This window comes from Indicator indicator, chromosome 7 (genome assembly GCF_027791375.1).
Source record: "Indicator indicator isolate 239-I01 chromosome 7, UM_Iind_1.1, whole genome shotgun sequence".
NCBI classification, from domain to species: domain Eukaryota; kingdom Metazoa; phylum Chordata; class Aves; order Piciformes; family Indicatoridae; genus Indicator; species Indicator indicator.
The window spans coordinates 29236627-29308715 of record NC_072016.1 but is presented as its reverse complement, the minus strand read 5'-3'; the positions used below and the strand labels follow the sequence as shown (position 1 = coordinate 29308715).

Below are 72089 nucleotides of genomic sequence, written 5' to 3'. Positions count from 1 at the left end.
TTTTCTGTGGGGTTGCTCTGTTTCATCACCCTCCAGCCTGTATTGATATAAAGGGTTCCATCAACGTAGGTGCAGGACCTTGCATTTTGCTTTATTGAACCTCCTGAGTCTCTTCAGTCTACCTCTCCAGCCTGTCCAAGTCCTCTGGAAGGCATCCTGTCCTTCTTATTTGTCAACCACACCACGTGACTTGGTATCATCTGCAGACTTGCTGAGGGTGCCTCAATCTCGCTGTCGATACCATTGAAGAAGATATTGAACAGCACTGGTCTCAGTGCAGTCCTGGTCTCCTTGAAGGCCACCTCTTGAGCCTGTCTCCATCTGAACATCAAACTGTTGCCCCTTTGGATGTGATCATCCAACCAGTTCCTTGTTCACTGGACAGTCCACCCATCAAATCTGTATCTCATAGAGAGAAGGATGTTGTGGGGAACTCCGTCAAAGGCTTTACAAAAGTCAATAGATGACATCTTACACCATCGTAGAAAGGTACTAGGTTGGTCAGACCTGACTTGCTCTTGGTACATGGATGAGCTGTGATATTAAAAATATATGTTGGAATGAGGCATCTGGATCCTAGTGAATTTCACTGTTATGTGAGCACTGTTATGTTATGCAACCTACCTAGGTATCTTCAAAATCATTTAAAATGGCAAATTGTGGTAACTGTGCTTCAAATTAATTTCCAAAGATGTGTGGTCAACTTTGTCAGAACACTTTCAGATATAAAGAAATTATTTTTAAAATTATGTTTTCCAGTTCTACTGTTATCTCCGTGTGAAGTTCTCAGAAGCTAACACCAGTTACATTGAGCCATGTGTGCGTATTGATCCTCACCTGTTCCACCTTTGTTAATGGGACATGAATGTAGAGCTGATACGTCCAGTAGCTAAGTTCTGTTGATGATCACACAAACTTCAAAAGTGAGCTAGTGAATTGTGTAAACATCACTGGGAAAGGGCTTTTTTTACATCTGATGAACATTATTCAGGCTTTCGGGTGTCAGACCGACCTCATCTCCTCTTCTTCCAGTCTTATACAGCACCTCTTTCATAGGTTATCATCTGAACAACAACCTGTTTTCCCATGGGAACACCTCTGTTTCCAAGTCTAACTAGGGGGACAGCTCATGAAAACCCAGGTCTCAGCAACTGGCAAGATCATCCACATTCCCCAGGAGCCCCTCTGCCCTGTATTTCCTTTGCCTGGCACGTCCCACCACTACCCCTTGCCTCTGCTTTGGGCAGCTTCTCTGAGTCATTTTTGAGCAGTATCACAGTAGGAGAGGAGTGGGTAACGTGCAAGCCATGTGGGCAAGATGACAGCTGTAGCTGTCTTCCAGGTTAATTCGTAATGCTTTGAAAGATCACAGCTCAACTTCACTGACACGGTAGTGTATTACTTGAGGAGTCATAGGGTAGGTTGGATGGGACCATAGAGATCATCTACTCCAATATAAACCAAATAAGTAATAAACCAAAGTCCAAGCAGGGCTGCTGTTTCTTGTCTTTACTCTGTGGCTGGGTAGGCTTTTGTGACAAATGTTGCATTTTACAGAGTTAAATAGACACAGTAACTGAGAAATATATCTTTATTATTAGAATGTTTATATATTTGAAAATTTTTATCTGGGTTACAGTACAATCCAATTTCTAATTGACTAACCTGGCATTTGTTTGGCAAGTAACTGTAACTTAGGCTTTGAACAGTTTAAGAACATGCAACTTCCTTTACTCTTTATCTCTTCCTCCCCCAAAAGAACAACTTACAGTCAAGATTTTGGTGCAAGAAATAATAAAATAAACATCTCATTTGTGAACTAGTAGTTGTACTTAGCTTTGGTGATTAACAGAGTAGATAGGCATTTAAAAATATCTTTTTCAGTGCCAAGTGGATAAAGGAAAGGATGAACATATTTTATTATCTTTCTCAGGTTCAGCTTTATTATCTTTGAAAAGGGTAATTTTTTTCAGGTTTATAAAATGAAAAGACTTGAGGATGTTTCTATTTTGTGGCTTGCCTAAGAAAGTTGTAAAACAGTCTGACCTGAATCCATGCAACACAACTAACAACTCCTTTTGACCACACACGATGCCTAGCATAAGGCCAAGTGTGGCCTAGTGACATAATGACACTTCAATATTATTTAATTACAACCTAAATACCTGAATTGGTTTTACACTGTGACTTTCTACTGAAACAGTGTTGAAAAACTTTAAACATTGATCTGATTATTCCATATATGCTATTTAAAATAAAAGTGAGGAATAATACTCTTTCTTCACTCTGCTACTTTCTGGGAGCTCTGTACACTGACAAATGTATTACATCTGTAGTTACCTGATCCTACCTGACTGATCAGTCATCTTCTTGCTTTAAAAATATTGCAACTCAGGTGCTTATTGCAGCAGTAATCATACTGTGATACACTGTCTTTTAACTGCTTACAGTTATAAAAACTGAAAAAAAAAATTTCCACAAATCTTTGTACATACCGTAAAAATCACCTTCCACATAAACAATTTACATCTGTTATAAGCATTTAAAAAAAAATTACACAAACTTGTCTCACCTAGCCTTTCTTTGAGAAAACAAAATCTTATCATTAACATCGACAAGATGTTCATATCTGTAAACGTGGCATGAGGATTCACATTGCCAAAAAACTGTGCACACAATTACCTTGATAAATACTCTGGTAAGTAAGGATCCTTTTAATTGGCACAAAGCAATGCAAACTTCCTTGCTCTTAGGTTTTTAGATGAAATTCAGAGGTCTCCCAGCCCTGCAGATTCTTCAGAGATAAAAGTGCAAAGGATTTTGGTTATGATCATAGTCATTTTAGGCCCAAAACCAAGCAGAGGCACTGGACATGGTGGCATGCAATGTCACATGCTGCTTTAGCAGCCTTTCACTTGAACTGGAATTTCTCCTCTAGCTCAGTGCATTCTCTGCTTGTCAAGGCTGCAGAATCAGCTTCTGGTCTCCTTGCTAAGTGACGTGGGAGCCTGGTACATACAGCAAAGCCATAAAGCTCCTGGAATTTGAAAGATGAGCTTGAGAAACTGGAGCAGCCCAAGCTTTGTCCCATCAGACTATGTGGCCACCAGCAGAACTGAATGGTTTAATGTATGTAATAAAATATGGAAATGTACCCAAATGGGCTTCCAGCAGAAAATCCAAAGCAGCAATCTACTGCTGTAACAGCCTTCAGGTAGACCTTCACCATCTAAATATGTCTGTGCAAGTAACAGTTAATTGTTGATCTTGTACCTAAGCTGAAAGATTGACTATTTAGGTGCCGATTAAATGGATTCTTCTGAAATCCAGCAGCAGCACAAATGGAAAATAAATTGCCAAGCCACATGCTGTCACTAAAATAATTAAACATACAGCTACAGTACTGCCCAGCAAGGTAACTGCAGTAATTTAAAATAAGCTAAATAAATAAATAGAAAACCCTCCATGTAAACAGAAAGTCACTTCTCTCCTAACGCCCAAAAAGGGAATAGCATTACTAGACAATATAAACCTTCCATACTGGATATAGTTCTATATGTTATATCTGAGATGTTTTGGCATGGCCAGATGGATAGGAAAAAGTAGGCTAACTTCATTCAGTATTCATTCTGTTGAAGCCAAGCTCCTGCATTACTCTGTATTGCTAACCATTCCTATAGCGCTTTTGCCTTTTTACCCATCTTTGATTTTGTGCTCACTTTCCTGGCAGAGGAGACTGGTTCACCTTTCTTTTGGACTCTCCAGATTTCTCTTGAGCAATCAATAGGTTCATGGAAGCATTTCACTGGCTGCAAGCTGTTTTTTTCATCCTTTGCTTTTTTCAACAAAATTCTTCCTTTTTGAAAGGAATGAGGCTTTGTGTCAGGGATGTTATATGAAGCATGCTGACTTCCTCGGCTCCTGAAATTCATAATAGTGATTATTAGTAACTGTTATCTGATCCTGAAAAGCGTTACGTCCCCCAAAGATCCCAAACCCATATGTTTTTGAAGACAGAAATTGCCTTGTTTTACAGGATCAGGCTGAAGTTAAAAACAGTGTTGCAAGATCGAAGAATCATAGAATAGCTTAGGTTGGAAGGGACCTTGGCGATCATCTACTCCTACCTCCCCACTATGGGCAGGGACACCTCTCAACCAGACTTGGCTGCTCAAGGCCTCATTTAGCCTGGCCTTGAAAACACCCCCAGGGAGGAGGCATCCACAACCTCCCTGGGCAACCTATTCCAATGTCTCACAACCGTCATACTGAAGAACTTCTGCAAAGAAGTCTTTGGGTGACCACACAGCACCAACAGCAGTAGAAAGTGGGTCCAGGAACTTCGTGGTTTATCTCAGTACTGCCCTGGACTCCAGCCAGGCCCCGGAGAACTGCTGTTACAATGGCCAACAGCTCAGGAAACTCTACGCTCTTGCCTTTGTGTTGGCAACTAGGGGAAAGCTTTTTGGCTTTGATTTGAAGTAACAGAAGAGGTAAGGGGACTACAGAAATCAGTAGGAAAAAGGGTACAAAAGCTTAAAGGCCAAAGTAAACTGAATTCTTTGTTCTCTGTGATGGTTCAAGCCCAGCAGGATTTGCTGAAACGGGTGAGGTTAGTGGAAAGATAGCATGGTGCATGGTGCAGCAAAGGCTGACCTATGCCCTCTGGCCTGAAATTTGACATTGAAACCAGAGCTCCACAGTTTAGCTAAGTAAGATCATTACAGTCCCTTTTAACATAATCTCAAACTATTCTACAGCAGATTCACGTAGTGTAACAGCAGCACTTCGAATGTAAGGCACCAGCTCATGTCTGCTCTGCTTCTGTGACTGAAGCAGAGAACAGATGTGCTGATGTAGAAGTTGATCTCTTAAGGGTTCCCACAGGGCTATTTTCCATAGCTTGTTATTTCTGGAAATTACGTACCTGTAGTATTACTTTGGGGAATTAAACAGTATTACACACTTGAAAAAGCCAGTTCTGGAAAAAGTTATGGTTGTTCAAGGGCATACAGTGGCAAGCCCTGTCTTGCTCTTTATGTCATGAAAGAAAGCCTCTTCATTTGTTGGTGGAGAGGTAGTGAGAGAACCGGTCAACAGCACAGGAACTGAGCCTTACTTCCAGCACAGTTTTACCTGGTTGGCAGCTTTGCCAATCAGACTTCACTTTGGGGAAGTTTTGTGGGGAAAATGCTGTGCAAATAGAAGCTGGAGCTTGCAGGCACTATGCTGTGCTGGCCTGGGCTCTGACCACTTGCTGGGGGGCTAGAAAGGGTTTGTTTAAATGTACAAGTGCTGACCACTCTGATTTTGATCAGTCCTACAGTCCATCAGTTGTTGTTAAAAGATGTAATGCTCTCTTTTTATCTGATGTTACATTGAAAAAAGTCTCATCGTTTATTCCCAAAGCTTATGTAGGAGTTATTGCAGGTGATGTTAGTCACTCTGCTTTGCTGAATGATGAAACAAGGTGGTCAAGGTTAATAAGATCAGAGGGGATTGCCTAAAAGAGCTAAACTACATTTAAATTGTTTATGGTAGACAAGATGGGTGTCTGTCCCTAATGTACAGTCAGGGTAAGAAGATGGATGAAGATACCCATGAATTGCAACGCCAGCAGGTCAAGAGAGGTGATTCTTCCCTTTTACTCTGCTCTGGTGAGAGCGCATTTTGAATACTACACTCAGTTCTGGTGTCCCCATCATAAGAAGGACACAGAGCTGTTGGAATGAATTCAGAGGAAGGTCACAAAGATGATCCATGGGCTTGAACACCTCTGCTATGAGGACAGGCTGAGAGGGATTGGGGGTGTTCAGCCTAGAGGAGATGAGTCTGCAGAGACATTAGAGCTGCCTTCCAGTGCCTGAAGGGATCCTACAGGAAGGCTGCAGGGGGACTTTTCATAAGGTGTCTAGCAATAGGACAAGGGGGAATGGTTTGAAGCTGAGGGAGCGTAGGTAGAAGCTCTTCATTATGAGGGTGGTGGAACTCTGGAATAGGCTGCCCAGGGAGGCTGTGGATGCCTCCTACCTGGGGGTATTGAAAGCCAGGCTGGATAAGGCCTTGAGCAGGTGAGTCTAGTTCAGAGGTGTCCCTGCCCATGGTGGTGAGGTTGGAGTAGGTGATCTCTAAGGTCCCTTCCAACCTATGCCATTCTAGGATTCTATGAGAACAGCAGTACTGTGATACAAGTGGCTGTGAGAGGCTGAAATTCTACTCAAATACATTCCTAACCTGTCTCATTTATGGGGAAAGTGAAATAATGTAACTAAATGCACCACAGGCACTTCAGAACAATCCCCTTCTTGCTGCATTTCACAAACATAAGGTATTTTTCAAATAGTTTCTTCACAACGGAAGCTGGCATTAAAGTTTGATTTAGTACATCTCAGTGCCTTTGTGAGATGGCAAGTGAGCAAAGTGCTGCCATGCCCTCAATGGGCCAATTCCTGAAAACAGCCAGGAGACACAAGAGAAAAGGAACTGGGAAGCAAGGCAGAAGCCTTGGCGGAAGAGGGACTGCAAATGCAGCCACTGATCCCAAACATAAGCCATCAGTGGACCCAACCTTTTGAGATTATACTGAATTTTTGTTTTTTTTGGATGAGTAGTAACAGTACCAAATTGTTTTAACTGGTACATATCATTTAAACCTAGCTAGTGCTCTTAAAAAGCAGCTGGTGTGGTAAATTGAAATGCTGGATTCATCCAGAGAACAAGCAAAACAAGAGAAAACTTTCCTACCCCTCTAAGAATCCTCTCTCTATTCTCTCTGCTTTGTAGGACAAGTTGGGATATTTTTATCTGGGTACTCCAAATAAAAGATACCATGGAATTTAAATTTTGACAGTGTTATTTCAAAGAAGAAGTATATCAATAGTCAAACAGAAACTTTTAAATAATCTGATGTATGTCTTTGAACTCCCACTGTTTGTCAGCAATTAATGAGTTTCACCAAACTGCATTATTATTTAGTCCAAAGACTCGACAGTGGAAGGTCTCATCTCCCTGAGTCACTGACTTCACTAGTAATAATTCAATTTTATTTTCCTTTATTCCAATCATAAGAAGACATGTAGAAGCTTGAAAAGTGCATAACTCAGTCTACTCTGAACAATCAAGTTTTTCCAAAATTTCAAATCAGTAGGTAAAAACAGAAAACAAACAAAAAACCCACCAAAAAACCAACCCACAAACCTATAAAAAGTAGAAAAACCCATGCTTAACCCCTCATGCAAATACTGCTTATTAACAAAAGGGTAAAAATATGGCCAGTTGCCTGCTAGTTCTAATATGTATGAAAAACAAAACCAACCAGAAGAGTAAAAAGCCCCACCCCTAACCCAGTAGGATATATATTGTAATTTTAGTTTCTTTTCCAACCCATCCATCTGTTCATGTGTCTCTCAGTCTTCCACTAATTCTTGAACCCACTGGTCAGACACAAACAAATCTGGCAGGGATGCAGAAGTTCCAGACCTGTGGTGATGCAACAAGTTTTGTGGCATTGGGAAAAAGGCCCACAATTGTGTCCCAACTAAGAAAGGTTGCCCTGAGGAAGGATGCACTGTCTGTTACTTGGCCAAGCAGCATGCATGATCCTCAGAGCCAGCTACTGGGACTAATGACAGAGTCGCAAAGACATGGGAAACCACCCCCCAATTCCTTCTGCTGTTCCCAGGACAGTTACTCAGCTTGAGTAACCTGAGATGTTGATAGAGCCCGTTCTCTGCCAGGGAACTTGTTTGCTTATATGTGATTTTGAAGTCAACAGTGTCACTGTCAGTTAGGAAATGACAACTGTCTCCTACCTACAGAATGTTAAAGCATATTTTCAGCTGAAACTTGGCCTATGTTTGCTGAAGATATTCAACTACTGTAGCTTTGCAATAGTCAGTAGGAAGGGGTCTTTCATTTAACAAAGCATTTTAGCTTTGATTTAGCGGAAATACGGCTTTCCACCATTATATAACATAAATATAGCTCACGCTCAGGTATAGAACCTGATCCAAACCCAACCTGATTCAGGCTTTTGGATAAGGTGAAATGCAAAAGCAGAAATAAAAGCATGTCCAGTTACTTATGAGATAAAAATAAAAGATATATACATACAGGCATCTGGGTTTCTTATTTAATGAAATGTCTGTAAACTGCAAAGAAAACAGAAACAAGTTACTAATATTACATTATCAAGTAATTAAAGCCTTCAAAATCGTATTTCCACTCTCACCTGCTGTTAAAACTAGAATACTCATGGGAGAAACTAAAAAACTCGACTGTTTTACATATAATTCTTCCATCTTATTACAGCTGGTTTTAAAATTTGTAACTTGTGAGTTGTTAGTGGTTGAATTTTTTTTCCCTGGTATTTTTTTAGCGGAGCTATAATCAACAGTAAATTGCTGAAGAAGTGTGGGCTGAACAGAGATCTTTCACATTAGAATAAACAGTGTGGATACAAAGAAAAGTAATTATTGTGATCAAGATAATTAATAAAGGACAGTGCCTGAATAAGCTGTATTAAATTACCATTCTCACAGAGCCTTTAATTTTGTAGTGAAACGTTTCCCTCATACAAGCAGCTTGAAAACTCCAGCTAAGAGTCATTGGCTCTGCTTACACCAGCACTGAATGGTGGAGGGCAGGAACACGAACGTTTCTCTCTTTCCACCCCAAAGCTTGAGACCAGCTAGGGGACAGCATAGTCTCAGCACCAGCAAAACTTTGCGTGACTCCATTTTTTTACAGTGCTTTGGTTCAGTGTGGAAAAGCTTTGTCTAGTCCCTCTTTTAATGGAGGTGATCAGGAAAGGATGGTCAGCTCTGTACCCTCAGTCTGGGTACTAAATTGGTTCTTTGTACTCATCTCCCATCACTGCTACAAAACTGAGCCCTTTAATATCATTTTATGAAGTCACTGAGCCAAGCAAGTCAGATCTAGCAGCTGGAAATGGTTATGTTCTAGTAAATATTCCCTCTGTCCCTAGTATTGTCCACACTTTGCAGACAGATTTTTACCCAGCCTAACTTTGCTTATCATCTGTCTTGGATGGAATCTAGAGCCATCTCATGGTGTGCTTTTCTGTAATTACTTCCTGAAGGTCAGGCTTTGGAGGGAGAGATTTGAGATCAGACTTGATATGGCCCCAGGCAGCCTGATCTAATTGGAGGTGTCCCTGATGACTGCAGAGGGGTTGGACAAGATGACCTTTGAGGGTCCGTTCCAACCTGATGCAATCTGTAAATCTGTGGATCACCTTAGAGGAATGCTGAAGTCACTCAGAAAGCAGGGCACCTGCCTCAAAAATTAGTGCCTTCCCCAAGGGACACTGCTGAGCCAGGGATCCCAGTAAACACATCAAGATACTAAGGCCCATCTTTACAGTTCCCCCTCGGTATTCTCAGACACTGTTTGATATGTCCTGTGCTGAAATCTATTCAGCACATCTACATTTATGCAGGTCTTTGTCTTACCAATGGCTATGGAAACCTTTGCTTTCCACCATCACATATCTTTCTGTGCTGTGCATGATCAAATGCCTTTCCTCTCACATCCCAGGATGAGCAATTCTTTAGCACAGGCAGCAAGGGGTATTCATTTAATCTGAAATGTTCTTTGGAACTCATGTGGCTAACCCTTTCCATATAAATGTAACACATTGCAGGGAAAATACAGAGCTCAAGTATCAATAACAAGGGCTTTTAAAAAAATACTGCATTTAAAAAAAATAATGTTCAGGTATGTCTGGTTTCTAATCTGTGGGAATCCATTCACTATTTCTAAGCATCCTGTGATAGGCAACTCCAAAAAGCAAGCCAATTTGCCACCAGGCTGATATATCCTCTGTAAGGATCCACATCTTTCCTGAAAATCTCCCAAAACATCTCCAAGTCACTGTGTGACATAAAACAAGGTGTTTGTTGCAAAGACAGCAGCAGCAATAACCAAAGCTGGAAAAAAATTATTAAGTACCTGGCAAGCATTTCATTATTCTCTGCCCTCCCTTTACCATCTTTGGCTATTGCTACTTTATACTCTTTGCTCCTTTCACTCATGTGAAGTGGCCATTTTAAAACATAAATGAAACATGTCTAAAGGAGCATTTACAAATCCAGATCTGTCTGGAGTAGCAATTAGCCTGACCCACTGTATTCAAATCAAGTAGCTTCCCTCTGATGGTGGGTGACAACGAAGGGAAGGATTTTGCTGGCTTACCACGTGCTCGCTGATGTCAGTGTGGGTGCACACCATCTGCTGATTTTGGTAATATTCTAGCTGCCTCTCTGCCAGATCCACGCGCTGCAACAGGTTCTCGATGAAGTGCTGGAGCCTGGCTTTTCCCCTCACTTCTTTTTCTGCTGCTTCCTCCAGGAAGTGGTTGAAAGTGACAACTTCTCTGCAAGACAGATATGTTGCAAGGAGGCAACATTTAAATAGTGGGAAGGGCCCTGGTCTTGCCCCTGTCAAAAAATTGATGCTTCTCCTGTTTTTCATGGTGATGGCCACCTCCCCCTCTATTCTGCCCTGGTGCAATAGCTGGAATATTGTGTTCAGTTCTGGGCCCCTCAGTTCAAGAAGGACTCTGGAGAACTGCTTGAAATAGTCCAGCATAGAGCCACAAAGATGGAGTGGAACATCATCTCCCTTATGAGGAAAGGCTGAGAGAGCTGGGTCTCTTTAGCTCAGAGGAGACTGAGGGGTAACCTCATTCATGTTTATAAAGATGTGAAGGGTGAGTGTTTGGAGGACAGACCCAGGCTCTTGTCAGTGATGTCCAATGATAGGACAAGGGGCAACGGGTGCAAGTTGGAGCATAGGAGGTTCCATGTGAACATAAGAAAAAACTTTTTCACTGTGAGGGTGATGGAGCACTGGAACAGGCTGCCCAGAGAGGTTGTGGAATCTCCTTCTCTGGAGATATTTGGAACCTGCCTATATATGTTCCTGTGTCTCCTGCTCTAGGTGATCCTGCTCTGCCAGAGACGTTGGACTGGATGATATTTTAAGGTCCCTTCCAACCCCTAACGTTCTGTGATAATGCTCAGTGCTGCTCAGATCTCTGTAAATTTCTGCAATGGACAGCAGAGTGATCGCATCTGTTTACTCATAGTTTACTATGCTAATATTAAGGTATTCTGTATTGTAAACCACTTTGTTAAAGGGCTGTGATTGGGCAACAGGGAGAAAGTTGGGTGTCTTGCTTTCAGGAGGGAGGGATCACTGCTGTTGCCCAGAAAGTGGCAAAAGGGTGAGGCAAATGAGAGGGAAAGACAAGAGGGATGCAACCCTACAAAGTGTGCAAGAGGAGCAGGAGGTGCCTGTACTGCCAGGGTGCTGGAGAAGAGCTCTTCCCAGAGCCAGAGGAGTCCAAGGGAAATTTATTACAGCACAGCAGGCAACTCGTTTTTTCAGCTGAGCACCAACAACTGCAGAGGCAAGGATTCACTACGGGCAAGGAGGACTTGCTGCCAAAGCTTTTACTTTAATCAGACTCAGCCAGGGAGTCAACCTGTTATAGTTAATCAGACTTAACTAGTTTGGTGTTTTGCATTCCAACTGCAGCCTAACTGCCCTCACAGAAAAACTGCAGATAGCCTCTTTTGACACTTACCCTGAAGCCTTTATGGAGGCAGTTGTCATGAAACAGCATAAGATGTGGTAAATAAACTTACAAATCATAGACTGACCAGGTGACATCTATTACTCTGCCTTTACCACTAGATTATACAATGCTCCCTGCAAGACTAGTGAACTGCAGCTCTTGTTTACTGGAGCAGTGGCTGGCACATGGACCATGCAGCCACCCTTAGTATTTGTATGGCTTTCATCAATTAAGCATGTGATACACAGCGTAGATGGAAAGGTTGAGAGAGCTCCATCTCCTTAACAACTGACAAGAAGGGCTAATGATTTCTCACGCTGCAACCAAGCCCTCCTACAGAGGCATAATACTGGTGCCAGGGCTATTTACTGCAGGTTTAACACTTGCAACTGCTCTGTAGGTGGAGACAAGCTGAGGCTCTACATGGATTCTGCACCCAAGTATCAAATCCCTTTAGAGAGCTGCGTTTGGAATAACTCTGCCTAAAATCAATACAAAAATCAAATACTTATTTTCCTGAAGAGGGCAAATTCCTACTACAGTAAGTAGCAGTGTATGTGAAAATTTCACAAGTGATTTACTGGTGAAAATATTTAAAATGTGTGTGTTCATTAACACCACTGACCTTATCCACCATCCCATCAGAGTTTTGCCTGAAGACTGTTACTCATTCGTTTGTGGTTTCACATTCCTACACCACTATGAGCATATTGGATTTAAGAAGTTCACACCTCCTCCCCTCAGAAAGTTATTGTCCTACAAGTTGTACCCATTGAGTGGGCTGAGCCCTGAATTTACTGGGGTGGCACTGTGAAGATTAAAATGCTTTATTTTAGAGCCATAGTCATGCTACACTTGAACCTATCTAAAGTGGGAAGATGAAAGGGAAGACTGAGTGGGACTACCTGGAAAGGAGGGTGGAAGGATAATAGTTGTGGTCATATTCTACTTGCAGCAAAATCAAAACAACTGAAAATCATATTTTAAGGAAAGCTGTTTTAAAGCATAAATTGCAGTGATCTCTAGAGCCATCTGTTAATCCCACTGTTGAGATTTTACTTGTATGGATAATTCCATTAATTGCAAAATCAAGGTGAAGACAGTGGCAAGATTAACTACACATAGCACAGCTATTCTGAAATAGCCCTTGCTTTACCAGATTATGCCAGAGCTGACAGTGTCATGACAAATACATTAGACTGGTTAAAGAAATTACTGTCAGACATATGGCAATGTACTACATTAGTGCTTTTGCTCTATAATTAGCAGACAAAGTGCAATTGTTTAAGACACCACTGAATGTAGCTTCCAGCTGAGGACCATAACTTCAAACAGTTGCTGTGTTCAGACTTAGGGAAAAATCAAACTCTAACAGTTTCATTTTCTTACATGACTTCCAGAAACAAGCCTCTCTGCATCCTCTAGAACTCAATTCATAGCTGGTTTTAATTTAAATTATTTTATTTATATCTTATTCAACACAGACTTATTCCCTTAGGGCAGACTTCTGTGTTATCTTTAAGATCACAGTACTCAATTCAAGTTGTATTCTCCTTCATCAAACATTGAGTAATTCCTTTCAGGGCAAATTTTCTAAATTAGATCATGCCTTTCCTCAGCAGCTTTGCTAAAAGCATGACCCTGTAGCCATCACTCATCAAAACTGTCCAGGACTCAAATGAGGCAGGTTGGTGAACTAAGACCTGTCTTTGGTAACTGCCTGCTTGTCTAGAACTTCCACTTTTCTTTCCTCCCCCTGCAACATAATAAAAAGGCTTTACCCTTTGACTTTCTAAATATGAGGGTGACACAAGAGTGTCTGCTATAAGACTTTTCTGTGCTTAGAATAACAGTACTTCAACTATGTATTAGCACAGTTAGCATGGTATCTCCACCTGTTCATCTCCTTGAGGACATCGCACTAGGGTAACAGTGCATACCTGTGTGCGTATTAGTGGAGCCATTTTTGAAAGGGGACAAAAATAACATGTAACCAAAGAGATACCTTCACTTTATTGCTGCCTTTGTTGGACTGCTATAGGCTTTATTTAAAACAAATAAAAAATAATCAACTGCCAAGTATTTCTTTAGAAATAACTTTACTGACCCTATAGCCTCTTCAAATGGACAGCCCTGTGCCTGCTGCTGGCCTAAACCAACATTTCTCCCTCTCACAGGAATGACTGCTCAGCAGTAAAACTGCACAATGCTGTTATTTGAAATGGATGCCTTGATTTATAACAACAATGCAACTCCAAGAAGAATTTACTCCCTATGGAATTAATGAGGTTTACAGATTTGCTGGTGCTTTGGAAAACCCATCAGAGAAACTGGCTTCTGACAATGCAGCCCACTTAGATCAGAGTTTTTTATGTATCCATCCATCCATCTCACATGCTTGCTCCAGGAAAATGCTCAGGTCATATGAGGCTTTTACAGGTAGAATAGAGAGTTAGAAATTAAATTCTATGAAGTCAAAGCGACCTCAGGTCTGCCATCTCTGCTGAGGACTGTCACAATCACAGCAGTGCAATGTCTTCTTCCACTTGGCTAGTCACAAAGGGAAGATGTGAGGCCTAGAAGAACTCCATCTCCTCATTCAGGAAACCCAGATGTTTAAACAGAGAATTTTGCTCTCTCCTCCTTAAGCCTTCTTGGGGCTTTCTAATCAAATTATTCTTGTTCGTGCACTTTTTTTTTATTTCCCTTAGCTTTCCTATTTGTCACAGTATCACAGTACATTAGAGATTGGAAAGGACCTCAAGAGATCATCGAGTCCAACCTCCCTGCCAAAGCAGGATCACTTAGGGTAGTCCACACAGGAATACATTCAGGTGGGTTTTGAAAGTCTCCAGAGAAGGAGGCTCCACAACCTCTCTGGGCAGCCTGTTCCAGTGCTCCGTCACCCTCAGTGTAAAGAAGTTTCTCCTCATGTGGAGGTGAAATCTTCTATGTTCAAGCTTGAACCTGTTGTTTCTTGTCTTATTACTGTGCACCACCGAAAAGAGCCTGGCCCCTTCCACTTGATACTCACCCCTCAGATATTTATACACATTGATGAGATCCCCTCTCGGTCTTCTCAAGACTGTCTTGACAATCAGATCCAAAAATCAGATCTGTACAGTACAATTGCACTCTGGATGTCATCATCTTGTTGTACACCCTTCTAAACAGGAAGTTTTCTGAATATTTTTTTTTTTAATAGCAAATTTACAGGTCAGGAATGATGGTTAAGCCCAAAAATACACCGCCTTTTACCTTCTGTATCTGGTTAAGTCTTTCATTTTTACATGTACCAGCAGATCTATCCTAACAGCTCAGATAGGTCCATGGCTTATCTGGGCACGTTTTATAAAGATGAAAATTTGTTAAATTCAGTATTATGGAGTAATTCCATCACTGATAGTTATTGTCCATTCATATAAAATACTGACGGAGTAGGTGGACATGAAGGAATACTCAAATATGAGCTCAGTATAAACATCTGTAACTTCTTTATCAGAACACTGTTATTTTTCAAGAGTTACTTGAAGTGATCCCCATAAAATTTTTCATCTTTTTCTCTGTAAGAGCCTCCAAAAAAGTTTTAGTGACTTTATCTCAGATAAAGTCTTTTATCTGGGATAAAGTCAGGGAAGACTGATTTCCTTTACTTAGAAATAGGATATGGAGGGCCTTCAGGGAAGGAGCAACAACTTTTCAGTGGCTCAGTATTAATTCTGGATTTAGGAAAAGTGATCTATAGTCACAAGGTTGCTTATTAAAAAAAAATAAATCCAAAGAAACTGATGAAAGCATTTCTGAAGGTCAGCAAGTATCAAAGCAGTCCCTAAGGGCTGTCTTTGACTTTCCACAATCTGCAGTGAGAACTCCTGCTTCTGCAATTTCCATTAAGCAGTCCTGTTTGGCTTTCTAATCATCTGGACTACTTCCAGAAATCAAAGTCAAAGTTAAGATCCTCCTTTTTTGAAGGAGAAAGTCTTTTCAGCACACCAAGTAAGTTTTTGAACACATAAAAGACTGAGTATCTAGCCAGGATCTCAGAATTTACCACCAGTCCACGAGAACACCAGAGAAGTTACACTGTTGTTACCAAAGTCATGAACGTCCTTTCTTTTCCCTTCTACTTGCGCAGGCCATCCACTCCCTCCTTGCTGCTGGGTAAGAGTCCCAGACATTTTCAGAGGTTCGAATCTGAACATCTGTCCTTAGAAGTACTAGTCCTGCTTTTACAAAGCATTGTTTATACCTACCCGTCTTCTTAAGTTGCTAATTATACCATTCTGTTTCCACTGGAAAGCCATACAGTGCATTTTTTAGATGAACTTTACCTATTCTTACACCCTTCCTACCCTCACAGTCTCCTCACAGTACCTTCATATTGACTTCTAAAAGGCAAAGTTTTGGGGCTAGGCAGAGGCACATGCACAAACATATGACTCTTCCTCTCTCAGTACTCTGCCAAGGGGGCAGGCAGCCTCTTCCTAATATAGTTAAACATTGCAGCTTTTGCTGTCTTCTCACAGAAGAGTGTCCTTCCCATATCATACCCAGATAATTCCATCCGATCCTTACTCTTTTTCCACAAACTCTCTTAATCAGCACTGCAGAAATCTGGCTTTGCTTCTCTGAGTGGTTTCTGCCTTCTTGTAATAGTCATGTTTTCCTGTAGATCTCAAATTTTGAATTTTAAAAAGATTCTGTGTTCAGTTTGGGGTAAGATTCATACCACTTAATTTCAGATATCTGAAGTTCAGCATCTGTCCTAAGACAGCTGCTTACCTATGACCCCCCTCTAAGTCTGCAGAGAGAATAAGGACCTCTGCACAGCAATTCCTCTCTAAGGTACTTTTCATGAGCAAGCAGGATGAATCATATTGTAAGAGAGCTCATAAGGGGAGCCTGATTAGATGGGAATACCAAAACTGCTTCAAAATATAAGTTGTCTTCATGGCCTCCTTCCAGCATACTTTCACATCCATCTCAATTCCACTATTATCTTTAGCTTCATCTTGAGACCTTAAATCTTCTTCTCCATGAAGATCACCTGATATTTCAAAAATCAGAGGGCCTGTTGAATGTCCCATCAAAGAAGATACACACACCAGAGGCTCAAATCCCACTGCCTTTGCTCTCCCTTTTTCTGGGAAATCTATAGCACTGCCTCAAGACACACGAATCCTACTTTTGTTTCTGGTCCTTAGACTACAGAAAGGAACAATGAAAGCCCTCCAAACTTCCTACACTGAACTCCTACACGACCTTCCTTATTTCTTCTAAGATCAGTGTCATGGCAACTAGCACTTCTCATCTTTCCTTTGTAAGCTGATGAATCGCTTTAGAGGCACTGCATTACCAAGGCTCTCCATTTGCATTCCCCAAAAATAAGTTGTGTTGCTCTGAAAAGCCTGAAAGGTTTCAGCAAGTGCTGAGTGCACTAAATAGTTCATGTATAAATAATACATAAGCTATCACTACATTTTTAATGGATGCATCATGAACATATTTTTAGATGGCTTAGATTACTAAGAATGTCTCTAGCATCTACTTCCCATTCCTATATAAATGATTCCGGTTTCACAGTTCTGTGTCCATCCAAAACATCTACTTGGACATGGCCTTTCAGTACTGTCTCTGCTACAGCTCTGCTGCTGCACAAGTGACTATCCCGCTCCACGATCAGCCTGCTGACCATGGTGGAAGGACTTCAGTGAAGAAGTGCTATTCAGTATTCTGACATATTTCCTCCAGCACTTACCCACCCATCTCTGCTTCAAAAAATAATGGAGTAGATGTGTCATGTAAATCAGACTACATGCTGATGATAGCATCTACTTGTCCCTAGCTCCATGAAACATGGAAGCCAGCACTGGTATTGGAGTGTAGAAGTTGGTCACTGGGGTAGTCAAGCATGAAAGCCAGCTGGAACACAGACACAGGGGCTGCAACTCTAGAAATACAGCGATCAGAAGCTGGTAAGCACCGGGCCCTTGCATAATCAGCAAACAACCGACCCGTGCCCTCTCTTCTCCCCCTCGCACAGGTGCTGGCCCGCCGGCACATAGCCGGCGGCCCTCGCCGTCCCACTTACTCCTCTCTGCGGTGAAGCTCCTCCTCGGACTCGCTGAGGCGCTGCTTCAAGGCCGCGATCATTTCCACCGCCACGTCCACCTGCCTGCTCAGGGCCCGCTCCCGGCGCTGCACCTCCTGCTTCTTCTGGGACAGCTGCACAAAAGCTGCCCGCACCTCCAGCAGCTCTGCCGTCTTCTGGGCCAGCTCTTTGGTAAGCTTGTCGATTCGCTTCTCGATCGTTTTGTCCACGGCCTCTACCATCCTGTTAAACTTTTCTCTAACGTGCGCCTCGAAAGAGGCTTTGGAGTCAGCGCCCGGGAGGCCGGTTTTGGGTATGTGCTCGTTGGGCGACTCAGCCGACACATAGTTCGCAACATAGGAGCCGGGCCGCTCGGCTTCCACCTCTAGAGCCTGCCCGCGCTTCGAGCTCTCGCAGGACGCCTCGCAGAAATTCAGGTAGGAACCCCTCTGCTGTACGGCGCTGCCGGGGCTCCCCAGGCTGCCCTGGGCGGCGGACTCCGGTGGGGAGAGCAGCTCCACGTCCTTCAGGGGCGAGAACAGGCTGCTTTTGCTCAAGAGGCTTCTCTCCTCGTAGTTGTGGCTGTACTCCAGGTGCACCCGCAGCGAGGAGAGGCTGCGGAACCTGGTGTGGTCGCCGCATCGCGGGCAGCGGAAGGGGAGACTGACGCTCCCGAGCGGCTCCTGCCAGGAGTGCCTGCCTTCATCCCGGGCCGTCTGTTGCATTCCTTGCCGGGCCCTGGCTGGCAGAGAAGAGCCCGCGCCCGCCCGGGACCGGGGCAACCCAGCAGGCCCACCGGCAAACTTGGGAAACTTTCCCGGGGGCTACCAGGGGTACCGCGCCATCTCTGCCCGGCGCCCGGGGAAGCACCCGCCCGGCGCGGCCAGCCGTAGGGCCGCGGCGATGCGGCTCCACTCCGCTCGCTTCGGCCGCCGCCCGGGCCTTGCGGGAGCGAAGAGGAGGGGGGCCGGGCCGCGGCTCGGCGCGGGCCTTAGCCGGCCCCAAGGTCGCCGCTCCCCAACTCACCCGACTTGTTGCCGATGCCCGTTGCGGTGCGGCGGGGCAGCCGTTTGCAGCACAGCCGTAAATCAGGCCGAGCGCGCCGCCGCCACACGCTCTCGCCGCCCGGCCGCCGCCGCGGGGCGGGGCTGGGGCGGGGAGCGGCGGTCTGAGCTCTGGTCGCCTGTGGGTGGCTCGGGGTGTGTGTGGGCGGTGGGATCGGACCGGGAGGGAAGCCGAGGTTGTAAAATTATAAAATGCACTGGGTTGAAAGGGGCCTTTAAAAGTCGTTTAATCCAATCTCGCTGCAGTAAACGGGGGAGTCCCCAGCTTAGATCAGGTTGCTCAAGCCTGATCTTGAATGTCTCCAGAGATGGGGCCTCCGCCACTTTTTTGGCGAACCTGTTCTGTGTTCCACCCTCAGTTAAGAATTTCTTCCTAATTCCTAGAGAGTCATTCAGGATGGAAAGAACATCTAAGATCATCAAGTCTGACCGTCAACCCAATACCACCATGCCCACCATGCCCTGGGAGGTTGTTCTTCCAAGGAGCAATCTCTTGCCCTTGCAGGCCTTGGGCACCTGCTAGATGGGGCTTGTGGGGTTCTGTAGGGACCTGTGAGCAGTCATAAGAAAGTAATGAGCGGTGTGGGGTATGTGGGGTAGATGCTGAAGAATAAGGCAATTAAAAGTGTCTAAGCAACAAGGTAAGATTGATGTGTGCAAATAGGTATAACCTGCCATGGCTTTCTAGGAATACAGTTGTGTGGGTTTTTACAAAACTTTAGTAGCCAGAAGGATTTCTTCTTTCTTTTCTGTAAATAGGACCCTAATTTAGCATCAGCATTTGGGGGAGTGGCAGGGGTGTAATTAGCAATGCGATTTCCATTGTGAGTATGAGGAAGGAATATTATAGATCCATGGAATATTCTGGCTTGGAAGGGGCCTTTAGAGGTCATCTAGTCCAACCCTCCTGCAGTACGCAGGGACAACTTTAATTACATCAGGTTGCTCAGAACCCTGTCCAACCTCACTTTCAAAATTTCCAGGGATGGAGTTTCTCTGGCCAACCTGTTCTAGTGCCTCAACACTCTTATTGTCAAAAACGAAATAAAATAAAAAATTCTATCTCTTAGTCTCTTAGCTAGTATAAATCTACCCTCTTAGATCTAAATCCATCCTAGATCTACATTAGTGTAATTGACATTAGAGCCTGCTGCCAGTGGGTCCCCTCAACAGGAGAATGTGCTTTTATGAATTTTGAGTTGGTTGTTTTTGTGTTGTTGGGGTTTTTTTGTTTTGTTTTTGTTTGTTTGTTGTGGTGGTGGTTTTGGTTTGGGTTTTCTGGGGTTTTTTTGTTGGTTTGTGTGGGGGGTTTTTTGGGGGTTGTATTTTTTAGTTGTTTTTTTGGTTGTTTTTATACCACAGATGTATAGCTATTTTTATAATCTTTTTGGAAACACTAGCAATGCTCATTGTAGAGTAGCAGCCTTTTTTGAGGTAATACTGAAATATTGCTCTTCTAAAATGTAGTGCTTGAGGCCACATTGGTAATACGCTGCAGATTTTATTTTATTACTGTGGAAGAAAGCACTGCAGTAAAGTTTAATTCAGTACTAATATAGCTGTTCCTTGAGTGCAATATACAGGCGGAGACCTAAAGACTGAGAAAATCTGCATGCACATTGATAGATGCCTTTGATGTGATTAAGACATTCCCAGTAAATGATTTACCAGATGGAACATCAAAGGAATTTACTGAAATTGTATTTCAAATCTTGAGTTAATCTCTAAAGTGTGTGGGCTACCATCCAGGCTGCAATGTTTTGCATAAGTTAGTTGTCTTGTATTACCTTGTCTAAATGTGGTGATTTTCCCTTCTCTTGTCGGCAAGCAGCACCCAAAATCAGAAGGGTGGTCAAGAAGGAATAGTTCCATGCTTGCCTCCAATTTTGGGGGTTTTTACTATTTCTTCGCAGAAGGCCAGTGTTGTTAGAATCACATGTATGGATGTGACCCTTTTTTGGTCCCTTTTTTCTTGATTGTTGTCCACTATTGTCTATTATCTCTCTCTGTAGTGCCCCATTGCCTTTTTATCTTCTTCTCCCCATCGGGGTAAGGTCCTCAGTGCTAATGCTTAAAAATGCAGGTGAATGCAAGTGAGGTGAGCTTAGCCTGGTGGGATGCTCATCCACATTTAGAAGAGCTGACACCCGCCTACCCACTCCTGCTGATGGTAAGGAGAGCCTTTGTTGTCTTGGGGACAGAAAATGTTGATGGCTTTGAAGGAGCCCATTGATTTACAGCCTAAACTATGTAGTTCTGGTCAATTAGATCTGAAATGCAGCAACCATTTAACCCCAACAATTCTTCTTTCAGGATTTCTCAGTGCTTTCACTATAAATATTTGTTTTGCTGGACTGGGATCCAACTCCTCATCTCTTCAGTTATCCACTCCCAATGATCCTATTTGGATGTGCAGTTCAATCATTCTCTTGGCATTCAGAGAGGATATCAGTAAGTAAATGCGCATTTTACAGTGGAGGATGTACATCAACCATTACAGGCCTAAGCTTCATCCCTTGTGCTTTAAATCTGAAATGTGTGGAATCTATGATTTGTACAAAGCCCAGATTTGTACAGCCATAATGTATGACTCATCTCTGAAATTTTGCCAGGTGCTGGGGAGGCATTATTCAGTTTGTTCGTGTGCATGAAGATCTCTTTCAAGATCTCTTTAAACACTTTGTAATAAGATTTCCAGAAGGATAGAAGTTACTTAAAGGAAACTAGCGTGTACCAGTCTGCTTGGTGCTTCACAGAAGGTGGAATAGTCAGACTATTCGGTGGGATTTCTTTTTCAGTTAGTGATCTCTACCTCCCCTACTATGTCCTGTAGTTATCGCTTCCTGTTTTGACAGTTCCTACAAGCCTGAAAATGATATTTCAAAATTTTGTTTAGCTGGTAATTCCACTTCACTGAAGGTGGCTAGAAAAATGGGGTTTATAAGTTCAGTTTTCTTTCTAAGAGCTACTTTAGCTGTTTATCTTCTGATTTCTTTTCTCAGCCCATTCAAAGCAAATAGCTGAGTCGGTTTCTGTTGTACTTGCAGCCACTTTCCCCTTCATGCTCACTATGCTGATGTGTTTGTGGGGGCCTTCCTCATGTGGTGTGGAACTGGATTCACTGCTGCTGCTTTGGCTGTGTTCAGCAGCCTGTGATCTCCTCTGTTTGTTTACTGGTTTGCTTTGAAAACGTATGTCAGAAATTTTTCTCTCTCTCACATTCAGGTCCATGCTCCCCACCCAGCTTTTCGTTGTGTGACCTAGCCAGTTTATCGGAGATATGAATCCGTACAGAGCTTCTGTTGGGAAAGTTTTACTAAGCTGTATAGGGGTATATAAAGAGAGATGCACAGAACTGCACATCCATTACCATCAGATACAGATGGGATTGTGAGTTTGGCTACCCCCAGTCCTGCTGTAAAAGCTGTGCCCAAAATAGCTACCTCTGTTGAGCTCAGTTAATTTGTATGCTGGAAAGCAATGAGTTTTTCTTGGTATTTAAGCATGAAGCACAAATGCACATTATTTGAACTGCTGAAACTTACCTGTATTTGCTATTTCACAGAATCACAAAATGTTAGGGGTTATAAGGGACCTTGAAAGATCAGTCCAACCTCCCTACCAGAACAGGATCACCTAGAACAGGTCACACAGGAACACATCCAGGTGAGTCCTGAATGTCTTCAGAGAAGGAGATTCCACAACCTCTCTGGGCAGCCTGTTCCAGTGCTCCCTCACCCTCACAGCGAAAAAGTTTTTCCTTAGATTCACATGGAACATGCTTCAACTTGCACCCGTTGCTCCTTGTCCTATCATTGGACATCACTGACAAGCACCTGGCTCCAGCCTCCTGACACTCACACTTCATATCTTTATAAACATGAATGAGGTCACCCCTCAGTCTCCTCTGAGCTAAAGAGACCTAAATCCTTCAGCTTTTCCTCATAAAGGAGATATTCCACTCCATCATCTTTGTGGCTCTGCACTGGACTCTTTCAAGCAGTTCCCTGAGGTCCTTCTTAAACTGAGAGGCCCAGAACTGGATACAGTATTCCAGGTGCAGCCTCATCAAGGCAGAGTAGAGGGGGAGCAGACCTCTGCCCTACTAACCACACCCTTTCTAATACACCCCAGGATGTCATTGGCCTTATTAGCCACAAGGGCACATTGCTGGCTCATGGCCATCCTTCTGTCCACCAGGACCCCCAGGTCCTGTTCCTCTATGCTACTCTCCAACAGGTCAGTTCCCAACCTGTACTGGTCCATGGGGTTATTCTTTCCCAGACACAAGACTCTACACTTGTCCTTGTTGTATTTCATTCAGTTTCTCCCCACCCAACTCTGCAGCCTGTCCAGGTCTCCCTGAATGGCAGCACAGCTTTCCGGTGTGTCAGCCACTCCTCCCAATTTGGTGTCATCAGCGAATTTGCTGACAGAACACTCTGTGCCCTCATCCAGGTCACTGATGAATATATTGCATAGTACTGCTCCCATTACTTACTCCTGAGGGACTCTGCTTGATGCAGGCCTCCAACTAGACTCTGTCCCATTGACAAAAACTTCTTTCTTTCAACCACTTCACAATCCACCTTTCTCTGTTTATTGAGAAGTGAGTAGTAAAATCTGAGGAAAGACCTTAGAAACTTGAAAGAAGTATTTTAGTGACTTTTACAGAAGTGGTGGCTCAGACTGGGATTTGTATTAGCTTTGCATGCAGATATATTCAGGAAACATCAAACGTACAACAAAGTTTATTTTACTGCCACGGGCACTCATACCCACCCAGAAGGAAAGAGACTTTCTGCAGTGCATTCCTAGCGTGCTGCTTGAGGAGCACCTTTAAAGTGAGTGAATAGGAAGGAGGAGAACGTGAATGTGGTATTGGGTTTGTGTGAGTGGTGCTGGTTAGTTGTTGCCTTTTCTCTCTCGAAGGGGTTCCAATCAGATCACTGAAAGTCAGTTTACCGTTTTATGAAATAAAAAGTCTGTGTTTTCAAATTAATTCTGTTGTCACAGCAACAAGAGAGGCAACATGTTCGTTGTCCTGCATTAGCTTTTACTGCCTAGTTTGCAGTCAGCTTCCAGCCTTTCTGCATATCCTCCAAAATCATTAGTGTTCCCACAAGTAACCCCTCGCTAGAGCTGACTCCAGAAGGTTATTTACCTTCCTCTTCTCCACCCATACTGTTGCATGCTCTCTTAGGAAAAAAAAGAGAACAAAGTGTTCTTTTCTGTGTTGAGTTGTGCGGTTTAGCCTGGAAAGAGGTGTTAGATGTGAGATGGCTGCAGACATATTTTCCAAAAGAGAATAACTAGGTGGAGAGGAGTATCAGCAGTAGGTTTAGCTTCCACTCCAGCCATCTTGATTTTTCTTTTAAAAAAATTACTTTGGTTAATTAGGAAGATAAACAAAATACAACAAACATCTTGAGAGAGAGCCAAAGCTAGGGGAAACTTGCTTCCAACCAAGCTATTCTTCACTGTGCTTATTTTGAATAGGAAGAGATACATACCAAACTTCAACGCTTTTTCCTCAGGGAATAAAGTCTTAAGCTCCAAGTTGTAATGTATATGAGAGTGAGCTGGAGACTTTCAACGAAGCTGTCTTGCTCTGTTCCTCACACTGGTGGCGTTTTGAAATCTTCCACAGTGTAGCAACACCTCTGGCAACTGCACTGGGACAAGTTACAGCAGCAGAACAGCGTCAGAACATCCTTGGTGATAGCAAGGGACAAACTTACCACAGCTCTTCCAAATCGGACAGAATGTTTTGTGTGGCGTCAACAAACCAGCCTGGCATAAGACAGCTCTGTGTAGCACATGAGGTCTTGTTCAGGTATTAGTTGTGGGATTAGCTACCAGAATTATGCACTGCAAAAAGACAGAATAGAGGAGAGAGGTGTCCAACAGCTGCTGTTCCTAGAGCTCTTTTGAAACGAGATGCATTCTGCAGCAGAAAGGGGGTCATTTGTTTTTGGAAGAAGATGCCCCACTCAAATAAAGGGACTGAAAGACAGCAAAATCTTTAATGAAAGATTTCTCCCTACAGCAAAGCCTTTTCCTCAGTTGGGACTTATTAAAATATAGACATTTTCTCCAAAGGAAAGAAGAGTACAAAGCATGCCATCAAAGCAGAATTTCAAGCAATTTCGTTCTGAGAGCATTCTTTCTGCACCAGACACCGGATAGCAAAGGAACGTTGCTTTTAAAAGCTCATATCACATGCCTTCCACGTTTGAGGAATTACATGTGAAATAAATCACACTGATTTCCCAACTGCATAAAAGTGACCAAAAAGGTCATAAAAGGACTGAAAATTGCTACCTATAACTAATAAGTTGCTTTGATGTCTAATCCCATGTATTGGGATTTCAAAGTTTTTAATTTACATAAGAAGAGACGTAAAAAGAAAAGTGTTAAACTGTGGTGGCAAATTCATCCCTTTGACATATCCTAGGATGTGTGGAGAGCAGTCCCAAGCCCTGGGGGAAGAGGTTGAGCTGTGCTTGCCCTATTCTGCTGCATCCCTGAGATGTGTGCTTTGGGGCAGAGGGGACTTTGCAGCAATGTCTTTTGTCGAGGTGAGAGCCAGTTGGCTTTAAAGCAAAGGTACTCCCTTTATGGAGTTTCCATTTGGCTTTGAGTAGATATGTCAGCATCACAAAGAAAGCACAAGTGACCATGTTCAGGGGTGGATCATTTTCACCCTTGTTTAAAGTTCCTCATGTGGTAGAAAATAATGTCAGAGTGTATTTATATTTGTTTGCAAATACCAAGTAGGGAATTACTCCCTCGGATGGGAATGTTATGCTGGTGCATCTATACGAAAGATTTATTCTCTAAGGAACACGCTGAGGAAGAGAGAATTGCATTTCTACAGAAGTGAGAAAGTATGGCAGAACTGTTACATCTCTTTTATAGAAAAAAGATCCACTAAAGGCCATGTGATAGCAGCTCACATCAGAGCTGTCAGGAATCTGCCTTTGAAATATAGCCTAATTCAACAAAACATGAAAATAAAGCAGAACAAGCCAACAACCAACACCAAACCAAACAGGTGAAGCCTCCACCCACTACAACTAGGACAGACACCAACTATCCCGTAGGAACACAGAAGACATTTCAGACCTGCATCCTTAATGCCCTGTGAAAGAATATTGATTTTATTGGATGTTTAGGGACAACTTGCTTCTATTCCTTCACAGTCCCTCCTCTTTCCTCTTTTCTGATATTCACAGAAGCAGTTAATTTTCTATTTTGCATGTCATGTAAAGGTCTGGAGGATCAGCTATTGCTGTCCTGGGAGAATGACTGGTAGGCTGGAGGTTCCTGCAGCTGGGCAGGACACTGGATAGGGGAACTAATGGGGCTTTACAAGTGCCTGGAAAGGGGATTACTTAAGTTTTCTGTATGGTGAAGGAGGACACAATCTACAATAAAGGGACAGGCCTAGAAGGAAAATACAGAGCACTTATTTCTTCCTAAGCACTAGTGAGATTAAAGAGCTTGGCTCTCTCTGGTGTTTTAGCTTTCCTGGCAATGTTGCAGTATTAATGTTACAGTCAAGCGACAGCTCAAACTGGGCAAGAAAAGCAACATGTCTGCACAGGCGTTCCAAAGTCCTCTGTCTCTTCTGCAACAGGTTGCACGTGTCAAAGACACTAATTTGTTAGACCCAGAGGGTGAAATTCACCTGAGCACATGTGGCCAGCACGAAAGCAAGTCACTGTTCCTTGTCGCAGCCCTGCTCCTGTCTAAATGGTATTTATTAATGGAGAGATAGGTGCTAGCTTGCTGCAGAAATGGGCCCTTTTTTGCGTCTGGTATTTTGTGACGAATATCTGTGCTAAAACAATGTCTTCTGTAGTGGAAAGGGAGGCATAAATTCATTGTCCTTCAAAGGACAGCTTAATTTTTGCTGTTAATGAGCACTACCCTTGATGGACCTTCTTTAATATTTACCCCTTTGAAGGCACTGAATACGAGCATATGAGCAGCTTCAGGTAACGGTTTTACACACAAGCAGACTCTTTTCAAAAGAAGGCTTTGAAGCCAATGACATAATCTCATTCATGGGGGCTAAAAAGCACAATGAACTAAAGATATACAGGCAGGTAACAAAGAAATAGACAACACCATTTTAACAGGTAACTATCCTTGGAATAATGAAATAAGTAAAAGGTGCAGTCCTTGGGAAATATCATGCTCCTGCCCCTGCCACATCTACAGTGAAAACACAGGAATTTATAATTTCAAAGATAAGTAACAATTGATAATGTAAAAAGATTCCTGAAAGTAGATGTTTTCACATACACAGCTGTCTTTCAAGCAGAAGGTCTTGAAGGCTATGTGACTAGACATTTCTACCTCTATATAAGGCTAGAAACTGGCAGAATGTGTCTTCACCAAAGGAAGAAAAAAAAAAGTATTGTGGCTTGGTGCTTTCTGTGTTCTCTTGAAATTCCTTGCCCCCAGATGGCTGTTAACTGTATATAGTTTCCAGCCAAGGATCCTCCCACAGGGAGCAGGAACAGAGCCCAAACTGATCCCATCCAAATTAGGCTTGCTCCCATCTCCATACTGAGTAATTCCCATGTTAAACTCAGGTGAGCCTTCCTGGCATGCTTCTCTCCAAGGCTTACATGAAAGCTATTGTGCCACTCAGGATTTGTTAGGGCACATTGTCAGCTTCCTCTTCTCCATTGAAACATTTTATCCTGAACTCAGACTATTTGGTTCGATCAATAAATTTAGTTTAGAAATGCCCACAGGTGAAACCATTAGTAACAAGAGAATGATTCATCCCTTAAAAAAAATCTGACCCCTCCAAGATGTAGCCTGGAGAAGCCTGTTTGCTATGGATGGCTTTCTAGCCAGCTACCAAGATGAGTCCAGTAAATTGCAGTTGGCGTCAACACAAACCAATATGGTGCCAATTATGTATGAAATTTATCACCTCTAAAATGGTCAAAGATGTAGTTGTTCCTCACCAACTTAGCAATGCCACATAGCAAGATAATTTAGAAGGAATATCTAAAAAATTTGTGTGTCTGGAGTGGTGATGAGAAAAACCTGTTCAGATCAGGAATGTGTGTGCTGCCTGCGATAAAGCTGCCAACAAAGTTCTGGGTGCTTCAGTGCCTGTTGGTGCCAATCACCCATTTAAATCACTTCAGCAGGAGCACGTCCTTGTCTGTGTAGCAGGCAGATGTAACAACACACGTGTGTGAAAGAACATGCCCCTCACCAGAAGTGTGAGGAGAGATATATGTTTGAAGAGGGACTTTGAGTGACACAAAGGGCAGCTTAGGAGCAACAACCCACTCATACCTTTCAAAGCTCCCTTCTGGGCTGGTATTTTAAAGATGGAAGTTGATACAGGCCTGAAAGAGACTATGATAGAGAAGGGGTGTTTAAGAAAAAAAAAATAAGACTCTGGTGTGAGTGTGCACAGTATGAAATAAATGAAGTAAAAACAGTCTTCATGTTAGGTAGTTGGTTTTGCTCACATTTTCCCTCACAAAATCTAATGCTTATATATGTAAGTAGGATGGGCAGTGTTGCAGACATTCCAGCTGGGCAGAATGTCAGGAAAGACATTCTTGAAAAGGGAAAGAATAAGATCAGAGAACAAGTCCTAGAGAGGAGCAGCTGAGGAGACTGGGGATGTTTAGTCTGAAGAAAAGGAGGCTGAGGGGAGACCTCATCACTCTCTACAGCAGCCTGAAGGGAGATTGTCATGAGGTGGGTGTTGGTCTCTTTTTCCAATTAATTAATGACAGAACAAGAGGGAATGCCCTCAAACTGCACCAGGGAAAGTTTAGACTGGACAACAGAAAAATGTTTTCACTGAAAGGGTTGTCAGGCATTGAAACAGGATGTTTTTTTTAAATCATCCCTAGATGTGTTTAAAAGCCATGTAGGTGTGGTGCTTTGGGAAATGATTTAGTGGTGGACTTGGTAGAGTAAGGTTAATGGTTGGACTTGATGATCTTGAAGGTCTTTTCCAACCTAAATGATTCTATGATTCTGAGAGAAAGCAGATACTGATACTTGAATGTGTCCAGAGAAGGGCAACGAGGCTGGTGAGAGGCCTTGAACACAAGCCCTATGAGGAGAGGCTGAAGGAGCTGGGATTGTTTAGCCTGGAGGAGGCTCAGGGGTGACCTCATTGCTGTCTACAACTACCTGAAGGGAGGTTGTAGCCAGGAGGGGGTTGGTCTCTTCTCCCAGGCAACCAGCACCAGAACAAGAGGACACAGTCTCAAGCTGCCCCAGGGGAGGTTTAGGTTTGAGGTGAGGAGAAAGTTCTTCGTGGAGAGAGTTGTTAGATGTTGGAATGGGCTGCCCAGGGAGGTGCTCAAGAGGGGATTGGACGTGGCACTTGGTGATATGGTTTAGTGGTCATGAGGTCTTGGGTGACAGGTTGGACTTTGATGATCCTTGAGGTCTTTTCCAACCTTGTTGTTTCTGTGATTGCTTAGGGCTGGGTGATAGGTTGGACTGGATGATCTTGGAGGTCTCTTCCAACCTGGTTGGTTCTATGATTCTATGATTTTAACTTGGTTAAAACTCCCTATTCCAGGCCTTAATGCACAAATGCTGTTTGCACAAATTATTTGGGAATTATCTTAAAAAAGGTGATCCTCTCTGGATTCTGTCCTGGTGGTGGTTCCACACCAGCCTTGGACAACTTCCACTCTGGGTCTGTCTTAGCTATTTAGAGAACCTGTTATGACAAATTTACTTGCTCTTTGTTGGGTTTTCTTTAGAGAGCCTGATTACATTTTGGTGACACTGTACAAACAGACAGTTAGAATCAAGCACTAGAAATATCTTCCTAGAATTCAATTTGTTTTTAAAAATAAACAAATAAATATATGCATGTAAGTCATCTATGCATCCAGGCAGAACTAGTTCTTTTTATTCTTTCAGATTAAATTCTCTGTAAAAACATGAGGTGCTATCTATTGTTACCGTAATTTATAATTTTAAATGCTAACAGTGGCATGGAGTGTTGTCTCAGCTCATTTAACAGGCCATGAAATGGTTAGAAGGATGATAGAAATCTCTGACAAACCAACCTCAAGTAAATCGTTACTCATCTTTGCTACTCAACCCCTTTTTCATAGTGGTGAGTAAAAATGGGTCATCTTATTAAGCAAAAAATACTATCACCATTATCAAGGAATGTTTCTATCTCACATTGAGAAGAACATAGATGTAACCCAATGTCATCTCCCCCCCATGGTTTGACTTCAAGGGAAAAAAAATACCTGGACTTGCTTCCTACAGTGAAACTGGGGTGAACTTGAAGAAGGTATTCTGCCCATCTCTTCAGCTACGGGGCCTTTTCAGGGTATAGTGTCCTTAGAAGCAAGTTTCTCTTCTTAGATCTTTCTGCCTTAGGAAAAAGATATTTTAGTTCCTGTCTGACAGATGAAGGTGCAATTTTGATCCAACACTGGAGTGATTCAGCAAAAAAATCACCACCTAGCTAAAAGGTGTAGTCTCTGACATTGGACTTATTACCAGGAACAGCTTTACATCCCTAAGAACAGCCCCAGTATTTGCTGTGCTGTGGCAAATGCATTTTGTTTTGTTGTATTAGGGCTCTTTCAAGATTCATAGAATCCTAGAATGACATAGGTTGGAAAAGACCATAGAGATCACCTACTCCAACATCCCCTATCCTATGGGCAGGGACACCTTTCAACTACTTGGCTGCTCAAGGCCTCATCCAACCTGGCCTTGAACACTCCCAGGGAGGAGGCATCCACCACTTCCCTTGGCAGCCTATACCAGTCTCACCACCTTTGTACTGAAGAACAACTTCTTGAGATCCAGTCTATACCTACTCTCCCTCAGCTTAAAACCATTCTCTCTTGTCCTATTGCTAGACACCATTATGAAAAATCCCTCTGCAGCCTTTCTGTAGGATCCCTTCAGGTATTTGAAAGCAGCTCTAAGGTGCCCTCGGAGTCTTGTCTTCTCTAGGCTGAACAACCCCAGCTCCCTCAGCCCGTCCTCATAGCAGAAGTATTCCAGCCTTTGGATCATCTTTGTGGCCCTCCTTTGGACTTGCTCCAACAGCTCTGTGTCCTTCTTATGATAGGGGCAACAGAACTGGATGCAGTATTTGAGGTGGGGTCTCACAAGAGCAGAGTAGTGGGCTTCAAACCAATGCCCCTAATTTCCCAAACAGAAACAGAATAACATGTGACTGATCTACCTCAGTTAATCACACTTCATAACTTGATTTGCACATGAGCAACTTCAAAACATGAAACTGTTCAAAGTCATGTAGTGTTTAATTTTTAAGGTTTTCAAGTTTGATCTTAGAAATTGTTTTCCAAATTCAGATGGGGATGGATTTTGTAGCTTAGTATTTCTGTAATATATTTAGAGTGTATTTATCTCATGCATGGTGATTTAAAGAGGCTACAGTAATTTAATCTGGAGACATTTCAAGAGAGGGTTGACATCAGGACTACTGAGAGGAGCCAATTTCTAGACTTTTATCTGGAAAAATGAAAAACAATTCCTTTTGTTTTTTCAGCCTTTTACAATTTCTTTTTAGAAATCCTACAGGACTATAAAATAACTAACAAAAAGCACCTGGTATCAATGTTGTATTAATGCCATTGCACAGAGAGGTGGCCCCAGTACCATTTGGAGCACTAGAACAGTTCAAAGAAGACTGCAGAATATTAAAAATCTTTGAGCAGATGAGCAAACTTTAAGGGTAAAATTAATCTGAGAACACTTAAAATGATAAGAGTTTATTGTAAGGTATTCTGGTCTCTGTGTCTAATTATCACAGAAAGGAAAGGATGATCCATCCTAGCTATTTTAGGCACCTTCATGTTTTAGGATAATGCCTTCAGTGACTGACTCCATAACTACCTTAGAGAAGGTACCTGCTTCACACTGCTCAGTTAGGTAAGATGGAACCCACATGCTTTTCTCTTGCTGTTGCTTTCATCTTGATATGGTTAGGCTTCAGCTTACTGTTGTTGGCCAGATGATTAATTTTCACCTAATCCAATCAAAACTGATGCAGAAGTGCATGACAGTAAGGTATTTAATTTGTTTTGCAGGACTGCATATTGACCTTCTGCTCAGCTAAGTGAATAGAAAGACTTCAACTGACCTCAGCAGTTTGAAATGATGAGCTACCAAGAATAATAATTTTGTCTTTTAACTTAACCTTGGATTCAGTAGGAGGTCAGGTAAACACTCTGGATTCTATAGTTTTTGCCCTTTTAACCAACCTATAATGATCTCATGTCATGGTAATCAACGTCAGTGTGATCAGTTTGATTTTCGGTTTAAAATGAAATAAGTAGAAGTCAGTTATAAAAAAGTCTTGCAAATTCTTTTTCATACAGCCAGTACAAACCTTTGTATATTTCCATTTCGGATAAATCTGAATAGGAATTGAATAGATTTCTACTGGCATGCTCTGATGATATTCAAGGAGTAGGTGTAGCAAGCTGTGGGAACTAAGAAATTAAAAAAATATTGCAGTGCTGTCAAGAGTAGGTGTAGACATTTTGTACCTGCTAAACCAAAATGATGGGCCTAGCATTTAAAATAATATGCTGATGTAACTCTCAGCAGAAGAATGATTTAGACAGACAATGAGCTTTCCTCTACTATCCAGTCTTCCTAATACTACAAGGAAGCCAAATGCTTTGCAATGCAAATACAGTGGCAAATAAAAGGATGATGTGAAGGTATGATTCATCTGAAAAAAACCGTTTCACTTAAGAAACTGAAGGTTGGATATAGATCCCCTGTGGAGTTCACCCTACTGTATTCTGGCTCCTCTGCACTCGTGCAGCAGTGACTCTGCAGGATTTTTCTTGTTTTGTGGGTTGTGCCTTGGATTTCTTTGCTCTTCAGTGGAGCCTTGTCTTGAGAAGAAAACACAGTTACAGTGCTTTTTTTTTTTAATTGTAGCTGTGTGCTGGGATTACTCTTAAATTACAGAGCAGAATAGTTGCTATTTGAATCCTAAATCTCTGGAAAACATAGATAGCATAACGCCTTCTTCAAGTTAGTATGCATGCTGCAACGCAGGACAGCATAGTTTCAATGAGGCTCGGAGCATGGAGAGAACATCTCATCTCATACAGCACCTGCAGAAATGCTGTTTAAAGCCTCAGTCTCATATTCCCTTAAGAGAAAGGACTAGAAGTTCAGTGAAATGTTTAATTTTTAAATTAAGCATCTGATAGATCAACTGAATTATGAAGCTTGACTTTATAAAGGAAAAAATTAATGTCTCTGGGAGGTGCATAGAAAGGGAACCAAAGCAGGAGCAGGTGCAAGAGCATGAAAAGCCAGCCTTTGCAGTAACATGTTTCTAATGCACTGGAAAATCGGGCATTTGAACTAGCTCAAGAGCAGATATAAACTGAGTTTGAGAAGATACTCTTCATGTTAATTAGGGCTGAGTCTACACATTTAACTCCCACTGATTTCTTTAAGGGTTCCAATTCAAGTCAATGTCAGTAGGAACGTGTAAGGGCTGAAGGCATGGGCTCTTTATGTTATTAGTAGTCACATTCTGGGACTTATTAAGACTAGGATTTGCTGAACAGACTGTACTGCAAACCCATGCTAATTAGCATCTAAAATTCTTGGAAAGCTGCCACAGATTCCTGGGAACTGTCTACACCACAAGCAAAAATGGCTTTAGAGATGCTGAGTGCCTGAAATAGGTCAGGGCATAACCTGTCCTTTTGCAGTGATTTTTATCACACCCATGTAGCCACCCTGGCTTCTGACAAACCCTTTTTGGTGCTCACCTGAGACAGCTGTTCTTGGTAGTGCCACAGGGGATGCTTCTGGAAAACCTGAAACAGTGAACTTGTTCTAGAGTGCTGAACTGCTTAGGATGATGCTAGGTGGGAACTATTTCAGTGTGTCTTTGTGACCCATTGTATTTGTTTTCTGTGGTAGCACACTATCTTGTGAGCTGGTGATTGAATTTTAGCATGGCAGAATGACAGTGATTCTTTCCTTATTTGTTTATGTCTATGGTTAGGCTGCCATTTCCAGCCATGTCCAGCCATCTCCATCTAAGAGCTTCAGCCATTGATATTTGTTGGGCCTGGATCTCCTCGTCACTTACTGTGGTCATTGATTCAATGATAATGCAGTTCAGTTGAGACTTCCACTTGTTTGGTTGCAGTTCCAGGAATGTTCCTGTTTCTATTTTTCTCTGTAGCCTAGAAAAGTACTTAGAGATTTTTGAAGCTCAAGTCCCATCCCCAGCTGATTCAGGAGTGGCCAGACCACACCTTATTGTAAAGCAAAAGGGCACTTTGATTTGGCATCTTGTGTTCTCTCGTCTTTTGGTGGATCTCTCTTGATATGTCTGAAATCCTGAACTCTCTAGCAGAGACAGGAAGGCAAGGCTTTCGCTGGGATGCATGAAGCAGTAAGATTACATGGAATTTTTCCTTTCAATCTCTGTCAAACCTACTCTTAGATATCTCATTTGTCCATATGCAGCTTGTAAGGATTGCACCTTGACTCCCTGATAGGATTTCTCCACTGGATGTTGTGCAGAAAGACTTTTTTTGAGAAAAGTGGTAGTAACTACAGAATGGAAGGCAATGTCTAAGTCTGAGAAGAAACTGAGAAGAGTCTATAAACATACAATGTAGGGTGAGGCTTGCAAGTTGTGGTATGTGTCCTGCCAATGGTACGCAGAAGCTTTCAGGATGGTATTGAAGGTATTTCATGAGTATCTAAATGCTTCAGGAACATGGCCTAAGATGGAGGCAGGAACTGCTGAACAACTCCCACTGCTATCTCTGCCTTGAGGTGAGACTTGATACTTTGGATGGAAGCAGGGCTCTGCTTTCCACCAAGGAAAGTACCACTTTGGGGCATAAGTTCATGATTTTTCTTGAAGGCAAATCCCCTGCATTTGTATATGTCAGGAGCCAAGCACCTATGTGAAATCCTGATGAAACAACAAGGCTTTTCTGATTTTCCCTTCTAACTGCATTTTCTTATATTTTAAATAAGCATATGTTAGCCAGGAGACTTCTGTCTTTTATAGAAAGCTGTTAGCAACACTGTGTATCTCACTCTTTCCAGCACATTTTACTTCTTGCAAATGTTGATAAGCATGTGCAAAGTAATGAGGCTCTGTGCTTGTGACCATCACCCGCAGAGAAGGAATTCAGAGAGAAAACCCAGGAAACTGGGGATAAGGGATGGATGGGAGGCACTATTTTGGCTCATTTGTTGGATCTGATGAGGACAACCAGAGCTGCAAAACCATCAGCAGCAGAGAGATGGGTTGAGTTCTTCTCAAGTCGATCCAAAGAATAATTAGTGTACTTTCATTTTAATACATAATAGCTTATTTTTCACAATACATACTACTAGCACAGCTATTGCATAGTAGTTTATTTTTCACAATAGCTGGCACAGGTATTGAAGTGCCATCGTGTTAAAGATGTAGAAGCAAACAAACCACTGAAATCCCAGGACATTGTTAAAGATGGATGGTGCACTTCTGAGCAGCAGTGTGCACTGCACAGCCCTTGGAAGAGGGCTCTGGGCCTCTGTTCCAGCTCCTGTGGACAGTGGTCATCGTAGAGAGGGGGCATCGGCCTACCGTAGGGAACTAAATGAACGGGAACAAAGGAACCGGGAGCCAAGAAAGGTGTTTGGCGTTACAACACTCATTATTCTAGCCAAATAACGTGGAGTTAATAAAGCTGTCAATAACAGCTAATGCCGCACTTCTGCAGGGCTATCTGCAGGCTTCAGTGACGAGCGGGACGGCTGCCTCTGCCCCTCTCCCATCGCCACAAGCCGCTGTGCGCGGCTCGACCAAAGGCTGCGGGCGTTCCCGAGCCGTCAGAGGGGCGGCCGTTGGGCGGAGCCGCGGCGGCCGTTGCTGGGGGCGGGAAAAATTCCCGTTCAAAAGAACGGCAGCGCACCTGAGGAGGATGCGGCCGCGGCCTGTGCCGGGCGCCAATGGCCAGGAGCCGGTGAGACGCGGGCGGAGGGGGATGCGGTGTGGGGTAGAGGCGCGGTGGCAGGGAAGGCAACCGCTTGCAGCCCGGTGCGGGTGCCCTCCGTTGACAGCCGCTCTTGCTGCGAGCCGACAGCGTCCCGCAGCTGCTCGGGGGGCGGGGTACTGAGCGCTGCCCGGCTTCGGGTGGCTCTCGGCGGGCGGAAGTCTGCACTGACCCCGAGCTCGGCGTGTCTGTTCCAGTTGCGAAGTGCCCGTGGAGTGGATCCTGCGGCAGTCTGCTGCTTACCGTGCCGGATTTGGCCCTGTTCGGCGGCAGGGCAGCCTTTCGGCCGCGCTGTGGGGGGAAACCGGGTCCCGCCACCCAGCAAAGGTGACGGTGCTCTGATGGCTGAGTTCCCTGCAACACCCGCTTCAGGGTCTTAGAGCGTGGGTCCGATTCTTTCTAGCTCTTTAATCTTTTAGCCGTTGATTCTTCCTTTTGATGAGGTTTCCCTAAACCTTGAATCACTTAAACCCCTGGACTAGTTGAATTCAGCTGTGTCTGTAAAGCTGTTGCCATCAGCTGCAACAAATCCTCCTCTCTGTATTTAGCTAGAGAAGTCCCCAATTTTGACTTCACAGCCTTTGTTTTACAACTGTACTCACTGCTTTACATATAAGTAGGCCTATGGGGTTTAGATGGAAGCCACTGCAGTAATAAGTTGGAAATGTACCTGGGAATAAAGTTCTGAAAGCCAGTTAAAGTAAAACTTCCATCTGTTCTACCCTCAGCAGTGTCCATGTCATTTTTCTTTGCTGTTGTTGTTGGAGTTCTTTTGGGGTTTTTCGTCTGTTGTGACTCTATTACTTGTGTAAAACTAGAACTCTTTTAAAAATTCTTACCTTCCAGGTATAACTGGGTGCAGAATACAAAGAAAGACTCTTTCTGAAGGGATTGTTTAGGCAGTTCCTCAGTGTGAGGCTGAAAGCCTCAGAAGCTGTTTGTAATCCTGCCTGGGTTACAGTGCCACTGGTGCAGGAAGGATGGAGACCACAATGGAAACAGTGCATTAGTAGACAGCATGTGGCAAAACAGTGCTGTGTCATTCCTTTAAGTCCAGATGGTGTATTTGTATTTTTAGAAGGTACTGAAAAAAAAAAAAAAAAAAGCTGACTGATTTATTTTTTTTTTTTTTTTTTTTTTGGTAGGCATGAAGAATTGTATACATTCCAAATCAGGCCGTTAAATCATTCCTTCAGATGAGATTTATATGGTCATTATTTAAGATAGACTCAGCAGCCATTTAATGCTAGTCCAGAATATTTTGTGTGAGCCTGGCTGAGACATGGCATCACCTGAATCCTTTGTGTGGTTCGGAAAGTCCTAGTATGAATACATGCAAATGCCCCAAACTAGGAAAGTTTATTTCCTCTCCATAGTTACATACCAGGTGATAGATCTGGAGAGGAGCCATGGTTTGTGCTGAGGCCTTCTTACCCTGGGAAATGCTACGGGGAAGTACTGTTTCACTCTTTTGAGATGAAATTCAGCTTTGAAACAGCTGATGTATTAGTTTAGGCTCAAAGAATGAGTAATTATATCTTAGGGGCAGGTGTAGGCCTTGCTTAGCTTTTCATAGCTGTGTAAAATTTGATTCGGAATAAAGGATGATTGATGAAAGCTATTTGCTGCTTCTTGCCTTCTGGGAGAGGAGAAAATATGCTAAGGAAAAGCATGGATAGAGAGGCAGGTGCTGGAGATGTGGGTGTTGGTGTGCTGCTTTATCCTGGTTGTGGCTGAAATTTTAGAAAGCAAATCCCTGAAGGGGAAAACTGGGCTAGTCTTTGGTGTACTTGGTCCCAGGCCTTTGTATATTCACTTTAGGGAATACCAGTGGAACTCCTATGAAAACATGCCTGATAGGATCTTTGGGAGCTGCTCACCACTAAGCAATTCACTGGTGCAAGGGAGCCTGTGTTATGGTAACCTGTGCATGTCCCAAAAATTTATCATGGGGTCCCAGGTTGAGAGTTCTTATTTCCTGGAGAGTCCTCTGCACCTTATTAATGTCTTCCTTCACGCTGGTGTCTTGTCATCGCCTGTGTTCTCACAGATGTTGTTCTGACTTGTCTTAAACACTGGAAAATTCAGTAGAACATAGATTTTTTTTTTTTCTGCTTTGCCTGACTCACCTCCTGTACAACCTGAGGAAAATGAGACTATGTTTGCATACGTGAGCATAGTGACTTTCTGTCTTTTCATGTGGGGCAGGAGAACCTTCGGTACATCTCTAGGTCTTTTAGCAAGAATGTGGTTGCTGTCTATAACAGAAGAGGAGGGAAACAGAATGAGAATCTTATACTGCTGAAGGAATCTGATAGCCTCTGTGTTTGTATAACAGTGTTCCGTAGTGCCTGAGCTCCGTTTCAGATGCTACGTAGATGACTACTGCAACCTGAGCATGTTTCTGTGCTGGGAGTGGCTTATGTACTGGAGCTACTTTTCCTTTAGGGCAACAAAGAAGGGTGGTTTGGGAAGAAAATGTTCTCTAAGCAGATGGAACAGTAGTGGAAACTTTATGTATCTTTTATTTTATGGTGTGAGGTCTTTTGAAACAATAAAACCTACTCCTGTAAAGCTGGGAAGGAATGGATGGTGGCTATGTGGTGAGCTTCCACCTGCCTCTTGTGACTGCTATAAAGGATCACTTCTTCATGGCAAAGGCAGCTAATGACAGAGTGAGCCCCAAGTAAGGAATAAAACTGTCCTCATTACCCCCTTCATGGATTTCTGGATTTCTCAGGTACTTGAGTTGTGGAGAAATTAGCTCCCTCTTGTTTCTGTGCTGCTTAGAGGCTCAAGGCTGGGCCATTGCCAGTACTCTTCTACCACCTGAAATACTGAACTTGTAAATTCAAATTATTGTACCTTGAATTTCGCTCAATTGTTTATTGATCCATCCCCAAAACACTTGTTTTGAGTTCAGATGGACTATAAAACAGAAAATGACGTGGTGCTTTTAATTTGGACACTCTTGTTTGAAAAATGTCAGTCATCAACCACTTGCAATATGTATTTGCAATGCAACCCTGAAACCAGGGATAACACTGATTTTTTGTGTCAGAAATACTTGGTTTGGTCCGGGATGGCCACATACCGAGGAAATATGTATCAGTCAGTGGCACCTAGCACACCCCTGGGAAACAGCAAACTGTCTATGATCCTTCACCTTAATTATCTTCTGGCTTGTCAAGGATTGACTTCTTTGAAGTCAAGTGAGGAATCATACACATTTTTAAACATCTGGTTTGTCTGGAAGTAGGTAGGAAAAAGCTTGACTTCCCAGAAGTTTTTATAATACCCTCAGGCTGGGTGTGATCCTTGTGCAGTGTTGAAGTCACCACAGCTGTCTGACTTTCAAGTTCATGGCTTGGAACAGTAAAGTATTAGGATATTCTCTTTTTTGTTTTTCGTTTTTGGGATTACCTGGTTTTTATATCATAGAATAATAGAATGGTTTGGGTGGGAAGGAGCCTCCAAATGTCATCTAGGCCACCCCCTCTAAAGAGAGCAGGGACATCCTTCACTAGATCAGGTTGCTCAGAGCCTTGTTGAGCCTGACCTTGAGTATCTCCAGGGATGGGGCCTCAACTACCTCCCTGGACAACTTGTTGCAGTGTTCCACCACATTCAGGATGAAGAACTTGATCCTAACATTCAATCTAAATCTCCTCTAGTGTCAAACCATTACCCCTTGTCCTTTTGCTACAGGCATTTGTAAACAGCCTGCCTGCAGCCTTCTTGTAGGCCCCTTCAGGTACTGGAAGGGCGCTAGTAGGTCTCAGAAGTGAAAAAAACTTTTTTTTAAACCCTTTTTTAAGATAGCCAAAGAAGTAATGTGATTGGATTTCTGTTTTCAAATATTTCAGATACTTTCCTGAGTTTAAAGTTTATTTGGGTAGGGTTAACTGTAAACTTTCTGGCAAGTGAATTTATAAGCTTTGTTCAGTTAGGCCTCTCAGTGACCACATGAGGAGGGGGCCGTATGTTACTATCATATGAATGACACATTGAGGCACCTAAATTTTTAGTAACTTTTGGATGCTAAGATAAGTTGATGTTACTGCCTTGTTTGGCATTTACATGTGTAATAGATATAGTGAATCTAATGTGTTTTTCTCTTATTCCTGAAGAGAAAACTCATTTTACATTTAGTAACCATGTAATGGCAGCGTATAGTTAAAACCTAGGGTTTTCTAGTCCCACTATGAAATAAGCAGAGCTTGTTAATAATTCACAATGTTATTTGGCTTTTTGTTTAGTCATTTGGGTTTTTTTTCAGTCCATTGTTTTTTTTTTTTTCATGTCTAGGAATGTGACATCCAAGAGAAGATTAACTTTGAAATCCGCATGCGAGAAGGCATCTGCAAACTACTTGCAGTGAGCACACAAAAAGACCAGCTCTTACAAGCAGTTAAAAACCTGATGGTTTGTAATGCTCGTATACTTGCATACAGGGCAGAGCTTCAGAGCCAAAAAGAAGAGTTGATTTCGTGCAGAACTGCAGAACGGTGAGTTGCAGATCAAATTCAAATGGAACATATGAAATGGGCTTTTGCTTATGTGGATTCTTAGTAGCCTGTCTAGGAAAGTGGATTTAAACCCTTCCCCCATACAGACATGCACTCTTGCTGCTTTAAAGCATTACTTTATAATGCCATTCGAGTATCTTCTTTTTATTTTAGAAAATCAAATACAGGTCAGATTTTTTTGGGTAGATTTTATTATTTTGATATTAAACTATAATTCAGCATCTGAATATCAGGCAATATAATAGACATGTTTTCTTCATTACCTTTAGTATACAAAAAAAAATTTCTAACCAAGTCTGAAGGCACAAAACAAAACTCTCCAAGTCAGAATACACCTATTTCTACTTTTTATTCTTCTAGTCTTAAGGTTCCGTTAATGATGGGATCATCATGGTTAATTGGTACCCTCTGCTGGCCACTTCTGCTAACTACAGCAAACTAATAATAGATATGAGGAAAATTCAGTTTAGTTGAAAATATTCTCACATTATAACTCTTGAATGAACTAAAATATAGGTAGTTTATCTGAATAATGCTATATTTTTTGTGCCTAATGGAGCATTTTGGGTGCAGTGTCAAGAATCATGGTGCAGAGACAATATTGCTCTCAGGTTGTTACTTTAATGAAATGCTATATTGCACTTTAGCATAGAAACTCTTCGAATATGTGCTTAGCTCCAGTTGGCTGTACCTGTAGGGAACATTCCTGATACTTTTTGCTTTCAGAAGTGTGGTCTTATAGGACAAGTTCATTGAAGAACTGCATTTTCTGACTGTATCAACTATTATTGCAAAAGGTGATTCTGAAAACTAACACAATGTGTGGTATTCTGTAATCATTGCAGTTGTATTGCTCCTTTCTACTAAAATGAAGGCATTTACAACGATTCATATTTTATTAATGTTTTTAAGGATGCAATAAAATCTAGTATTTATATGTTGATTTACTCAACTCGTGGTCTTTGGTGTTAGTGACTACAGAATGGTGATGGCTTATGTCCATCACAGGGCAGAGAGATTTGAAGATACACTTGAAGATCTGTATTGCAGATTGTATTCTTAGTCATAGTCAGCTGTGATGTTTACCTGATTTATGTCTGTCATGCATTGCTTAGGGTTCTGTCTTAAGGGGCCCCTTGAAATCTCAGTGGAGGTCATTAGAAAGAGATGCATGCTATAAAGTTGTATCATTATCATTTAGATCATATCTTCGATAGGTGATAGTGCATTTGCAGTTTGGTTTTTTTTTTTTCAGTGTTGGTGAAAGCTTAATGATGATGAGCGAGAGAGAAGATTCTGGAATTTTCAAGTGAATTTTGTCCCTGTTATGATGCAGATCTGTAATCTGTGAGTTCTGAAGAAACTCTAATTGCCTCTGGAAGTCAGGATGTTGGCAGCAGCCAGAAATTTTCATTTCACTCTATTTGGTTAGGGACAGTGGCAGGTATAAGGGGAACACTTTCTTGTTGCTCAGTAGCTGCAGACTGTTTTGATTCAGTTTGAAGATGACTCTGGCTACTTAGCAAACTGTCTGCCTGCATGTAAAATCACAATATTATCATAGAATCACAGAATGGCTTAGGTTGGAAGAGACCTTAGAGATCATCTACTCCAACATCCCTGCCATGTGCAGGAACACCTCTCAATTACACTCGGCTGCTCAAGGTCTCAGCCAGCCAGGCCTTGAACATACCTAGGGAGGAGGCATTCACAACCTTCCTGGGCAGGCTATTCCAGAGTCTCAGCACCCTCATACTGAAGAACTTCTTGAGATCCAGTCTAAACCTCCTCTCCTGCAGCTTCGAACCATTCCCCCTTGTCCTATTGCTAGACACCCTTATGAAAAGTCCCTCTGCAGCCTTCCTGTAGGATCCCTTCAGGTATGGGAAGGAAGCTCTAAGGTCTCCCCTGAGTCTTCTCTTCTCTGGGCTGAACAACTCCAGCTCTCTCAGCCTATCCTCACAGCAGAGATGTTCCAGCCCTTGGATCATTAACAATGCAATGTTTTGTAATTAGTGTCCATTAAGGGAGGGAGGAGTCAAGTCTCTAACCAGTGACAGAACCAATAATTAAGTTGCTTAATCATTGCTGTGTACAAAAAGAGTACCGTTGATGGTGTATATGGTCCTGTTATAACTGGAAAAGACAAGGAAGATGAATCTACTTGTCTTTTAATACCCGGGTTAAATAAGCCTTGGAGTAAAATCTTCTAAGGAATTAAGAAAATTCATGGTAATACCTTCCTTCCAGATTATCCACAAGAATCTAACGACTCATATCTTAAACCAGAGATACCAAATTTAACTTTCAAGAGGAATGTTTGAAACTAGTTATAATATAAAAACCCTGACACTAGTTAATGTTTAAAAGGTTGAGTTTTAGAAGGTTAAGTGCCCTGATCCCCTCATTTTTATTCTCTTTGGCAGGTCTTCAGAAAATGGGACAGAAAACTGGGTGGCATGCAGAGCAAAGGTTGCTATATCAAGTAAGTGGCTGGATAGTCAATAATAGGAACTAATTGGCTGGACAGTAACTTGTAATTCAGGTTATACAAATAAGATGGTATTTTTAAAGTGTCTGATTCAGGGACATAAATCGTCTTGTGCTTCAAGGGGACTTGTGCTTTTAAGTCACACGTGTGCTTTTGAAGATCCTATCTAGTATTTCCATTTTACTTTCAGGTACTTTTACAATGGGAAATAGTAGGGTTTTTTGTTTGTCACTAAACACTGAATAAATTTCAAGGCTAAATATATGTAAATATGCTGATAACTTTATTTTCTCCCCACAAAGACAAACTTTGATGTGATCATCCAGTCTGTGTGTAATAAAGTGAGAGCAGAATTATAAGTAGTATTCAAATGTTACTTAGTTAATGCAGGTTGAATGACTACAGCAAAGGGATAGTGCAACCTAGTAAAAAGACTATTTAACAGTGATTTCCAGTGGACTGGTGCACTGTGTCCTAGCCTGTTCTCAGACTTAAGCACTGAATTTATCATTTTGTTTGCCTTTGCCAACAGTGTATGATACTACCTTCAGCATTCCTGTAGCTGTTCATTGTGGCTGTTCTGCTAGGTTTGGTAACAGATCTATGTGTGCTCCCTAACTTCATTAAAAATAAAATAGTGTAAAAGGGCTCACTACTTAAACCGTTTAAGTTAATTCTGCATATTTTGACATATATTTAAGCAAGGTATCTTCTAGTAGAAGAGTGATGAGCACATGGTTCAATAGTGTTTTCTGCCAGCACAGCTGTTTGCAGAATGTGTATCCATCTTCCCTCCTTATGGTAGTTGGATGAAAGGCATCTGTTTGCCTGTCTGTGCTGTGGTTGCACCTTTCTTCAGATTTATAGAGTTATCTGCAGTGAAGACTTTAGGATCATATAATACGCTTTCATTACCTTTAGAAAATCAGAATTGTGTAAGGACTCTGTTTTTAGTATCAACATTTTGTTTAGGACATGAAATATTTAGCTAGTTTTTTTTGACATGACAAGGGAATAGAAGGGTGAAATAGACCACTTCCTATTATGTGCTATCTGTTAATGAGTCTGTCCTGTTACTAGCTCAGTGCTTCTCAAACTGGGGTTTATGATCCTCAGAAGTATGGCATATAGATCAAGGTGAAGAAGAGAAAGGGGCATCAGCTACCTCACTGTGAACACGTTGTGAATTGTTTGTGAGTGCTGGGATGTTGCCATGCTTTCACTGCTCTTTAGATACTTGTGTCAGGAAGCCGAGCCTGGTCCAGTTTACAGCAGGAAAGCTTAAATGTTCTTCTTGGCCTCTGCTGAGAGGTTTTAGTTTTCTGTAGATCACCTGTTATTAGCTCCTTATTTTCCACTCTGTGTGTTTAAGAAGCAGAGAACTGGAGTACATAAAATCAGATTGGCTTAGGTTGGAAAGGACCTTAGAGATCATCTACTCCAACCTCCGTGCCATGGTCAGGGATGCCTCTCAGCTGAAGCGATTGTGGGGACAGGCTTGTTCATGCGTGGCAAGGGCAGGAGCCCTTGGCCAAGATACACAATTGGGAGATCTTTAGATGACACGAATATGTGCCAGGCTGGTTCCTCCTTGTATTAACCTCTGACCTATTCCCTTGTGTCCATTTAGCATGCCAAATCAGGTTCTGTTTCCACAGCTGCACTATGTTCACATCTGTAATGTCTTGTTATTCTTCTTCCCCTGTCTTTCCCAGTCCTTGTGTAGCAAATCGGGCATGCTACATTTCTTCTGTCTTGTATGCCAACCATCAGTGGATTTGCCACTGGAGTTGCCCTGCATGTTTGGAAGGCACCTCTGCATGTGTAGATTCCCTGCTTTTTTGAGAATGTGTTGCGAGTGCAAGCAGCATGAATCAGGAGATACTGTGACTGAATTCTCTGCGAGAGGTTGGAAACGAGGAGTGAGTGGTCTGTGTAATAATGACAGGCATGTAATTTAAGAATTGAAGATGCAGAATAGATTTTTTTTTAAGGGAAAGTAATCCATCTACTTCTAAATATATTGGTACATCATCTGGTATGGTGCATGCCAGAAACTTAGGCTATTAGCAAAAAAAAAAAAAAATGCGATCATGTGGCAAACACTGAAAGTTCAGGAAGAGCTGTGCAGGAGTACTGAGGATGTACTCCTACATCTGCATGTCAGAGACTGTGTGGGGAGTGCGTTCCTTAATCCACAGATTTTCACACTTCTATTGTTTTTACTTACTTCTCTACTTGTGTGAATAAATTGCCGTTTATGCTAGAAGACAATACATTGAGTATTATCGAAAAGCATAATCATAATCGAAAGTAACTTTATAAAGGAATCATTGGCTTTAAATCTGATTATTTGTATTGCTTGAATATATCCAATTTGAATCCTTGTGGATTTATAGCTAATGGTAACTGACGTTTGGGGGTGTTAAAATTGACCTTTGTTTTTGATAAATAGCAGTTCTTTCAGTCCAGAATGAACTGAGAACTGATTTACAAATATCATGTTAAAATTGCTCAGGCCATTGACTATCTATATCCTGGTGATTTTCTGACTAAGGTGGAAATTTTTCAGCCACTATGATATTGAAAGTGGCATACAGAGTAATCTTTAGTTCTCAAATTGTTAACGAGACCTGTCGAGCACATTAAAATTGTCACTTAGAGTTTGCTATGATTAAAGATGAAAGAAAGCTTTTATTGTAACTATTTTTGCATATTTATGTACATTTATGACCTTCATCTTTTAAGAAAGAAACATTCTGTTATCTCTGACAGAGATAAATATGTAGCTATTGCAAGTTTGAGAGAGATTTTTGTAACTGTTTGAATGAAACTGTTTCTGTTTCCTTATTTTAAAAAACAAACTATTTTTAGAAATGCCTACTCTGCAAGTGCATCTATAGAAGGGAAAACAGTTTCAGAAGATGGTGATGTATTGATTTTTTAGGGAGTTGTGGCAGTCTAAATCTATATCCTGACATATTTCACTGCTGAAAATTCATTACTTTTTATGAACACTTAAAAACAGAGGAATTTGCAGATTTTCACATTGAAATAGCATGTATCATGAGATGTCCCATAATATAATAAAAATTAACTTAAATTTACATTTATTAATTTAATATAACTTCTGAAACAGAGTGACTATATGCAGTTTCACTTAAATCAACAAAAAGTTTTGTGGCTAAGGAATAATATTGGTTGCCAAAATACCTCATTTTAGCATATTATATGTGGATTTTTTTCATCAGCCTCATATGGAGATCAACACTGGAGTCAGCAATGCTCCTTTCTACAAAATATTGAAGATTTGAATCAAAGGACAGTTGAGCTAGTGCTGTTCACTGCTGCCATCATGTGTCACTTAATATATTGCATATACTTTTAAACGACACTGTGTCATTTGAGAAACCAAGTTTGGATTTATAAAGCCCCCACTGTGTTTGTCTTTTAATAAGGGGCTAGTAAGAAACATTATGTCTAAAGCTGAGGCCTTGAAACTGGAGGAAAATGTCATTCTGTGCTGTGTTGGACTGAGTAGATAAATCGGAAAATTTGTTCAAGAAAATACTTTTCTAATATTAAAATGACAGGCATGACTTAAAATAATGTTTCTGTAATTGCCTCTTTTCTGTGGTTCAGAAGTAAAGGAACATTTCAGAGTTTAAAACCAAAAAGATTTGTAAACTCTTTATGCCATCTAGGGCAATTCTTACTGGGAATGTTATTACAAGTGACATTTTCTCTGTGGTTAGCAAAACAAGACTTAAGTGTTTGCAGTATAACTACCCCTGTCTTTCCATTAAAACAGGAAGTTTCTCTTCTTGCAGTTGAATGAGTGGTTTCCAGTATAAGGCAAGCAGTTTCAGTTTACATCCCTGCATAATAATGGGCCCTGAACCTCTGACTTCTGATAGTACCTCTCAGAACTATGTTACACTGCCACTCTGAAATGTACTCTCAGGTACTTTCAAATGAGATGTAAAATATTCTTTATCCTAACCTGATTTCTAAAAGAAAATGACAGGTGAAGCTGAACTAATTGATGAATTTTGTTTTGACATAGTTAGATAATAAAATTGAAATAATTGTGCTGTTATGGATAGAAGGTCCTGTTACATCCAGAACATTAGGAAAAGAAATGAGGTAGTGTTTGAAATTTGTTTTGATCGCAGATCTACAGTATTGTCTCCAACTTAATTTCCCTACCTTTTTTTTTCTGCTTTAGATATTCGAATACCGTTAATGTGGAAAGGCTCTGATCACTTCAGCAATAAAGAAAGTATGTAAGATGCGGTGAACTACTGCGAGAAGCAATTGCTTATGTTCTGTCAATTTAGACTGAATGGGGAAGTCCGTGCTTATTTCAGCCCCTTCTTTGACCTTTCAGTAGGTCTGTATTTTACTGTTTGATGTGTAGCTGCTCTTAACCTGAAGTTTGGTTGTTTGAAGTCCCGTGGTTCTATACATTTAACTAATCTCTAAAAAGTTCTCCTGAGGAGAAATTCCAGAGGAAGCAACAAAATATTGTTGTTATTAAATGGATAGCTGAGAAACTTCTGATTAAACACATTGTTCTATGTCTTGTCTACACTTGAGAAAGTATATTGGAGGATGTTTCCAGTGAGGAGTTTAAATGAAAGTTGTCTGTTGGTGTTGAGTGTATTATTGGATAGTCTTCAAGTACATGCATTTTGCTGTGTCACGGAGATTAACCCTAAATCCGTTCCAGCTGTCACCTGGCATTGATTTCACTTTGATTTTCAATGGGGTCGAAGGGGCTAAGCATGCAAAAATAGTCTAATCCTATATAGTACATTCATAAAATGATCCAGGCTTTGGATCAAATGTTAGAGTTTTTCTTTTTCCCTAAATTCGGTTTTATTAAACAAAATTACATTTTTGCCAACATTTCTGAAGTTGCCAGCCCAAACTACACCTGATTATCAGAGAAAAAAAAGAAAAGAAGTTGAGCAGACATAGACTTTTTTCCCTTCTGTGAATGTTGTTCGACCTATTCAGCAGCTCTGATTGTTCAATTATCATAAAATCCTATGATGAAAATTTATGATGAGAAGAATTTGAGAGTAATACCTTAGAGATCTGAATTACCATTTCTTCCAGTACCTGAAGGCGGCCTACAAGAAGGCTGCAGAGGGACTACTCACAAAGGCCTGCAGTGATAGGATGAGTGGCAATGATTTTAAATAAGAGTAGGTTATTAGGAAGAAGAGTAGGTTATTGGATATTAGGAACAAGTTCTTTACCATGAGGGTCGTGGAACACTACAGTAGGTTGCTCAGGGAGGTAATTGAGGCCCCATCCCTGGAGACATTCAAGGTAAAGCTCAAAAAGGAAGACTCGGAGCAACCTGATCTAGTGGAGGATGTCCCTGCTTACTGCAGGGGGGGTGAACTATATGAGATTTGGAGGTCCCTTCCAACGCAAACTATTCTATGATTCCTCCTTTTTTTACTGGAAGTATTTAGTGTCGTAATGTTTAATATGGCTAATATGACATTTCTTTTGCTCTCTCCAGGATCACAGCGCTATGCAGTGTTCTGTTTGTTCAGAATGGGAGCTGAGGTTTTTGATACAGAGGTGGCTATTGTGGATAAAGCAGTAACAGATATTTGCTTTAAAAATGTGACCATATTGTGAGTATAATTTATTTCTGTTGAAGTACAAATATTGCTATTTTCTTTTGAAAGTGCATAAGATTATGAATGAGATTGGCTGTGGTCCACACAGTTTTTCTGGGGACAATGGAATCAGTAGAGGTCCTGTTAGTTTCAGTGGCTGGTGGATTCCTACATGGTATGTTGGTTTTTATGTGCATGATGTTGCTGGTTGTAGATGTGCCACTTGAACTTTTTATTTTTGTTATGCCGAAACATTTTTCTTTACATAAAGAGATAAACAAACATGTACCTCAAGGACAGAATTAAAAGAATGCTAAAACCTGAAAGCATTATGAAAGTATAGTCATGAATGTTGCACACAGTGCTTTACCTGTTATTCTGTACAGCAGGCTACTGTGTCTTCCCACACCTCATGTTCTGTTATACCTATATGCAAACACTGTCCATAGAGTTGAAGAATACTAGACAGGAAATTGTTCACTTATCTTTAAAAGTAACCTGGAAAAAAGTAGAAAGGTATTCTCATGTACTTTTTTGTTGCTTTCTGATTTGTAAGGGAGCCCTGAGTGGAACTTAAGTGGGTTTTTTATTTCCCCTGCTTTGTTTTTTGTATTAGCAATTCAGATTCAGTCTTCTGAGGACAACTGTCTGTAAAGCTAGAACTACTGAAAACTTTAAATCAAGATCCTGAAAACTGAGTGACTGAGAGAGAATGGAGCTTTAGATCTGATTTTAAAATTTCTTAAGCACCCATTCAAGTTAAGTTTGGGGGCAAAGATTTAAATCAGTTTCTTCAAAGACAGAAGACTTGACCATTAAAATTTTCTGTGGAATACTGCAACAAAAGCAGAAAAGGCACTGCAACTTGCCTTGTCTCTTCCAAGATAAAAGCCTTTGGGATGATTTTGTTATGGGCATGTGTGTAATGACATTATTTGTACCCAAAAGATGAGGTTAGGCTTCTGGTTTGCTGACTAAGCTTCAGAACAAGAGAACTGGTGGAACTGAAGACAGACAGGGAAAGCATGGGCTGCCTGCAGACAGAAGAACACAGCTGTAGGTAGATATGAATGACAAATTTTGTTGTTTTTAAGTGAGCTCGGACTTTTTTGGGGGTGAGGTAATGTTGAAGGGGTTGAGGTGCAATAAGATACCTTAAAACAGTTCAGTCTGATTTAGTACCATAGTCATGGATAGGTTTTCAGTCATGTGATTCTTGTGTAACAGCAGAGGGGAGATTGAAGTGTGTTTGAATGTCTTACCTCTCTATTTCCATAACATGGGTTTTTTTTCGGTTTTTAACATAAACATTGAATTTCCTGTTTGCAGTTGTTTATGGTTTAATTATAACATCCATCTCATGACTTCAGCAGTAAGTTACTGCTGTGTACTCTAGTCTTTAATTCCATATTATTGTATGTCTTTGCCTGAGTCCTATGGCATTCCTTCACTTGATTAGAAATAGATGTTACTTAATATGTATAGTAGCAGCAGCATTCCTTGGCTGCATGCTCAGTTTATTAATAAATGCTCTAAAATTTTCTCCTCCTTCCTTTCAGTGATGAAGCAAGACCAGATTTCCAGGTGAAGGTTGAAGTGTATAGTTGCTGTACAGAGGAGTCTTTATATGTACCAAACACTCCTAAGAAACTAGCAAAGAAGCTTAAAACATCCCTCAGCAAAGCTACAGGGAGGAAACTCAAAGCTGTGATGGAAGAGGACAGCACTGAAGCCTTTTTACCTGCTGACCCAGTAATTCAGTAAGCCGTATATATTGATATTCTGGATTTCTATTTTTAGAAATAGAAATAAGCCAAATACATTGTCAATTTTTGGAAAGTTGCCAGGAAAGTGATAATTTAAATAAGAAATGAGAAAGTACACGTGAATTCCAATTGTCTCACTCATCCCTGAGGCCTGGTTCTGATCTTAAAACACACAAGTAGGTTGTAACTTTCTGCTCTACAGCTAGCTAGTTGGTAAATCCAAATGCTACAATATTTTTAGTTTGCTCTCTGGTGCAAACCAAGCTCACATGATCAGTCTGTCTGTGTCCCTCTATCCATCTACATCTGCTTTTCCCTTTCCCATTAATTCCCTCCCCCATGTGTTTTTTTTCACCTAGCCAATTTTGCTCATACTTGGCAAACAGGTAGACATGTCTGAAAGTTGCAGGTTGTATGAAATAGTAAGTGTGGTATGTAGAGAGGAGAAACTTCTCTTGTAGCCTCTTCCCTAATGAAGCTGACAGAACTGTTTGCTGTTCTCACAGAGGCTATTCTACTTGCTAGCTTTTCTATAAAACTCTGTACTGTCAAAGGCACTTTACAGTTATAAGCTAAAAACAGGGGTTTTCTCAATTGACTTTAGCACAGAACATTTTAAAATGACTTCCTGGTTTTCAGTGTTCATGGAAAGAAGTGCTATTCCCAGTAATTTACCTGTTTCCTTTTAAAAATGATCCTAAGTCTTCCATGAGGTTTTAAATGAAGCTAACTGCCTACTAATATTTCCTTGTCTACTTTAATTCCATTGGATTGAAGCAGGCCAAGTACCTAAATTGTAAATATTGATCATATTGATTTTATCTTTTTTTCTAGAAAGCAATTTTTTCAAGGAATTACTTTCTTTTTTGGCAGTTGAACAGTATCGAATCAATGCCTGATTCTTGCCAGGTGTTGAGTGCAGCGTTAGTCTAATTTCGTAGAATCATAGAATGGCTTAGATTGGAAGGGGCCTTAGAGATCATCTACTCCAACCTCCTTGCCATGGGCATGGACACCTCTCTACTAGACCTGCCTGGTCAAGGCCTTATCCTGCCTGTCCTTCAATTACACCCAGGGTGTTCAACGTTCGTGGGCAACCTATTCCAGAGCCTCACCACTCTTGTACTGAAGGACTTCTTCCTAATATTCAGTCTAAACCTATTCTCCCTCAGCTTAAAACCATTCCCCCTTGTCCTATCACTACACACCTGTATGAAAAGTCCCTCTCCAGTCTTCCTGTAGGATTCCTTCAGGCCTGCGTTTGAAAAGGAAACATTCAAGCATATTCTGTGTTTGTCAAACAGATATTACTCTATGCTGATACTACTGTTTTGATCAAAATCACACATCCAAGAGATCTTAGCCAGAGAAAGAGCAGAGCAAATTTTATTGCTAATTTTCCCCTAACGACAGCGTATCTTTCAGTCTGCATTATCTCAGGTGGCTGTGCTTTCCACAAGCTCCAGTTATGCTATGGCACTCTGTCATTAGATGCAGGTTGCTTCAGGTATAACCACTAGCTTATTTGCTGGTTACACTTGCTTGAATATAGATTGCCTGTCTTTTAAGGAAGACGCATCAGTAGGCAATCTAACCAGCTGCCCCATCCCTTGGGTTTTGGTTTTGGTTTCTCAGTTGTAATTGTATTTTGCTTTCCTCCATCCTGAAGTTTGTTGTTTCTACAGTAAATAAGCATCTCAGGGTGACTGTTGCTTTCTTAGTAGAGTTAAGTGAACAATGATGCGTTTAAGGATGACTTTGCTAGGTGATTAAAAGGATTCTTGGAATGAAATGGGTTATTATAGGCAGAAAACGTGGTCTTTTTTTTTTTTTAATAGGCTCCCCTTAGGATTTATATTAATAAGACGTTGGTATGTAGCCCTTATAAAGAGGAAAAGATTGCAAGATTACAAGAGATCTTTCAAGTATTCCCAGCAAGTTTTACCAGTCCAGCTGGTGAAATTAAACTGCACAAAAAAGGAAACTTTCTGTATTATATGAACACCTTTTCTCTGTAGATTTCGTTTGTACAGGCGTTTTTCTTTTCAGAACACATATGGGTGAAGTTCTCAGTTTTCCAAAACCTCTGTGATCCCTTTATGTCTAGCATCTTGGCTTAGAAATCTCCCTGGTTAGTGAGGAAACTGTCAGTCTTGCAACTTCTTGCAAAAGCCTAGTGACGAAGTGCTTTAAATGGTTGCTTAGGTTGATTAACTTCAGTTATACTAATGCTCTTCTCTACTCTTAATTATCTCTCTTTTCATTTTGGTACAGGCTTTTGGTCTTTTGCCTACCTAGATTTTCCCTCTTAATTTTTATTTTTTTGCTTTTTACGTTTGTCATAGAAAGCAAGTAGAGCAGTTATACCATTAAATTCCAGAGAAACTAGGTTGCTCTTGGGAGAAATCATTGGAGAGACTCTCTGAAGTGCATGTTTATTCACTTGCAGAACTGGCCTGCACATGGACTTGTTGCTGTTGCTTTTTATGTATTGTTCTCCACTGGGCTGGAAGCACAGCTTCCACGTCGTATGTTTGAATCAGTAAATTCAGTGATATTTTGCTAGAAGTACATAATCTAATGGCCTCACTTTTACAGCGAGGTTCTTTTAAGTACGTGAAGCTTACATCTGCTTTTACTTTCTATTATTTAAGGTCTGATTGAAAAGGGAGCATATTTGATTTTTTTTTTTTTTTTTTACTCACAAATCCTCTGTTCTGTATGTCTGGATAAGTGAACTAAGATTGGAGTGTCTAACATTGGCATTAGTATTCCAGAACAGATTCTGAAATCTGAGCTGTATTAATTAATATACATTGATAGAAAGGGTGATATCGTTACACTTTCCCACACCAGTGTCTGTGTGGCAGCTTTGGTGTCTGTCTTTTGATCAGTAAACAGATGTAACAACAGGTCTTTGCCACAGGCATGTTGTGGAGATGAGCTGATTTTTTATTATTATTATCATGTAAGTTATTACATGAAAAAATACTATAGATATGCAAAGTACTAAATAAGATGCAGCAGGCAGATTATTCTTTGTTATACAGAGACACTGCCATTTAAGGTAGTTGGCTAATTCTGTGAAATGTAGAGGCAAAATGTAGTCAGCAATCCTGATTAGGCAGTTAAATGTGAGAAATATTTGCAGATAAACTTCTAAATTATATTGCATCTGGCTGAAAGTAGTGACTTGTATGTTAGAACGAAAATGTTACTGTGAAGCATATTTTAAAAGTGAAGCAGCTATTTTTTTTGGCATGGTTCTTGTAATTAGTCATGCTTTAGAAAAAAATAACTTTAAAATCAGTGCAGAAGTTTTATCCGTGAGAAGAAACTGAACTTTTGCATACAGTTTAAATAGAATGGTAATGTATTGCTCAACTGCATGGCAAAACATAATCGCTGGAGAATCTTTTGTTGGGGAACAGTGTAGCAAGGAATATATACAAACGCTGATGAGTTTTGTTCAGATTGCCCTCTTGAAATGTTTCGCAGCAATGATTTCTTGCCCAGAATGTTATATCACATTTAATTTTCTTTTTATTCCTGTGATACAGATGTGTAATATACTTCCCGGCTAACAAACATGCTACTTTTCCTCCTCCTCTTTCATTAGGTTTAGGGCTAGGTAGACATCTGCCTTGTTCCTCTGCAGAGCCAAAGATTTTAAAACCATATGTTCCCACTGTGCTATGAGGAAAAATAGTATTTGGAAAATATTATGATAGAAAACTATTTTTCAGTGATGTTAGTTCAGTAGTGTTTTCTTTTATACCACTGAGCTATCTTGTGCTGTACTGAAGATACTTAAAGGGTCTTATGCCTGATCTTGTTGGGGAGAGTAGTTAGTGATTTTGAGGGCTTTGGTTTTTTGTGAACTTTGTTTAAACTGCCATTAGCCAGGTGAAATTCTTACTGCATTACTGGACTGTAAATCTGTTACTTGATCTGAAGAGTATTTGGGGGAAAAGGTTAAACATGTACCAAATTTATACTAGTTTATTCCAAGAGCTGAATTCCACATGCACTGTGCTGAATTGTAAATGTGATTCTCTTTTCCCTAGGCAAAATCTAAAACAAAGACATAACATTCTGAAACCTGTAAGCACAATAAGTGTAAGAGTCCTTTATGCTACAAAACTGTGGGATTCCTGCCCAGCTTTCTGCATGTGACAAATAAAGCCATTACATACTCTTTAAAAATACATATATAAACAATTGTTTTGTAAAGTGTAGCCTACAGAGACAAAGCAAAAGAGCAGAGCAAGGTGGAGGAGCAATACAAAACCTTTTAATTTTTAACCTGTGTTTTCAGATAAAGTTTATGTTGTCAGTTCTATTACTGATTACAATTTTTGAACCTATTACCAAATCTGGATGATTTAGGCCTAGGAATAAAAGCTAGAAAATTATTATTCGGTGTCTGACTAGAGGAGAGAGATGCTTTCAGCATCCTCAGGGTGTAGAAAGGTTGGATAGCACAGCCTTTATGCCTGGCTTTGGCAACCACTAGCTCAGCAGTAAATGGGAGCCCAGATTGTAGGCAGAGGCCTCCTCCCTGTGGGTGTTCAAGGCCAGGCTGGAAGAGTCCTTGACCACCTAACTGTAGTTGAGAGCCATTTCTGCCCATGGCAGGGGGGTTGGAGTAGGTGATCTCTAAGGTCCCTTCTAACATAAGCCATTCTATGACTATGAGACTCTATGACTCTTGGCTGGCAGGTCCAAGAGAGAGAGAGATGGAAAGAGCTACCTGACAGGCTTTGTGGTATTGGCCTGGAAGTTCTGGAATGGGAAGGAATTGGAGATGTGCACAGTGTAGAGGCAGCAGAGAAATACATAGGATGCAGATAACAGACTGAGACAGTGTTGGTTTTCCAGTAAAACCCGAGATAGGGGAATTCTGTGGGAAGAGGTTGCGAGATGGCAATCTGACAAGTGCTGCCTTGCCCTATGGTGTTCCCTTGTACCGAGATGTGTTACCTTGGGCATGTCTAGACTCACTTTAGTTACTGCCTGAGCAACATGAAGCAGAAACATCTTAAAACATGCCTTTTCTTTCACACTCAGTGGAGCAAAGTACAGTTTGCTAGCATATACCACACTGGGACTGGAGAGTGCTGAGGACAATTTCAAAACCCACAACCTTACCATTACAGGAAATGGTAAGTACATATGGTACCAATTTAAGGAAATAAAAAAAACAGTAACATTTTTGCATTTCTCTCTCTTGTAAACTAAAGAGCTTAAAGAGATTATTTTTCTTGATACTTAATATAGAACAACTTTAATAAAATATTTAATGGCTCTAAAACATGCATCTGTACACAGCTGAACAAACTGTAAGTTGAGTAAAATTTCAAGTCCAGATGAAAATGTGATTCTTTTAGGAGTTTTTTTCTGTCATTTGCATATTGATCTTCTGTGAGTTGTAGCTATATGCAAATTATTTCCTCTTTCTCACAACCAAGGAAGGATGTCAGAATGAAGAAAAGCTTTTTCCTCTGTAGTCAGAAGGAAAGTAGGAAAAAATAGCTTTGATTCCAGTGGGTTGTTTCAGGCCTAGGTTTAACATGGGATGTAAGCATGTGTGCTTGCAGTGTGGCACAAGTTGGCAGCAGTCAGCTTAGATGCTGACACATGTTTATGCTGCAACTGAAGGGAATGTTTTAAATAGTAGGAGTATGATTTTTGATACTGGGTCCATTATTTTCTGAAAGGATAGTCCCTCCCATAAGACAAATTGTGAATTTGAGACATGGGACTTTCACTGTATTTCACTGAAACTTCTGGGAACTTTATATTATACTTGGGTAAATTTCACCTTAAAGAGAATTTGATTCTTTACATTTCATTAATTCTGAATATGTACAGATTTGAAGATTTATGGGGCATTTCTTTCTTGAAGGGTTGGATGAATAATTCTGAGTATCTTTGATGTTTGTAAGCCTTTCTTTACTAGTACTTTGTACCATTTCTTCTTCAAATTCTTTTTTCTGTCGTTAACTTAAATAACTTTATCTGCTCAGAAATTACATACCTGGATATTTTAGCTCATTACAAGCATTTCTAAAACATGACCAAAGACACGTTAATATCAATGGAATGTTGTGTTACCTGCTTCTAATTACAGAAAAGAGAGCCTATTACATAGCAGAGCTGAGTGAGGAAGGATATTGCAATATGATAGAAACTTCTTGGAATCAAATGCTCTTCCAGTCCTGAAGACAGAAATAGACACAAATCTAAACCTTAATAAAAGGCTCACCTGTAGCAGTGTGCCACAGTGGGATCAGCTCGGGGATCATACTTAGATGAGATAGCCAGTGTATACGTCTTTCAAAACGTTTCCAGGTGTTGAAATGAAATTTTAAGCTATGTAAGAAGAACTCCTTCTTGCAGAACAGCATTTCCATTTTTACTTAAAGTTCTTTGGGAAATTAATATTACTATTTTTTAAATTTAAAAAACTTATTGAAGACTAAAAATCAGTTTTAGCCTAATGCTACAGGATAAAATCGCTGTCTTTAAATATAGGAAAGCTTATTTGCGTTCATGATTATAATGTAAAAATGGATGTAGAAAGCTAACCTATATATTTAGGGCAAACTGGTTCAGAACTAAGTGTTTATATTTCTTTTGCCTGGTCTTTCCCCACCCCCCGCAGAGGAATCCTCTTTCTGGCTGCCCCTGTATGGAAACCTGTGTTGCCGTTTAGTTGCTCAGCCTTTCTGCATGACTATGGATATGATGGCAGGATTTCTTAATCAGCGGGTAAGACGACTTTGCTTGTGCTTACATCCTCCTCTCTTAATAGCTGTCACTAAGAGTCTATTGTTAAAAACATTTGCTTTACATGAAGTGGTTTCTTGAGAACTGTTATTTTTACCTATTCTGCCTAGAGCAAGGGGAAAATTCTATCTCACAGCTGCATTTACAAACAGTGGATAAGTGTGAAAAAATAAATGTTTCCTTGGCATGCTTTTCAATAGAATTATTTAGGCTGTTACATAAAGATCAAGAATATTTGTTGTTTCAGAATTGGTTTAGGCTGATACCTAACAGCACTGCTCCTAATAATCCTGTGACTCTCATGCCTGTATTTACCTCTCATTGTGCTAGCATAAGAGTTCATATCACAGCATGGTGAATCTGGCTGGTGAACTGAGCCATGTTTAAACATATCCCTTCAAAAATTATTCATGTGAACTCAGTTTACTTCTCTATTTTGGTTCAGTGCACAACTAGGGAAACAGGAAGGTGGTAGCAGAGGGCCAAAGAGGCTGGGTCATTTGTCAGGAGTGCTGAATTACAGGCATTAAACTGGTGGTGAAACTAGAATGCATTTATGAAAACTGTTTGGAAATTTCCTTTCAGAATGTGGAAATGCTAGACAAATGCCTTTGTTTGACATTTATTGACAATGCTGTGTATTTTCTATGTGTTATTTCTTTTATCATGTAATTTCTGTAGCTACTAAAGGTGGTTTGTTTCTTAACTTAGACACCAGTCCTAGGCTGCATTCCGTGTGAACCAGCAGGTTCTACGTTTTTAGTGTCACATGGCAATAAATCTGGGAAAACTATATAACACCAAAAGACACTTAAAGTATTGCTAACATTTTGAAAATCAGTGACTCAGAAATGTTCTGCAACAGGAAGTCCTTTGAGGAAAGAATTCAGTGTGGTTAAGTTTTGATCACATAGGGCTGATCGAGTCTGGCAGGGAGGTTGGAGCACATGATCTCTAAGGTCCCTTCCAACCTAAGCCATTCTATGATCTGTGCATACCTTGTAATATGCTCTTAATTTGTAGTTTTTTTTGGCAATTTCTGACTATTTCTTCCCTTTAGCAAGTGCTAGAAGGTCTAACTAGCTGGAGGAGGCTGTATTGCATACTAAGAGGTGGCAAACTCTTTTGTTACTATTCACCAGAAGAAATTGAGGCCAAGCTGGAGCCAGCATTGACAGTTTCCATCAACAAGGTAAAATTGGTTATGGGAGGCATATTTTTTCTGTTTGTTAGGGGGTTTTGTTTATTCTGGGAGAGGGTGATTTTCACATACCTACAGTCACCCAGGCTCTAAGCTTGCTGGCATGTCTTACTTGTGCTGCTCCACTGAAATTTGCAGTCACGGAATTTTTTAGCAAGGACATTACATTTCTTAACTGTGGTTGTAATTCCTTCTATTGCATTAGACTGGTTAAGAGAGGTGAAAAGGAGTGATAACTTGTTATATGACAGTTCCATATGACAGCCCTTGGAAATGTATTACTTACAGTCCCTTAGCAATTCCCTGGTAGACTTTTGTCCTTAGCAAGGTGGAATTTTAACAAAAGCTTTTTTGTCTTTGTGTGTTACTTGGCCACAGTCTTAATTGGGGGAGTTGGAAAATGGTTCAAAATATTTTAGTGCCTTAAAATAAGCTGCTTTTCTTAATACTGGTGTTGTACACAGCACAATAACTTTGGAAGTTCTGTTCTTAGGATGACATTGTTGCTTTTCATAACCTGATTGAAAGGCTGAGTTTAAAACATAAAGTGTTACTTACTATTTGGCTGAAGTAAAACTAAGTATTTAATTTTAATCTAAGTGGTTTAGGAGTGTTATTGGAAGGACCTTCTAGAATGGGGAGCATTAGGGTGAACAGATGCTTGTAATAAAAATGTATATTTTTATATATTTTATGTTTCCTGGCAGTGGTATCTTCAAACACCACTGTAACTCATTTACAAAATTTATTCACAGGTTCAATTATTTGGTTGTGGGTTTTACACTGCACATATAAAGACACTTAAATGATTTAAGCACAGATCTAACATTTCCAATATAGCAATTCAAATTGGAAATACAGGTGCTGTGATCTGTGGTTTTCCCACAAATGGGATTCTGAGGCAGATTGGCTAGGTACTCACAACATGATCCTCTGTCTGGTATCTTCCCAGATGCTATGGCTATGATTCGAGCAGTCCTTGGCTTGGAGAGAGCTAAGGGGCCTCTGTCTTGTCATGCCCAGTCATGATCTAGAGCTTGCCCTTGGCTTAGAGAGGGCTAGGGAGCCTCTCACTTGTGGGCTGTAGTGTCTTCTGGGATTCAGTTCCCTTGGAGCTTTCCCCTTTCTGCCTTGGTCCAGGTGCAAGGCCTGGGTGAAGTTGTTGGTCTGCTAGAGCAGGCCCTCAGCTGCTACTTGGGCAGCATTTGGCTCTTGTTGCTTGCTTGGTGAGAACAAGGCAAGTTGCCAGTCTTCTTGGCTGGTTTAAATACTGTCCCAAGACAATTAATGCTCTTTGGTAACACAGGACCCTGATAACTGGGCCTATGGGATTGGACCTATCCAAACACGGCCAGGGGCACACACAGTTCACAGCTGTGTTACAAAGTTAATTACTCGTGGTACATGTTTATCTGGACCCCAGGAAGTGTCCAGGTTTGCACATTCACAGGTGCTTACAATGTTAATCACACGTGCTGTACATTTGCCTTGACCATCTGGAGCCCAGGAACTGCCTGGGTTAGCACATTCACAGGTGCCTTTGTCTGGGCTAGAGCATGTTTGGGGGTTTGACCCTTCAGGACAATGCTTTTAAAAACTGGTTTGTTGCAGTCGTCAAGAGTTAATATCACATAAGGATGAGCAGAGGAATTGAATGTTATTTGCAATTGACATAGCTGCATTGCTCTTAAATAAGTAAACAGACACGTTTGGAAACTGTTAAGCACAGGTCGATCTGCATTCTGCTGCTGTACTCCTGTGAGTGCATGATGCCAACACTAATTCTGAAAGAAGCATTCCTCTTGTCCAGTCACATGTTCAGGCTGCTGTGCTACTTTATGCCAGGGCAGGCATTAGGGCAGCTGACTGATGAATTGGACAAGGGAACTGATGTGCGTTGAAATTAGCTCATTTTGGGGGCAGGAGGAAGGTTGCTTCAACTGTGATTCCATTTAACAAATTTTCTTATCCAGTTCACTGTGTGGCTACACAGATGTGTGTGGTACAAGAAAGGGGCTAGGCTGTGACTGGGAATGTGCAGGAACAGAGAGCAATGGAGAACTGCTTCTTACATCAGCAATAACAGCTTTTGGTGGCTTTCAAGTTTCAAATAGGATTGCCTTCTCACCTAGAGTGAGACCAAACATTTAAACTGTGTATAAGAATGTGATCTGTTTGTGTTAGGAGTTCTTTTTTAGTATGCTAAGAATTAAATCGATTCCCCTGTCTTTTAACCAAGCCATTCTTTTTTCGTCCACTTGTCTGTACATTTACATTAATGTTTAGACTGTGATATATATTCAAGAAAGTTTACTTGCTTACCTCTTCAGTCACTTTTAATTGCGCTAGTCAGCCTTTGCCATAATTATGTTTTCTAGCCGTTCACAATATCTGTTAAGAAATGGTAAACTTTAGCAAACTATGAGTGAGTCCAGAGGAGGACCACAAAGACAATCAAAGGGCTGAAACACGTCTGCTGTGAGGATAGGCTGAGGGAGCTGGGGTTGTTCAGCCTAGAGAAGAGAAGAGAAGACAAGACAAGACAAGACTCTGGGGGGACCTTAGAGCTGCCTTCCAATACCTGAAGGGATCCTACAGGAAGACTGCAGAGGGACTTTTCATAGGGGTGTCTAGCAATAGGACAAGGGGGAATGGTTTGAAGCTGAGGGAGAGTAGGTTTAGACTGAATCTCAGGAAGAAGTTCTTCAGTACGAGGGTGGTGGGACTCTGGAGTATGCTCTTGTTGATGCCTCCTCCCTGAGTGTGTTCAAGGCCAGGGTCGACTGAGGCTTTGAGCAGCCAAGTCTAGTTGAGAGGTGGGGAGGTTGGAGTAGATGGCCTCTAAGGTCCCTTCCAACCTAAACCATTCTGTGATTCCATGACTAAATCCATGTTCTAAAACATGACAGTAATATATTTAATTATCTTATCAGGCTACCTCATATCTTCCCTTGAAGGTCTGTTTTGGTTATTATCATAGCTTTGCTTTTTTTTTTAAATTAACTGTATTCTAGTAAGGTATTTTGCTCCTCCACATTATTAGTACACTTTGAACCTAAAATTTAGCTTGATAAGGATTTTCTGGGAGACTGTCCATATGTTTGCTGTGTTCGTTTAAAGCTGACACGTAGAAGGTACATAAAATCATGTAGCTTATATCATTTTACCAAAAAATGTCAGACTGCTGGAGAAATAGACAGTGAAACCTTCAATCTGAATTAAAAGCAGAAAAAGAATTGGAATTTAAAGTGTATTTGGGTACTTCTTAAACAGTTTGTCTTGAAAACAATGTAATGGCTGATGATATTTTTTTATTCCTTTGTTATGAAATTTCTCTTGCAGATTAAATGAAAGCAAACTAATCACATGGGCTTGTCTGCTACATGTTGTTATAGAAACAGCAATTTCAAAATGAAAGTTGAGATTGAACATCATCTCCAGACATTCTCACTGAAATCTGTGCTGGTTGCATATGTGGTATTTTCATTTGTAATATGAAGCTGATCCTTTACATGTAATTGAAAGATACTTTATGAAAAGTAATGAAATCATCTGGATTTATGAGAAACTCTCTGGAAAATATTCACACTTGATAGCCTTATTTCCCATTCCTTTTGAAATGAGACTTGAAGAGGCCATTAAGACCAGCAGTCATTACTTCAACTTTAGATGACTTCACTGCTACTGCTGTTGAGCAAGAATGGTTCTGCAGTTCCTATTATGCAAGTGCTACTATTATTGTTCCAGCTAAATGTGATTATAATGTATTATATTGCACAACTAAGTAGGAAAAGAGAAATTATATTTTCTGTAGCAAAGAAAATTTCCTGGAATCGAATTTGAACAAGAAATATTCCTTATAGGCCAGTTCCTGAATTTTTTTTACAAGTTTTCTTTAGTTTGAAATTAATAATAAAGGCCTTGCCTATACCTGATAGCTTAGCAAATTGGTGCCTGTGCCAGCTTTCCATGTTAGTTACTCGGCATTTGGAACACTGTCCTGGTCCCAGATTCTAGGCCTTTTTTTGTGCCGTCTATACCTGAAGCTTGAGGCCTGCGATTTCATTCCTGGCATATTTTGGCAGTGCAGTCTTTGTTCTAGTGCCATGCAGTGCAACAGATCCAGAGCTATCTCCCTCTTTGTGCTAATTATTGCTGTAAACAGGATGATGAAAAGCAAGTGTTTGCAGCCATGGGCTCAGCGTTCATGGACTGGTTGCTAAACAGTGTAGTAGGAGTGAAAGGACACAGTCAAGCTGACATTTCTGCAGTGGGTTACTTTGAATGATGCTTCTTGTTGAGAAATTCGTTGAAAAAAAATGTAGTGGTGGCTGCAGCAGCATAACTTCAAGGGAACCAGGGAGTTTACCCTCAGTCTCTTCTAGCAGTGTTTTAGATGATTTTTTAAAGGACTGCTAAATAGTCACCATCTCTTCCTAAACTGTATCAAGAAGAAGCCACATTTGCCTGGGCATCCTACCAGTAGTGTGTTGATTTATGAGATTCTACAAGTGTGAAACCTTTGGGTATGGAAGCTTTAGTGGGAAGTGGTGAGGCTGCTGGATGCATTTGGAACCTTGGCTGGATATAGATTCAGCCAGCCCTTGCAGGTGGGCACATGCATATGGGATTTCCTTGCTCAAGGAAGGAAATGGGTAAAATTGCAGTTTGTTGCTCAACCTTCCTGCCTGACTATGGATATGATGGAGCAAGATGATATTGATAAGAGTTCTTGACCGTGTTTGAAAGCTATCATTTGGAATTTAGTCGTCGTTTACCTGCTTGCCTAAACCAGACCCCATGAGAATTATTAACATTACAACAGAAATCAAGAGATTATATTTTGTTTTCCCCACTGTGTTGTTATTTCTTGGTTTATTTTTTGGTATAAAAACATGAAGGAACTAAACCTCCTTTGGAATAATATTCATTGTGCTACTCCTTGCCCAAGCAAAAAAAGTACCCATGATGAGTTTAGGAGCGTTCTTCACTTCTCACTCAAGGTCAGGCTTGATGGGGCTCTGAACAACCTGATCCAGTTAAAGATGTCTCTGCAGACTGGGTGGTGTGTTGGACTAGATGGCCTTTAAAGGTCCCTTCCAACCCAAACCAGTCTGATTTAGTTTGTTTAATCTTAAAATAGAGTGGGATCTTAGATTATTCAGTATATTTCTCAAGAACTGTAATTTACTTTGATGTCTTAAAATAATCTTTATAACCAGTGCTCCTCAGTGTGTCAGGGTTGGCTTAGCAGGAAAATGGGGTAGCTCAGCAATAAAAAAGTCTTTGTTTGTTTTTTACTTATGTATTTATTTATTTATTTTCTTTTTTTTTTTTTCTTTTTAGCTTAAAAGATTAGCTTTCCAGAGGTATTATCAGGCAAAACGATCTTTTGATCCAGGGAGAAAACTGTGGAGGAATGCTCCTATTTATTCCATTTAAAATAAAAAAAAATCTATAATTTTCCCTTTAAGTTTTTCCTCACTTTCAAAAAAAAACCAAACAAGCAAAAAACAAGCAAACCAAACAATCTTTTGCATATAAAATGTAATGCTGGCTACAGCTTCCCCAAAAGTTCAAGATTCTACTAATTTTTCCATGTTCTAATCCACTGGTTCTAAATTTTACAATGTGACAGAGTTGATTCAGTTTTCTCTAAGACTGTGAAAGTCTGAGCATTGCTATAACATGGTACTTTAAAACACTTCTGTTGTTGTTTTGAGGAGTTTTAGATGGGGGTTTTTTTGGTGTTAAATGGAACTGGACATGTAGTGTAATCCATCCAAGTTTGCTAAATTCATCAGCCCATTACTATAATAGCATCTTGTATCATTCCTTAAATATTCTAGCATCAGATACAGATTGTTGCTTGAGGATTTATCTCCTTTGAAAAATGCCACAGTTGTGGGATAAAACCCACAGCAAACATCATTAAATAAACTTGTGTGTACGGTATGCTTGAAGTTCTTACCTGTCAAATGTTAATCTATTTGATTTAATTTTTTTGCTGGTATCTATGGTTACCTGAGTTAATGGGATATAGAGCACTTACGGATGAATTACTTCATCTCCTATTTTTAGACAGAAGAATTTAAATGAGCATATCCATCAGATCTGCTACAAGCAGCTGTTGGTATTTTAAATGGTTACTTCAGTAATGCATTTAAAATCTGGGGAATGTTCTGTAGACTAATTTCTGGTTTTCTGAGTGTCAGAATTAGGTTTATCCCCTTGGGAGCCCATGTGTAAACCGAATTTCTCTAGGTGTATGTTTAACGTCTTTAGCAGATGTTTGACACGTGGTTGAACTGTGTAAAAAGGAACATGGTTGATCTGTCCCCAGTGCATTTGGAGGAGTGCCCCGAGGCCACCTTTGTGATCAGACTCACTGTCCATCCAGACAAAAGACATTCAAACACCACCATGGCTCTGGTTGTTGGCTTCCTTCAAAATCTGAGTCTCTCTCCATGCCAGTGGACACCCTTGTCCAGCAGGAGGACACTACATGGTCTTGTGATGCTTTGGGCAGTCTCATGTCCTGCCAGGCTTTGGGTGCTGGCTGACTCCCTGGTGCCAAAACGCATCATCCTATCAGGATTTGGGGTTGTCCTATTCTCCTGGGTATGCCAAAAAGTCTTTTAAGAGCAGTGTTGTAATAGGCTGTTGCTTGTTCAGTCAGGTTAAATTGTACATGCAAAGATATTCCCAGGGTTTATGCTTTTACTTTTTTAATAAAATAGTGTTAATTATTTTAATTTGTTCAGCATGTTGTGATTAGCAGCCATGTTGACAGGTTGTTTTTTGAATTTTATTTCGTGGTGTTTTACCACACTTGTATTAAAATCTTTCAGTATTTTAACCATGAAAAAAAAATAAAGCAAAACTCGCTCAGTTAGGGGTAAGTGCTTTTTATTACTGTACTTATGCTATAACAAAGAAATTAGATACTATGAAAATGCCACTGGATCTAGTCTAGATGATTAAAACCAATTGAACTACATCCCTGAACCTTTTCAGAAAAGGGGGAAGCCTTTTCTGAAACAGTGTTGCTGTGTCGTCTGAGACCCTTTTTAACATTACCTAAAGAGATTTGATAGACTTCTGATAGTTATTTATTTATTTATTTATTTATTTATTATTTATGTATGTCTGTTTGGGTTTTTATATATATATAAAATATATACTCATATATATATAATTGTTTCTGTGTAGCTCTTCTTCATGAAGGCAAAACTAAAATATCTGTTTTGAAATGACAAATAGGATTCTTCTTTTAATGTTAGAGCAAAATGTGTTTTTTTCATGCTGGAAATTTGTTCTAACAGGCTCCATGGGTAACGGCTACAAAATCCTCCTTTAGTGGCAGACTAGTTTCTTTTTAAATATCCTGTCACTATAGTATTAGCCCCAAATGTCCTGATTCACTAAGGTGATCATAAAATAGATACAAGTTTAGGATAGGTTGAGTAAACAATGGCCCACAGAAATAGAGCAGAAGACCTAAATAGTATCTGTAACAATGTGGTTTTCCAGCTGAAGAGCTCAAAGCGAAGGAGCTGCATGCTGTTATTTTAGATTATTCACTAAACTGTTGTGGAGAAGGATGAGCTGTGCGATATGAGCTGGTGAAGGCAGAGGGAGGAGAACCACAGAACTTACATCCTGCTATGAGCATAGGCTGAGAGAGCTGGGCTTGTTCAGCCTAGAGAAGGGAATACTCTGGGGAGACCTTAAAGCTGCCTTCCAATACCTGAAGGGATCCTACAGGAAGGGCTGCAGAGGGACTGCAATAAGACAAGGGGGAATGGTTTAAATCTGAGGGAGAATAGTTTAGATTGGGTCTTAAGAAGAAGCTCTTCAGTACGAGGGTGTTGGGACTCTGGAGTAGGCTTCCCAGGAAGGATGTGGATGCCTCCTCCCTGGGTGTGTTCAAGGCCAAGCTGAATGAGAGGCTTCCCTGCCTGTGGTGGGGAGGTTGGAGTAGATGGTCTCTAAGGTACATTCCAAACCAAGCCATTCTAATTGTGCTTCATTCCCTTATTTTTCATATTTTATGCTGTTTTAATAGCTTTATGAGAAAATATTTTTATAAGCAGTTCCTTAGTTTCTTCTTGTTTTTGTTTTTTTAAAATTGGAAATTAATCTGAGTTAGATAAAAAGCCAAATGATACCTCTCTTACACTGTCATTGGCCATGAGGTGATACCAGCACGGAGCTGAAGCAATAGCAATAACTCATTACTAGAGTTTGTTGTTCCTAGGAAACCAGAATTCGAGCTCTGGATAAGGACTCCAAGACAGGAACGAATAACTTCTCTGTTGTCAACCCTGTGTCTGGAGAGGCTGTGACACAACTTTTCACTACTGACAGTAGGGATGAACTTCATAAGTGGATGGAGGCTTTCTGGCAGCACTTTTATGATCTGAGTAAGTAAGCAGGTAGTGCTGGCAGTATGCCCTCCAAGTGGGGTGTTGTGTAACATCAAAGGGATCTTTGAACAATTTGAATTGGAATTGCCTCATAAGCCTTTGTTTGCAACGATGAGAAGAAAAATATTCTTTGGGATAATGTTGGGTGGTGGTCTGAGCCGTTAGAATGCAAATATTTGACCTAAGCAAAGTCCACTCATTCAGTCTGAGCTTCTGCAGGGAAACAAGTAGAATGTATTCATCAGTCTCAAGAGAACTTGGTCTCTTCCAGCAGTGTTTTGGATAATTTTTTTTAAGGACTGCTAAATAGTCACCATCTCTTCCTAAACTGTATCAAGAAGAGGCCACATTTGCCTGGGCATCCTACCAGTAGTGTGTTGGTTTTGTGAGATTCTTCAAGTGTGAAACCTCTGGTCACAGAAACTTTAGTAGGAAGTGGTGAGGATACTGGATTCATTTGGAACCTTGGCTAGGCTGTAGATTCAGACAGCCCTTGCAGGTGGGCACTTGTATATGGGATTTTCTTGCTCAGCACTGTTATGGGTTAATTAAATTGCAGTTTGTTGTAATAGGATTACTAGATGCTGTTGATAAATCTAAGGTTTTGGTACCTTTTGTCACATGGGCACGCACTTAGCCACACTCCAATCCAGCCGTGCGCATACACACTGATTGCATGAAGCTGTCAAAAGTTGTACCTGAGGCTTTTTAACAGATGATATAAAAGGGATGATGAACTGATAGCCTGATCCTTTGGCTGACCTCTGGAACAACACTGTTCTTACATTAGAGAAGAAACTCACGTACTGGTGTAAAGAAGTGACACAAAAAATATTGAAGTAGTATACTTTGTTGCTTGTTTAACACCCAATCTTTGTTATGAGAACTATATAGATTAATTTCTCTTCATCTTTTCTCTCTGTTTTAGTTGTTTGACCCACAGGGTTATTAAGAGTAGAGAACAACTGTCAGTTATTATGGTGTCATTGACAAGGTATAGTTGGTTCCTGGTAGTAATTTTTATCAGGTCAGCTGACAGAACCAGGTGAATTAAAGAAATACCTGTCTTTAGTCAGAGGCCACACCAATAAAATTAGTGAATTGAGGTGTGGAAACTCAGTATTGTAATTTGTGTTTGTAGTCCTTCCTAGCTCTGATTTACAATGACAAGAGTCTATCAATTAAAAAACATGTCAAGCAAAAACTAGGGCATCCTCTATAAATTAGCCATAGAGTGGGGTAAAAGAACTTCTTCTTATTCATTGTAGATAGAATACTCATGGATTTTTGGAGACATTTTCCTTAGGTTCAGAAAAAATGGATCACTTGACATGTAAACGCCTTTTTTTTCTTCCCGGGTTGTAGAATTCCGTTAAAATTAACGTGCTCAGAAAACTTGGAATGATTGGTATGAACAAAGTAATTTTACTGTGTCTTGTTTTCCTTAACGTCAAAATCTATTAATAGAAAAAGAGATTTCCTTGTCTGCTAAGGAATAAAAGGCAAGTTATACTCTAGTAAAGACAGAACATTCCTCTACTGTAACATTGTAACATAGTTGTATACCATCCAGCTTGCAGTATATTGGAGCTTTATCCCCAATAACTTCATGAAGCTTCCCTTGCCTTAATTTTAAGAGTGTTTTTCTGATGAATTTATGCTGTGCTTGGGAACTTGAAGGCAAGTTATGACACTTTGCCTTCATGGTATAACAGTTCTGCTAGGATACTTAAAGGTAGTAGCTTATTGCCTTTATGCTAAGTGAATGAGTGGAGAATTGAAAATACCTCTTGGGCATTCCTGCAAATCAAAAGTTAATGCTTACTGTTTAGCATTGCTTTGGACAAGGTCTCCTAACACAACCTAATAACTTCATTTTTTTTTAAGCTAAAGTGTTTAGGTTCCAGTCATTGTTCTCTTTTCTCTCTTAGGCCAGTGGAAACATTGTTGTGAAGAACTTATGAAAATTGAGATTATGTCACCACGGAAACCACCTTTGTTCTTGACAAAAGAAGCGATCTCCGTCTACCACGATATGAGTAAGTGGGATTTGTCTTTTCAAGTTGCAGAGTAACAGAAACAACATTGTCTGTATTCAGATAGCTTCTGGTGTTGATGTAGAAACACTGAGTTTTTCAAGGACAATTCAGACAATGAAGCAGCAACATAATTGCATACCAAGGAATTCATATTAAGTCTGAATTTGTAATAGCACAAATAATGAATATGTTTTCATACCCTGAGCCAAAAAAATCTGCAATCTGAACTGTAACTAGGGAGCCTTGAACACATTCAAAAAAGCTGTCACTAGAAATAAACACTCATTGTAGTATGAAAGCTCAGGAAATGTAAAGGTAAAATAGTCCAGTCTGCAGACCAATAACTAGTTGCAGGAAGTCAATTTGCTGTTCTTAATGCTTTTTAAAGGCTTACCTAACATAACTTACCTAATTGTTTGGTCTTTGGTAATGATGTTGAGAAATATGCTTGGAAATCTAGCTAGCATGTGTTTGAGACTTATTTTTACAGAGCAAAATGATACGCAGCAGGATTATTATAACAGTTTCATTACAGAACTAATATTTGCAGACTAGAAAAAGTAGGTCGCTTTGTTTTAATGGATCCAGTGCAGTATTGGCTGAGAAACATTGCATCTGTAAATGCCTGACTGCTTGCTGCTTGAGACTGGAACTGTGAAGATGCTCAAAATGCCATGTGGGTCACTCGGTTACTGTGCATCAGAGCACTGAACGGTCAAGAGAGTCCTATCTAGACTATGAATGCAGAGCAGAGAGGCAGTAAATCAACTATATAGAAGTTTTATGAAGGTAACACAGCAGCATAATTCTACTGATACTCGAGTACATCAGTGAGGAGCACAACACAAACTGTTTCACTCTTAATATACCAGGGTTTTTTCCTGTTTACAGGTAAAGCCCTGTGTTTGAAAACGTGTTGAAAATCATTAACTTATGGCCTGCAACAGAAAAGATATTGCTGTTGTTTGAGGCTAATATTGCTGCAGTATACATGGAAAATATGAGGGGATAAGAAATGGAGCAAGACAGTCTTAAAGCACACAAAGAAAAAACGACCTATGTAAAGATATCCCATTTGCTCCAGGCTGGAAGCAGAATAATATTTAGTTGTAGACTTTCATAGGCCTTCTGTGAAATTAAATTTTCAAAGCAGTATATAACAAAATATATTTATTACCTAGTATGTATAGGTTTCCTAGTAATACATTATTTTTTCTGCTTTTACTTGGAAAGAAATTTCAGTGCCTACCCTGTTGCCTCAATGCCAGTTGTCACCTCGGTTTTTATTTTGAAAGCATATGTAATCTTTTCCACTTCATTAATAGGTTTAATAGCAGTCCAGACTTCATGAGACAGTTAATGCAGTTTAGAATTCTGGATAGTAATAACAAAATAGGTAGCAGTAAAATAATTGGTAGCATTTTAATCTGAGTTAATTGCTGTCTCTGAAAATTACAGGCATTGATTCTCCAGTGAAACATGAGGGCTTAGTTGATATCATGCAAAGAAAAATCGAAGAGAGTGATGGTGAGTACCTGCTTGGCCAGCAAAAAGAGCCTGCTTCTTCCTTATGGGCTTCACTCTTTGATGGATCTCATGAGATGATTGTTCAGAAAAACACACATCTGAGCCCAAAAGGAGATATTACAAGACCTAATGACAGCAGAGGAAAGAAAAGAAGAGCTCCTCCTCCACCTTCTGATAAATCACCATACAGAGCAAAAGCACAAGTGAACACAGAGCAGTCAGGCAAGGAAAACTGTGAGAAGTCTGAGCACACATCTGCTGCTAGTTCTTGCTTTGACTCAAAGGTAACTACAAAAATGCAACCTCTGCAAACACCCATTGCTGCTCCTCACAGAACTGATCCTTGTAGAAAAAGCAGCTCACTTGGCCGTGGGAATCCCATTTCATTGGCTAACAAGAGTGAGGCTGAAACCAAACTGGTACCAACCCCTAGAGAGAAATGCATCACCCAAATGCTAGACCCTAGATCATGATTGCAGCTATAGACATCATTATTACCTTAGAAGAGTCCCTGGAATTGTAACTTTCTCAGCCTTCTACTTTAACTCTTGTGTAAAAATAGATTTTAACATATAGCTTATAAGTATTGGGGCTAAAGTTTTTTCTTTTATCCAGGACATTACTGGTATCTGCAGTCTCAGCTGTATTCATTATTGCTAACATCTAAATAATTGTACTAGTAACAGGGGGGAGTTCTCTGTCTGCAGTAACAGTGCTGCTTCTGAAAAGAGAGCTTCAATACTCTGTCCTTGAAAAACTGGCAGTGTTCAGGGCAACTCGGTGTCCCTGCAGCAGGGATGTTACCATTGCCATTTACCAATCCCTCAGGTTAGCCCATCTGCAGCTCCTTGGATTAGTTCAAGCAGGAATTTCACACAGAGTCATCACAGATCTTGCAAAGCTGATTTTCGTAGTATCTCTGCTTGGCTTCACCTAAAATATTCTTACCCCTCCCTCACTGTTTGGGAACCACTGCTTATAAGATCATATACTACAAAAAGTTCTTGTGCTCTCCTGAACAACTCTTTAACTGTTATGAATTTCTGAAGCAGCTGTGTCAATTTAATGTGGGGTCTCCTAAGTTCTTTCTGCTGTCCGAATGGACTAGGGATTATCTGCATGCGCAAGAATATGATCCAGTACTGCTGCTTCCTTTGGATTAACATGAATGTTCAAAAGCACGTGAACGCCTTTTCATGGTTTCATTTTTATGGTTGTTTTTTCTGTCAAATGAGGCTCTGTAGCTTCTCCTTTGTGGAAAGACTCAGCTGTTCCTAGTAGGTAGCAATGTTTGTAAACATGGAAGGGTTACTGGTAACCAAATAGGATTTTTTTTTTCTGAAATAATAGACAAGTACATCAGGTGAAAATATTGAACTTTGGTATTCTTCTATCTGACAGTTCACCATTTTCTGTGGCACCTGTGGCATCCTTTGCATATGGAAAATTCTGTTCTGGATCCACATCTTAAATAGCCAACACTTTCCTTGGTTGATGTGTGTATCTCAGATTCTGGAAGTAATCCAAGAGCAAAGGTCTGCTTGCAGATCTTCTTCCTCTTGGTATTCAGACATGTGTTGAGAGAGTCCTATCAGCAACTGATACATATGCAGTATACATAACTGTATGCATACTGTTCATTAATTATTGTATTTTCTGAAGTGCAGATGGCTTTGGGAGCTTAACCATTTCTCCAGAAGATACTGTGTATATGGTCAGTTTGTTTATATGGTTTTTGTCTTCTGTTAAGCTCTTGGTTAGCTGCCCAGCTGTAAAGGTATCAGCTGAATTCCCCTAGCAGTTCATTGGCTCTTTGGGATGAGGCTTGAGAGGCAGGTTTCGTTTACAAAGCCTTTCACAGG

At 40.7% G+C, this 72089-nt stretch overlaps 2 protein-coding genes across 3 annotated transcripts; one reads left to right on the top strand and one right to left on the bottom strand.

The window, feature by feature from the left end:
• Positions 1 to 3674: 3674 nt before the first annotated feature.
• On the bottom strand, positions 3675 to 18418 carry ZNF365 (zinc finger protein 365). Of its 2 annotated transcripts, none has more exons than XM_054382545.1 (4): positions 17694 to 18418; positions 10167 to 10396; positions 8113 to 8188; positions 3675 to 3921 (listed from the first exon to the last, which is right to left on the bottom strand). In XM_054382545.1, exons 1-4 carry the CDS (start codon positions 18416 to 18418, stop codon positions 3675 to 3677), a joined length of 1278 nt encoding a protein of 425 aa, XP_054238520.1. The 2 variants fall into 2 exon arrangements, with proteins under 2 accessions (XP_054238520.1, XP_054238521.1); XM_054382546.1 differs by having other exon boundaries at positions 8113 to 8150; positions 10216 to 10396.
• A 19978-nt stretch (positions 18419 to 38396) lies between these two features.
• On the top strand, positions 38397 to 70712 carry RTKN2 (rhotekin 2). The gene is given in 12 exon segments (XM_054382710.1): positions 38397 to 38486; positions 40120 to 40319; positions 42767 to 42825; positions 47060 to 47113; positions 48371 to 48488; positions 50033 to 50233; positions 55310 to 55404; positions 56907 to 57013; positions 58092 to 58223; positions 66493 to 66658; positions 68593 to 68700; positions 70159 to 70712. Coding segments are annotated over 12 exon segments (1884 nt in total).
• Positions 70713 to 72089: the final 1377 nt, after the last annotated feature.

Excerpts from the sequence above, each read along its gene's own strand:
- ZNF365 (XM_054382545.1), bottom strand. The coding sequence starts at position 18,418 with ATGCAACAGACGGCCCGGGATGAAGGCAGGCACTCCTGGCAGGAGCCG. Across the intron at positions 10,397-17,693 it reads GAGCTTCACCGCAGAGAGGA|AGAAGTTGTCACTTTCAACC; the intron begins GTAAGTGGGACG and ends TCTGTCTTGCAG. Across the intron at positions 8,189-10,166 it reads TCACCCACCATCAGAGGGAA|AATGTAATATTAGTAACTTG; the intron begins GCTACTTGATTT and ends TAATTACTTGAT.